Source organism: Meriones unguiculatus, chromosome 1, assembly GCF_030254825.1.
Source record: "Meriones unguiculatus strain TT.TT164.6M chromosome 1, Bangor_MerUng_6.1, whole genome shotgun sequence".
In the NCBI taxonomy this organism is placed as follows: domain Eukaryota; kingdom Metazoa; phylum Chordata; class Mammalia; order Rodentia; family Muridae; genus Meriones; species Meriones unguiculatus.
This window is the reverse complement of record NC_083349.1, coordinates 87,017,619-87,089,707: the sequence shown is the minus strand read 5'-3', so window position 1 is coordinate 87,089,707 and position 72,089 is coordinate 87,017,619. Positions and strand designations below refer to the sequence as shown.

The window sequence follows — 72,089 nt, the reverse complement described above, 5'->3', positions numbered from 1 at the left end:
TTGTTTGGAGTATCAGTGTCAGAAAAGACCCCTGTGCCCTGAATTTTTTGGTTCTGTTGCTCTCTTTGTGAAGCTCCTGTTCCCTCCAGGTCTGTATATTTCCCCCTTCTTTCATAAGATTCCATGCACTCTAACCAAAGTTTGACTATGCATCTCAGTATATGTTTTGATACCATGCTGGGTAGAGTTTTTCAGAGGCCCTCTGTGATAGGCTCCTGTCCTGTTCCCTGTTTTCTCCTTCTTCCTATGTCTGTTTTATTTGCCTTTCTTATTGAAGATTGACCACCTTACCCAGGGTCCTCCTTGCCCAGCTTCCTTTGGTGTACAGATTTTAGTATGATTATCCTTTATCATATATCTAATATCCACTTATAAGTGAGTATATACCATGTGTGTCTTTCTGCTTCTGGGATACTTCACTCTGGATGATCTTTTCTACATCCCACCATTTGCCTGCAAATTTCATGATTTCTTTGTTTTTAATTGCTAAGTAGTATTCCATTGTGCAAATGTACCACAATTTCTGTATCCATTCCTCAACTGAGGGGCATCTGGGTTTTTTCCAGCTTCTGGCTATTACAAATAAAGCCGTTACAAACATGGTTGAGCAAATGTCCTTGCTGTATATTTGAGCATCTTTTGGATATATGCCTAGGAGTTGTATAGCTGGATCTTGAGGTAGCACTATTCCTAATTGTATGAGAAAGCACCAGATTGATTTCCAAAGTGGTTGTACAAGTTTATAATCCCACTTGCAATGAAACTGAAAAGCTTCTGTAAAGCAAAGGACACTGTCATAAAAACAAAAAGACAGCCTACAGATTGGTAAAGGATCTTCAACATCCCTATATTTGAGAGACGGCTTATATCCAGAATATATAAAGAATTCAAGAAGTTAAAGAGCAGGAAATGAAGTAACCCAATTGAAAATTTGAGTACACCACTAAACAGAGAATTCTCAATAGAGGGACATCGAATGGCAGAGAAACACTTAAAGAGATGCTCAACATCCTTAGTCATCAGGGAAATGCAAATCAAAATAACCCTGAGCTTTTACCTTATACCCATCAGAATGGTTAAGATAAAAAACTCAAGTGACTGCAATGTCCTCTTCTGTGGCCTAGCAAGGCTGCTCCTCCCTTGAGGGGATGGGGTTGAATAGCTAGCAATTGAGTTCATGTCAGAAATAGTCCCTGTTCCCCTTACTAGAGAACCTACTTGGATACTGAGCTACCATGGGCTGTATCTGAGCAGGGGTTCTAGTTATATCCATACATGGTCCTTGGTTGGAGAAACAGTCTCATGAAAGACCCCTGTGCCCTGAAATATTTGGTCCTTGTGGAGCTCCTGTCCTCTCCAAGTCTTACTAACTCCTTCTTTCATATGATTCCTTGCACTTTGCTGAAGGTTTGGTTATGAGTTTTAATATCTGTTTTGATACACTATTATGTAGTGTCTTTCAGAGGCCCTGTGTGGTAGGCTCATGAACAGAACTGATAAACTAGGGTCAGATGGAAGGGGAGGAGGTCCTCCCCTATCAGTGGACTTGTAAAGGGGCGGGAGGAGATGAGGGAAGGTGGGTTGGATTGGGAGGGAATGAAGGAGGGGGCTATGGGTGGGATACAAAGTAAATAACCTGTGATTAATATAAAAAAAATAAAAAATGTATGAAAAAAAGAAAAAAACTCAAGTGACAACACATGCTGGAGAGGATGTAGAGAAAACTTATATTTTTAACAGCAAGTGTAGGTATCCTTCAGATGGCTCTGAGAAGCTGATCGCCATTGCTGTATCTAGTTTACTAATAAAAGGAAGGAGACATCTAGCTGATTGACCTTAAACTACACAACCTTCCTGCCCATTGTCACAAACATACTTAGTATGCCTCACAGAAGCTCCTTTTTATCTGTTCCCCCTTCCCTTTTTTTCTTCAAACCCTCTCATATATCCCTCCTTTCTTTCCTTTAAATCTATTAACTTTTTTCCATTAACTGTCAGTGCCTGTGTGTGTTAGTGTGTGTTCCTAGCCCCATAAATACAAGCAACATGATGACTGCCTAAGCACTACCTGATTAAGGGATGACACGAATAAACATGCTAATGGGGAGGGGAGAATCTTTTAAACCCTACACAAATAATTCTAGGAAACAAGTAGAGAATTAGATATACCATCGCACACAGGGGCACATTTCCAACACATGTTGGCTTTTAAACTCCAAAGTTTCTTGCTTACTCCTTTTGTTACTAACACAGAGCAGTTTATTCATTCTTAAGGTTTTGTGTAGTATTTTTGTTCCAGTGCAATAAGCATATGAATGGTTGGCGACACATGTTGGCTTTTAAACTCCAAAGTTTCTTGCTTACTCCTTTTGTTACTAACACAGAGCAGTTTATTCATTCTTAAGGTTTTGTGTAGTATTTTTGTTCCAGTGCAATAAGCATATGAATGGTTGGCGACTAGCTTTCAGGGTACTTTCAAACAAAATTAGATCTTTGATATTCCCATCTTGCAGGTGTTTTAAGATAAAACTTCAAATTAAAAAAAGAAAGGCTGATATATTAGCATTTCTTAATCCAAATGAAAGAAAATATTTTCAATGATGAAAGGCACACACACTTGGATTCTTTTTGGGATTGCTTAAGCTCTGGGTTAGCTCAGTGTTAGAATATGAAATTACTTGAAATTCAAATTATCCACTTGCCTGTACTACTATAGTAAAAATAATTTTATTAGTTTTCACTTGCTTTAATACATTGGTCAAGAGCTAATGTTTTTATGTTCATTTTCAGTCTTCTTTTTAATCAAAGGAATACAGAATATTCTGTCAGTATACTAATATTGCCTGATCACACATTTTGGTATTAAAATTATAATGATATAACCAGACTTCTCCTGGGGGACCTACAGTTACTGCTTCCACAGATGTTCCTACTGCTATGAAGGCATATGTAGATGTGTGGAGCTGGCAAAGTTCAGGCTGTAATGACATGATGATGACTGTAGAATATCAGTGCAGAGGATGAAAATGGGAAATTAATGCTTTACATTGAGCAACTTTGCTTATAATTGACTCTGCCAGGTTCCAGGTGAATGTTGTTGCCTTAGGTTTCTAGGGAATTGGTTTGTAATGATTATTGCTGTTTCCTGAAAATGACATCTCATTAAGATGACTATCTTCTGGCAGTCTTACCTTATAAGGTGTTTCTTCATCTAAAGAAAGTTAACAGAACAAGAGGATTTTTATAGTTGTTTTTCCCCATGTACAATATAAATGAAGTGAATAAGCCATACTGAATCATCTTGTGTACAGCAAGATCCTGGGTATGAGATGTACTAATTATATATTTAAAACATTACGGAAAATAGAATTCACAAAAAGTATAACAGCATTGTGGTATACAGACAACTAGCAGACATGAGATTTGTATAAAGTGGCAAATATGAATGAAACTCATGATTTAGGTCATGTTCATATTTGTGATCAAAACTGTTATTAAGGATTTATTTTTCTGTTTAAATATCTGTTACGACACAAACAGCTGATATAATCCATTTTAACTTTTTGTATAAGTTTTGGCATTTCCAATTGTATTCACGATGATAAAGGATAGGTAGTAAATGTGAATCTATGTTAAAATTTAAAATAACTAAAATTTCATACTACCTGTGAGAGTTTATGTGGTGTCCATGTTCTGATACCAGGGAAGGAGGTGAGTTATATGAGGTAAGGAGCTTGAAGAGATTCTTTGGGAGCTATAGAAAGATATAAAATTCTTTATTCACCAGAACACAGTCTGCTAGGCAAGCAGACCTCAGCAATTACCCAGGCACATGGCAGCACACTCGAGTTTAATACAGACAGGCATACATAACATTGACTGGCCTCATAGTTAGGTTCACAGGTCAATAAACCAGCTGGAAATCTGAAGGAGAGAGAGGCAAAGTGGAAAGGGGATCAAGCAAAGACTTGGGCCTCTGACTACATATATAATTAGAACCAAGTAAAGTAGCATTCTTGTAAAATAGTTAAACAACAAATTACATCATTTTGCTTTTGGGTTTCCTAGGCATCAGGGGCCAGCCACTTGTGCTGACTCCCAGCCCTCATTTGTCCAGGGCTAGCTAGTATGGTCTTGTTATCAGTGTCATAATATCTAAACATAAAGATGTCCTTATAGCCTCCTATTCCCATCATTCTATCTCCTTTCAGACAACTGGTGCTTAATTAGAACAGGAACTTAGTGTTCTATTTGGGCTCATAATCCACAGCAACAGTGCAAGGAATAACACTTTTGTTATTATTTTGTTGGTTCTTCTATTTTGTTAGCCTCTGTACATCACTCTGTCTCTCAGGACCATTAAGATTTTAGGTCCAATAATGGCTCTCTATCTTTTTATGGATCCCTATGCCCTCAAGTATCTTTCTGACTAATGTCTATATAATTTTAACTCACCCTCCTTGCTGCTTTTGTCAACCTTTAATTTTGCTAAATAACATCAGTTGTTAGTTGTGCTGTTGCTGCCTTCCATGTGACTTGTGGCCTCTTACAGAAACCCTGAATGAATTGAGCATCTATCTACTGAGGAACCATATCTTGTACTACTATGTATAATTTACTGTTCTCAAGACCTTTTATGATTTCTATTTAATTGTCCTTCTATGGAACAGATCAATCAAGCCTTTATACTCTGGAGTTGTTCACCATTAATCTGTATAATTTTAGAGCTGTTCTGAGAGAATCCCTCAGAATCATTGCCAGAGATTCAAAAACTAAGTGATTTATAGGTTTGCTTATTATCATCAACATAAACATACAAAGCCAACAACATGAGTCTATGTCAGAACATCAAGTTCTCGTTCACCAAACTGTGACAAACAGTAAAGCTTTATTAATATTTCTGGTCATGGCATGACAAAGGTCCATGGTAGACTTTCCTGGTGAAGGTGAATAGTACTGGGTCTATAAATAAAGTTAACAACCCAAAGTCCTACTCATTCAGTCCATCAAGTGCACAGTTGCATGGGTCAGTCACCTTATTCAATTGTCAGTAATCCCCAATCATTCTCTAGTTTGGCTTCTACATAGACCACGCAAGGACATTGCATGTTGCCTATATCATACCATTATGAGGAACAGGCAAATGGTTCTGGAAGGCAAATTTCACAATTCTGCAATACTTGGGAATTGGAGTTGAAGGTGGTCTCTTAAGATTATATTGACAGTCCTCATTCTCATTTTTAATTCAGTAGTGGTTGCTTGGAGGTGTACCAGACCTCAAAGAATGTTTATCCCTAGATATAAACAGCAATGGGAAAATATACATTGTATACAGCCAGGGACCAAAAGGTCAATATGCAAGGTTATTGTCTCTTCTTTGATCTTAATCCTGTGGCTGCCATATGTATGATGCTTTCCAAGGAAAGGAACCTAAGGTTCCCATGAACTAATATATGAGTCAACTGCAATTGCAACAAGGGCTAACATCCTGAGTACATTCCTGAGGAAACAGAAATGATGAGCTCAAGGTGAGACTGCAGTCTTCTGAGTCCCTGGATAATTTGGCCCCATCCCTTGGGTATAGTCACCCATGGAGTGAGTCCTTTATGCTGAAGTTGAAAGTACTTGTTTTCATTTCCAAAGTTCTGAGCATATGTGCTCTGTACCTTAGGGTTGGCAGGCAGCACTAGTACCTGCAGGATTTTTAGCCACCAGGTATTTAGCTCCCACATTCAAGCTCTTTTTTAATAACAGAGAGAAACTTTTACCACTAGGAATCCTGTCATCTCATTCTCTCTCTCTCTCTCTCTCTCTCAAGTAAGTATAGGAGTTTCATTTACTCAAAGTTTCTGAAATTCTTCATCTTTGAGCTATATCAGACATGTATAGCACTAACACATACAACTATTTAAGAAGAAAAGTTAATAATTCTTGAAGCTGGAGAACTGTCACATGGTTAAGAGCATAGGCAGCTTTTCCAAAAGGCCTAGTTTAAATTCCCAGCACCCACATGGAAGCTTGTAGACATCTGTAACTCTAGTCTCAGAGGGTACAAAGTTTTATTATAAAAAAAAAAAGAAAGCAAGGAAAGGGATTATGAAACATCTTGTTCCATTTCAAGCCTTCCATTTCTCCATCAATATTTAAATATTCTAAAAAAAATACTTTATGGAACACATTGTCTTCGAAATATTATGTTTATTGTTTTCTTGGCCACAAGTCTTCTCAATCATTACAGTCTCTAGTTCTTTAATTTATTCTGCTTCTGTTCTCCTATATAAGCTGAAGTTCCTGCTATGAAGGTCACCTTGAGGAACTGACTCACCATCTCTGCCCCTTCTGATCACCTCATTGTAATTTAAATTACATAAGGAAGAACATCATTTTAATCCAATTTACAGCTACCTCACTGACTGCTTGATTACCATTTATAAAGCAACTAATAAACTTTTTTCCTCAGTGATTAAAGTGTCAGAAATAAACAGGTTTGTAAAAAGCTTTACTTCATATAAGATCCAAATTAACTTTTCAGAGGGGATTTCTTGCATCTCTTAGGAATTCATAAAAGTTCTTTACCAAAAGAAACATTTCTTTTATGTACTTCATGGACTTCTTACATGGATAATAATTTCATGGTTGTTGGAGAGACTGTTTTATTCTTTTTCTTTTTTTAACTATTGATTCTTTGTGAATTTAGCATCATGTGCCTCAATACCACTCTTCTCCCAGTCCTCTTGATTCAGCCCTCTACCCTTGAACTCCTTCCCAAAAGAAAATAAAATGAGATAGAATTAAAAGAAAAAAAAATCATCTTGCCATGGAAGCTGTAGGTCACCATCACTGAGTCTCCAGTTCTACTTTTCTCCATAGTATATTAACCTCTTAGCTTCACCTTCTCTTCAATTTTTTCAGCACATACTACATCATTCCCATCTCTCCAGTACACATTCATTTGTCATATTGGTGCCTACAGCACTGCTTGGGTGTCTTTCTTCTGGCCTGAATGTCTTCTTTGGGTACATTGGCTGATGGGACCCGAAGTTCATTTTCTTAAAAGTCATGACATGCGTAAAACACTCTATGTGTTTTTGCCTCTCAAGTGTTGGGACTGCATAGAGAAGCTACCACATTTGGCTTGGTAATGATTTTTGAAGCAGAAGAATGACAGAAACCCCAGCTTGTGGCAAAGGCATTCACTAGTTAGCATGTTTGTCTTCCCTGTTCAAAAGTATATAGTGTATTATAAACTATTATCTTTTATTTATTTATTTTTAACTAGGAACTTGATCAGGCAAATACATCCCAATAATTAACTTGCTAGCTGGCTTTGTCAAGTTTACTTTCCTTCAAATATTTTGAATACTTTTCTATCTTCTATAGTACTAAGATCCAAAATCCACAAAAATATTCAGTAACTTTTTTTCTGTACACTTTTACTGATAGGTAGAGTGTTCATAAGTACACTACTACTTAATAGAACAAAGCTATGCTTTTGCAAATGTTAGTGAACATTCTATATAAATTTCAAGAAAATACCTGTTTTCCTAAATTTAAAAATAAATATATTGGTAGTAGATATGATTGGACATGTAAGTTATTTCATTAAAAATAGGAGATTAAGGGATTTGATCTTTATACACTGTGCTTTGATCTGTTATGAGTTAAAGATCAATTATGAGTTAAAGCAATTCTATAACATGCCAATCATGCAACCTGTTGTTTTCTTGTGCCAAAATGCCTTTGTGTTTTCACTGTATCATAACTCAACAAAGAATGGTCCTGAGCAAAAGAAATGGCCTATTTGGGACTTGAAGCCCTAAATATCTCACTTCAAATGGCCACTTTCATTGTAACTAATAGAGACAGAAAATCAATTTCATCCACATTCAGCTGCAATCTAAAGTAATTAGTGATTCAATCCTGGATAAATATGTTTCTGTGATGACAAAAACTTACAAAGTACGCAAACCTTGGTCTACCAACCATATGATATATGTGAAGTATCTTAGTGTTCTATGTCATATTACAGAGAATTAGCAAAGTTGGAATCATGACCTTCTACGATTAATTAGCATGATATTTTAGAGCTAAAGTCAAAGTTATTTTAAAAGTTTTTTTCTTTATTATTATTATGAATTATAAAGTCAAACTGCTTAAGGCATTAGAGCAAACAACAATTGAAATTTAGTCTGGCACATGAAACACAGAAGTTTGAGCGAAGCTAACACGTTCTAAGCAAATGAGGTCCAACTGAGAATAATAAGAAAAAGGTTGTATCTGTGACTCCTGGTACTTAAGTGCATGGTTTTAGAAAAGTGAAGCATTAGTTTTTTTCAGAAACATTAACAACCACAAAAAAAAAAAAAAAAATGAGGCTTTAACTTTTTCTGTGTCTGGCAAAATAGTGTCCCCCTAACATTTTTTTTCCCAATTTATTTTTCAGCCTTCCCTTCTACTCCATATCCATTCATTTCTGTCACCAGCTGACCCTTAGAAATACGTTCTACCAGGGACCCTCAGTGGTCACACTGGACTGTGGTGGGACATAGGTAAGTCTCATTCAACACACATAAAAGAAACTTCTTCTTGCATTACATGGAACTAACACAGGGACCTGCATTGGACAATGTCCAACAACTTAGAGTCTAGGTCCTAAATGGGACATTTGAATCAAAATCCTCTCCTCAGGGCTCAGGGATCTACACAAAGGTGAGGACAGAAACACTGTAAGAGCCAGATGTGATGGATCACGTAGGAAACAGTGTCTTTCAGACACGTGATCTCACACAGACTGTTGCAACATGCACCCGGCCTGCACAATATGAAGCCAGCTGGAGTACTTGCACTGAAATGGGTTAAGTTCACATAATGTCCCACCCATTACAAAGAAACTGCTTGAAAATTGTACCTTCTGGCAAATGAAAATTCAGTTTTCTTCAAAGATGTCTCACTGGGTACCAGTCATACTCCAGGAAAGGCCTCAGCTCTGCAGTTGTTGGTCCACACCAAGTGAACCCCATGTTGTTTGTTTCATTTTGTTTTGTTTGAGCATTTTTTTTTTTTACTAAGGAGCTTTATTTGTTTTGATTTTCATTTTTATGGGTATTTTTTGTTTGTTCATTTGGAGTGAGAAAGAACATAATAGTGGATGGGGAGGGAAGTGGAAAGGAACATCTAAGGGAGAAGAAATATCAAAATAAATTGTGTGAAAATATTTAATTAAATATAAATTATATGAATGTATGAATTTTCAAAGAACAGATAACTATATTATTTTAAAATGGAATTTTAAAGGAGAAATCCACTGGATCACTTAGTATCCTTTGACTACCTGTACAGTTAAAGAAGACAGATTCTGATGAAATTTTGAAGCCTTTTACTCAATTTTCATCTTTATTTGGAGAGTGTCATATTGTTAAAGTAACAATTAATTAATTAATTGTTAATTAAGTAACAATTAATTAATTAATTGAAAATTAGTTCCTTATTGATAAGTAACAAAATAGAGTGACTACAGCATAATACCAATGAAATGAATCTGACAGAATTATAATATTTTGAAAATTTTCTTTTGTTTTGTTCTGGAGTTTTTAGTTTGTTTGTTTTTTAGCCTGGCTTTTCCCCCTTTTCCTCTCTCACACACTTGTTTTGTTTATTTCTTTAAACACAATACTTTTATTGATTCTTTGGATATTTCACATCGTATGTCCTGATCACATTCCCTTCCCACTTCCCAGTCTTTCCCTGCCCTACCCTCCCTGCCTCCTTGTGACTTCTGACTGAAACAACACAACAACAACAAACCAACCAACCAAAAGAAATCACAAAAGCCACATCTAATTAGTGTTGTTTATATACTCACTGGAGTATGGTCAAATTCATATGTGACCTGCACCTTAAACAGAACTGAGTTCTTCCATTCCAGAATCGTTGCAGGAAGATATCAATTGTGGAGATCTATTGTTGCATTCTCACCATACTTTTTAAAGAGTTTTCTTTGATAGTTTCCTGTTTAGGCCTTTACTGTGGGGTGGGGGTGTTGGGATAAGGGATAGGAATCGTCAAAGAAGCCTTCCATGTCCCTCTTTCTCAATCGTTCAATTGTAGTCATATGTATCACTTCCAAAGTGGCTTCCTTGCTTTTTAAAGTTAGCTGGAGCAGGGATGGTGGGCTTGCACATAGTTTCTGGCCACAGCTCCGACCATAAACATGGCCCCTAGCTGCAATAGGACCACTGATTAACACATGGCCCTAAGCTGCATCTCTGAGCTCTGTGGTTCTTCCAGGAATTTAATTTTGCTACTTCTTGGGCCTCTGTTATGGGCCAGAGCTGGGGTAATATCACAGCAAGGTGGAGTTTGGGGATGAAGTCTGCATCTGCACAGCCTCTAGGTTTCTGTACATCACACTGCTGACACCACTATGCAACTACATGTTCCACCATCGACCTCAGCCGTCCTTCACACTGGTGTGTCACCCTCCTTACACTCTGCTCCTCTCTTCCATGTTTTCTGCCACTCCGTCAGAGATTATTTTCTCCTAGTGTCGCCCCATTTGCTTAGGCAGCTTCTGCTTACCTGCACTGGCAGGAGACTAGGCAGGTCAGTGTGCACGCCTTTGAAAGTACAAGTGTGTAGAAACTGGATGACCACCTCTAATTTCATCCTAAAGAATTACCTCAACCTCCCTTGACACAAGGCCTCACATTGTTCTGGAGCCCAGCAATTTGGCTGGGCTAGTTGGTTTATGTGCCCTAAGGATCATCTTTTCTTCCTTTCTTTCTTTTTTTTCTTTCTCTCTCTTTCTCATTCTTTCTTCCTTCCTTCCTTCCTTCCTTCCTTCCTTCCTTCCTTTCTTTCTTTTTTCCTTCCTTCCTTCCTTTGTCTTTCTTTCCTCTTCAGCACACACCAATCATGGTGGCACACATCTAAGGCAGGTGTTTCACTATGAGTTCAAGGCCAGCTTGGCCTACATAGAGAGCACCAGGCTAGCCCAAAGCTGCATAGTGAAATTGTCTCAAAAAAACAATAAAGGCTTATGGGTGGATACAAAGTGAATAAAGTATAATTAATAAAAATAAAAATAATAATAAAATAAATAAATAAAAACAAAAAACCAATAAAAAGAAAAAAAAAATAAATGGAAAATTTTACTTGGTCTTATAAGAATGTTTTTGTAGTCAGAAATAAAGTGTAATTAGAGTGTTCTCAACCTTTTCAGAAATGATGGTGCAGTTTTAAACTTAATATAGCTAAGTTATTGCTACTTCAAAAAAAGGACAGAATTCTGTAGCCAATTAACCTTTTGCATTATGTTCATCCATGCAGTGAAGGACAATTTGCTTTCCTTAAATTTTATTAGTTCATCTGTAACAGTGCTCAAAGCACTTATTTCTTTATGTTGCATTTAGACTTGGATGACAACAGGGAACAAACCTGAGTACAGAGTACAGTACTGTCAGTGAGGAGGCTTGGGATAAGTCAGGAAATGACTGAGAAGTATGAATCATCATTGTAGAGAATAATGAGGACACCAAGTGATGGAAGCCCAAGGAGCTGAATTGCAAAGGTTGTTTGATAAGTGCTTTAAAATAAGATAGTAAACAAGTCCAAGTTGTACTATGTCCAGTCCACAGAAACTGTTGATGGTTTTGAACACTAGGCTTACACAGAGAAATTCTGTTTCAAGAAATATGACCAAAAAATAAAACAAACAAATTTTCTGAAAAAAAAAAAAAAACTATTAGTGTTGGTTAAAAATACATAAACTTGAGTCATTCAGAATGCTTTGCTTACCAGAGAAGATTTGAAATCAATAATCAGAAACTACACAACAAAGCAAAAGCAAAAAGCCATACAGAGAGACTGACCTTGAGGTGAGTTTGCCCTAGGGTTTCATTCAAATTTCAGTGACAATAAACTTCTTACTGATGAAATAAAGGAGAGAGACAGGCTGAGGGTGTAGCTTAACAGAAGTCTGTGTATAAATCTGGGGCAACAGAAAGTAAACAAAAAAATACACCCAGGGAAGATTACAATCCTTGCCCAGAATGGAGTGGGAAAAAGAAATAGTTCAAAAACAAACATGTAATCTGAACACAGACACTGAGTTCAGGAGGAATTTATTTTTTTCCTTATGTAGTTTGAAAATCCTGCAAACAAAAAGTGAAAAGAAAATTGGGGTTTCCATGCCTTCCAACATTTGGGTGCTTGAAAAGAGAGCTTTGTGGAGGATGACTGCACCAACCATTTATGAGACCTGTCAATGACCAAGGGATGTGCTATGACAGAAACAAACAAGGCCACATGTCAGACACTCCAAAGTTAAGAAAATTGGAAAGTATGCTTAAAATATTTCTGTAAATCATTAAAAATTGAGTTTCTTTTTTTTGTTTGTTTTTATTCCTCCAAACATGTATTTCATTTGTTCAAATTTTTCTTTTAATATTATTCATTACAATTCATACTGTTTGTATCCCAGCTGTAGCCCCATCCCCCTTCCCCTCCCAATCCATCCTCCCTCCCTCTTCTTCTCCTATGCTCCTCTGCATTCCAATGATAGGGTAGGTCCTCCTCTCCTTCCATCTGACCCTGGTCTATTAGGTCTCATCAGGATTGGCTTCTTTTTCTTCCTATGTGGCTAGGTAAGGCTCCTCCCCCCTCAGGTGGATGTGATCAAAAAGCCAGCCCATGAGTTCATGTCAGAGACAGTCCCTGATCTTACTGGGGAACCCTCTTTAACACTGAGCTGTCATGGACTATATGTGTGCAGTGGTTCTAAGTTATCTCCACACATGGTCCTTGTTTGGAGTATCAGGCCCAATAAAGATCCCTGTGCCCAGATTTTTTTGGTTCTGTTGCTCTCTTTGTGGAGCTCCTATTCCCTCCAGGTCTTTCTATCTCCCCATTCTTCCATAAGATTCCCTGCACTCTGAAAAAAGTTTGGCTGTGAATCCCAGCATAGGTTCTGATACCCTGCTGGGTAAAGCCTTTCAGAGGCCCTCTGTGATAGGCTCCTGCCCTATTCACTGTTTTCTCCCTCTTCTGATGTCCATCTTGTTTGCCTTTCTGAATGAAGACTGAGCATCTTACCAGGGTCCTTCTTCTTTATTAGCTTTCTTAGGTGTATAGATTTTAGTATGTTTATCCTATATTATATGTCTAATATGCACTTATAAGTGAGTATATACCATGTGTGTCTTTCTGCTTCTGGGATAACTTAGAATGATCTTTTCTAGAGCCCACCATTTGCCTGCAGATTTCATGATTTCTTTGTTTTTAATTGCTGAGTAGTATTGCATTGTGTGAATGTGCTACAATTTCTGTATCCATTCCTCAACTGAGGGACTTCTGGGTTCTTTCCAGCTTCTGGCTATTACAAATAAAGCTGCTACAAACATGGATGAGCAAATGTCCTTGTTGTGTACTTGAGTATCTTTTGGATATTTGCCTAGGAGTGGTAGAGCTGGATCTTGAGGTTGCACTATTCCTAATTTTATGAGAAAGCACCAGATTGATTTCCAGAGTGGTTGTACAAGTTTACATTCCCACCAGCAGTGGAGGAGGGTTCTCCTTTCTCCACAACCTCTCCAGCATGTGTTGTCACTTGAGTTTTTGATCTTAGCCATTCCAATGGCTGTAAGGTGAACTCTCAGGGTCATTTTGATTTGCATTTCTCTGGTGGCTAAGGATGTCGAACATCTCTTCAGGTGTTTCTCTGCCATTTCACGTTCCTCTATTGAGAATTCTCTGCTTAGCTCTGTACCCCATTTTTTTCATTGGATTGATTACTTGATTTGTTGCTGTTTAACTTCTTATGTTTTCTATATATATATTCTGGATATTAGCCCTCTTTCAGATACAGGGTTGGTGAAGATCCTTTCCCAATATGTAGATTGTCTTTTTGTTCTGATGATAGTGTCCCTTGCTTTACAGAAGCTTTTCAATTTCATGAGATCCCATTTATTGATTGTTGGTCTTAGAGCCTGTGTTGTTGGTGTTCTGTTCAGGAAGTTGTCTTCTAGGCCAATGAGTTCAAGGCTTTTCCCCAATTTTTCTTTTTTTCTAACAGGTTTAGTGTCTGGTGTTATGTTGAGGTCTTGGATCCACTTTGATTTTAGTTTTGTGAAGGGTGATAAGTTTGGGTCTATTTGCAGTTTTCTACATGCAGATATCCAGTTAGATCAACACCATTTCTTCAAGATGCTATCTTTTTTCCAATGTGTGGTTTTGTCAAAAATCAGGTGTCCATAAGTGTGTGGGTTTATTTCTGGGACTTCAATTCGATTCCATTGATCCACCATTCTGTTTCTATGGGAGTATCACGCAGTTTTTATTATTGTTTCTCTAAAGTACAGCTTGAGATCAGGGATGGAGATACTTCCAGAAGATCTTTATTTGTAGAGGATTGTTTTGGCTAGTCTTGTTTTCTTGTTATTCCATATGAAGTTGAGATTTTTTTTTTCTTTCAAGATCTGAAAGAATTGTCTTGGTAATTTGATGGAAATTGCATTGAATCTGTAGAGTGCTAATGGTAAAATGGCCATTTTTACTTCGTTACTTTGTTAATTCTGCCAAGCCATGAGCATGACCATCTTCTGATATCTATTTCTATTTCTTTCTTCAGAGATTGAAAGTTTTTTTCATACAGGTCTTTGACTTGCTTCGTTAGATTTACACCGAGATACTTTATGTCCTTTGTGGCTATTGAGAGGGTGTTGTTTCCTTAATTTCTTTCTCAACCCTTTTGTCTTTTATATACAAGGGGGGTACTGATTTTTTTTTAGTTGATTTTGTATCCAGCCACTTGACGGAAGGTGTTTATCAGGTGTAGAAGTTCCCTGTTAGAATTGTTTGGGTCACTTATGTATACTATCATGTTATCTGCAAATAGTGATACTTCTTCCTTTCCAAACTGAATCCTCTTCATTTCTTTTAGTTGTCTTATTGCTCTAGCAAGGACTTCAAGTTCTATATTAAAGAGGTATGGAGGAAAGTGGACAGCCTTGCCTTGTCCCTGATTTCAGTGAGATTGATTTAAGTTTCCCTCCATTTAGTTTGATGTTGGCTATAGGCTTGCTGTATATTGCCTTTACTATTTTTAGGTAAGTGCCTTCTATCCCTGATCTCTTCAGGAATTTAAACATAAATGAATATTGGATTTTATCAAATGCTTTTTCAGCATCTAAGGAGATTATAATGTGGTCTTTTTCATTAAGTTTGTTTATATGGTGGATTACATTGATGGATTTCCATATATCGAAACACCCCTGCCCACCATGGATGAAGCCTACTTGGTCATAATGAATGATCTCTTTGATGTGTACTTGGATTCAGTTTGTGGTTTTAATTGAGTATTTTTGCATCAATGTTCATAAGAGAGATTGGTCTGAAATTCTCTTTCTTTGTTGGATCTTTGTGAGGTTTAGGTACCAAGGGGACTATGGCTTCATAGAGTGAGTTTGGTAATGTTCCTTCTTTTTCTATTTTGTGGACTAGTTTAAAGAGTATTGGTATTAGGTCTTCCTTGAAAGTCTGGTAGAATTATGGGCTGAAACCATCTGGCGCTGGGCTTTTTTTGAATGGGAGACTTTGATGACAGTTTCTAATTCCTTTGGGGTTATAGGACTATTTAATTGATTTACCTTGTCCTGATTCAGCTTTGACAAGTGGAACCGATTAATAAAATTGTCCATTTAATTTAGATTTTAAAATTTTGTGGCCTATAATCTTTCGAACTAAGATCTAATGATTGTTTGGATTTCCTTAGTGTCTGTTGTTATGTCCTCCTTCTCATTTGTGATTTTTCTTGATTTGGATGATGTCTCTCTGCCTTTCAGTTAGTTTGGCTAAGTGTTTGTCTATCTTATTGATTTTCTCAAAGGACCAGCTCTTGGCTTCATTAATTCTTTGAATTGTTTTATTTGTTTCTAATTTCTTGATTTCAGCTCTGAGTTTTATTATTTCCTGCCATCTACTCCTCTTGAGTGTGTCTGTTTCTTTTTTTTTTTTTTCTCTAAGGCTTTCAGATGAGCCTTTAGGTTGGTTGTATGAGATGTTTCAAATTTTTCTTGAAGGCTCTAAGTGTTATGAATTTTCCTCTTAGCAATGCTTTCATTGTGTCCCATAAGTTTGAGTATGTTGCCCATTTTTTAAGTGGGTTACTTGGTTTGCTGCTTTTCAGCTTCTTTAGTTCTATATATATACTTGATATGAGTCCTCTGTCAGATAAAGGATTGGTGAAGATTCTTTCCCAATCTGTAGGAGGTCGCTTTGTTTTGCTGATGGTGTTCTTTGCTTTGCAGAAGCTTTTCAGTTTCATGAGGTCCCATTTATTGATTGTTGCTCTTAGAGCCTGTGCTGTTGGTGTTCTGTTCAGGAAGTTTTCCCCTGTACCAATAAGTTCTAGGGTATTCCCCACTTTTTTTTCAAGCTGATTTAATGTGTCTGGTTTTATGTTAAGGTCTTTGATCCACTTGAACTTCAGTTTTGTGCAGGGTGATAAGTATGGATCTATTTTCATTTTTCTACATGTAGATATCCAGTAGGACCAACACCATTTGTTGAAGATGCTATCTTTTTTCCATTGTATGGTTTTGGCGTCTTTGTCAAAGATCAGGTGTCCATAAATGTGTGGGTTTATTTCTGGGTCCTCTGTTCGGTTCCATTGATCCACCATTCTGTTTCTATGCCAGTACCATGCAGTTTTTAAAAGTGTTGCTCTATAGTACAACTTAAGATCAGGGATGGAGATACCTCCAGAAGATCTTTTATTGTAGAGGATTGTTTTAGCAATTCTGGGTTTCTTGTTATTCCATATGAAGTTGAGAATTTTTCTTTCCAGGTCTGTAAAGAATTGTGTTGGTAATTTGATGGGCATTGCATTGAATCTGTAGATTGCTTTTGGTAAGATGGCCATTTTTACTATGTTAATCCTACCAAGCCATTAGCATGGGAGATCTTTCCATCTTCTCATATCTTCTTCTAATTCTTTCTTCAGAGATTTGAAATTTTTTTCATACAAGTCTTTGACTTCCTTGGTTAGGGTTACTCCGAGGTACCTTATGTAATTTGTGGCTATTGTGAAGGGTGTTGTTTCCCTAATTTCTTTCTCAGCCCTTTTGTCTTTTGAATACAGGAGGGCTACTGATTTTTTTGAGTTAATTTTGTATCCGGCCACTTTGCTGAAGGTGTTTATCAGCTGTAGGAGTTCCCTGGTAGTGTTTTTGGGGTCACTCACATATACTATCATATCATCTGCAAATAGTGATAATTTGACTTCTTCCTTTCCAATTTGTATCCCCTTGATCTCCTTCAACTGAAGAGATATGGAGAGAGTGGGCAGCCTTGTCTTGTCCCTGATTTTAGTGGGATTGCTTTAAGTTTCTCTCCATTCAGTTTGATGTTGGCTATAGGCTTGCTGTATATCACCTTTACTATGTTTAGATATGTGCCTTGTATCCCTGATCTCTCAAATACTTTGAACATGAATGGATGTTGGATTGTGTCAAATGCTTTTTCAGCATCTAGGGAGATTATCATGTGTTTTTTTTCTTTCATTTTGTTAATATGGTGGATCACATTGATGGATTTCCATATATTGAACCACCCCTGCATACCTGGGATGAAGCCTACTTGGTCATGGTGGATGATATCTTTGATGTGTTCTTGTATTCGGTTTGTGAGTATTTTGTTGAGTATTTTTGCATCAATGTTCATAAGGGAGATTGGCCTGAAGTTCTCTTTTTTGGTTGGGTCTTTGTGAGGTTTAGGTACCAAGGTGACTGTGGCTTCATAGAATGAGTTTGGTAATGTTGCTTCTGTTTCTGTGGAATAGTTTGAAGAGAATTGGAGTTAGCTCTTTATTGAATGTCTGGTAGAATTCTACGCTGAAACCATCAGGTTCTGGGCTTTTTTTTGGATGGGAGACTTTCGATGACTGCTTCTATTTCCTTGGGGGATATAGGACTATTTAATTGATTTACCTAGTCCTGATTTAGCTTTGGTAAGTGGAATCGATCAAGAAAATTGTCCATTTCATTTAAATTTTCAAATTTTGTGGCATATAGACTTTTGAAGTAAGTCTTAATGATTGCTTGGATTTCCTCAGTGTCTGTAGTTATGTCCCCCTTTTCATTTCTGATTTTGTTGATTTGGGTGGTGTCTCTCTGCCTTTTAGTTAGCTTGGCTAAGGGTTTGTCTATCTTGTTGATTTTCTCAAAGAACCAGCTCTTGGTTTCATTGATTCTTTGAATTGTTTTATTTGTTTCTAATTGATTGATTTCAGCCCTGAGTTTGATTATTTCCAGCCGTCTGCTCCTTCTTGGTGTGTCTGCTTCTTCTTTTTCTAGGGTTTTTAAGTGAGCCATTAAGTTGCTTGAATGCGCTGTCTCAAATTTCTTCTTGAAGGCACTTACTGCTATGAACTTTCCTCTTAGCACTGCTTTCATTGTGTCCCACAAGTTTGGGTATGTTGTGCCTTCATTTTCATTGAATTCTAGGAAGTCCTTTATTTCTTTCTTTATTTCTTCCCTGACCCAGCTGTCATTGAGTAGAAAGTTGTTCAGTTTCCATGTATGTGTAGGCTTTTTACTATTTCTGTTTTCACTGAGATCCAGCTTTAGTCTATAGTGATCAGATAGAATACAAGGGATTTTTTCAATCTTCTTGTATCTGTTGAGGCTTGCTTTATGACCAACTATATGGTCTATTTTGGAGAAAGTTCCATGAGGTGCTGAGAAAAAGGTAAATTCTTTCTTGTTTGGATGAAAGGTTTTGTTGATTTCCTTTACCTGTCTTACTGTATTCTCCTGTTTTTCCTTCAATTCTATCAGCTGTTTGTTTGAACAATCCTTTGTTTCTATTATTTCTTTCAGTGATTTAATTATTTCCTCTCTAAAGTCCACAAACTGGCTACATCTTCCCATAATTCTTTACAGATTGCCATTATCTGTCTTTATCTTCCTGTATGACCATAATCTTTTTTTATTTTATCTTATTGTAATTCTTTGTGCATTTTATTTGTTTCCTCTATTATCCTCTTCCTAAGCATAGATGTAAGGTCATGTTCTTGAATTTCAATTATGCTGTGGAGTCCAGGGTTTCTTGTCCCTGGATAATTGGTTTCTGGAGATGCCATATTGTTCTACCTTTTCTTGGTTGAGCTTTTACACTGACCTCTACCCATTGGGTTATCTTAGGTGTTGGCTGTTAGTTTCTGGTGCTTCCTAGAATCTTGGGTTGGGGAGAATCCCCTTGGCAGGAAGATAAATTTTCCTAAAGGAGGCCTCCTCAACTTTTTGGGTATGGTCACTGAATGGCCAATGTTTCTCAGCAATTGCCACAGCTCACCTCAGCTCACCTCAGGCATATAGACCTAAATGGTAACTCTGGTCTTTGTTAGTCATGGGGCCTCTCCTGGAGACAGCTGCCCTGATGCTGGGTTCTTTGCTCTGAATTTAGTGAGCTGTTGCTGTTGTTCTTAGACTGTTTTCCAGGTATAACCCTCTTGCAGAACTGAGCCTTGCTGTCTGGTCAGCTGAGTTATAGATAACTGTTTGCCCCTTGGAGCAGTATCTGGGTGTTGATCTCAGGGATCCCACGCTTCTGTAGGTGGGAGGTTGGAGCTCTGTGTCCCAGTATCCAAGCAGTAATCAGTGGCAGGTGAGCACAGCTCTCATGCATGCAGCAGGAGAGCCTGGAGCCTGCAGGAACCCATAAACTTTTCTGGAGCTAGATATCCTGAGGTTGTAACCTGATGCTTACCGCCTACCATGGGGTTTCCTCCCAACAGGGAGACTCTGTCTTTGGTGTTTTGGGTCCAGAGTTCCTTCTGGAGTGGAGCGTAGAGCATGCAGGTAAGTGTTGGCTCCAAGCTGGCAACTGGACACCTGCAAGAACCCGGGAACTTTTCCCAAGAACTTTTCCACAAAGGGTTGTGGGGGTGGGAGGAGCATGCAAGGAGGGGGCGGTTCGGCCGAGAACTCTAAGCTCGGACCTGCTGATTCCCTAGCTGTGGGGTTTTCTCCTGACAGAGAAACTCAGTCTCTGGTGGCCCAGGGCCCACAGTTGTGTCTGGGATGGTGAGTCAGGTTTGCAGCAGGTCTCTGGGCTGGTGGCTATGCTCCTGCTGGTCCCTGGGTCCTTTTCCAGGAATTGTCTGGGTCACCTGAGGTCGGTCCAGATTGATTCCCACACCATGGGATTTCCTCTCACCTGTGAATCACAATTGCTGGTATTTTTGGGCCCAGAGTTCAGTCTCCTGGTCACTTTGCAACACTGCTTTCCTGCTCCTCAGGCACAGTGTCCTTCAGGCGCTGCCATCTTCTCAAAAATTTATTTTCTATTAAAAACAAATAAACAAACAAACAAACAACTAAAGGTGGCTCCAACACAGAGGATAAAAAAATAGTTCCCTTTCAACAATGACAATTAACTTTTCTTGTCACATTTTAATACTGGTAACCAAATTTATGAAATAGGTGAAAAATATCTTAATCTCAGAAAACATAATCATCAATCATAAAGCATGTGTCAGGTATTTTTTAAATGTTTAACAGAGTGATTCAAACTAATATATTTAAAACCAACAGTAATAATTATTTTTAGATGATTTGTTCATGTTGTTTTTTGGTTATCTTGCAGGAAACAGAATTTTCTCTTGATCTATTCCTGTGTAAGCCTAGTGCCAAGAAGAATCAATAGCATTACAGATTTTTTGTTATTTTTTAATTAATTAACTATTACCATTTATTCCTTTGTGTCCCTACTGCAGCACCTCCCTCATCTCCTTCCAGTCCCACCTACCCTCCCTCTCCTCCCCCTATGACCCTTCCATAGTCCACTGACAGGAAAGGGCCTCCTCCCCATTTACCTGACACCAGCATATTTGGTATCATCATCTTTCTTTACGGTCTGGCAAGGCTGTACCCCCCAGGGGGAGATGATCAAAGAACTCAACACTGAGTTCATGTCAGAGACAACCTCTGTACCCCTTACTAGGAAAGCCACTTAGAAAGTGAGCAGCCTATGATTTTCTTCTGAGCCGGAGTTTTAGGTCCTCTCCATGTGTGGTCCTTGGTGGCAGTATCAGTCTGTGTAGGTCCCCCAGGCATAGATATCTTTACTTAGTTGTTCTCCCTGTGGACCTCCTGTCCCCTCCAGATCTTTCTATGTCCCTCTTCTTCCATAAGTTTTCCTTCACTCTGTCCAAAGTTTGCATATGAATCTCAGTATCTCCTTCCATACCCTGATGGGTAGTCTTTCAGAGGTCCCCTGTGGAAGGTTTCTACCTGTTCCTTTTCTTCTTGTCCTACTAGTATCTATACTGTTTGTCCTTCTGAGTGAGGTTTCAGCCACTTCCCTAGGGTCCTCTTTGTTGTTTAGCTTATTTAGGACTATAGATTTTAGTATGTTTATCCTATATTATGTGGCTAATATCCACTTATAAATTAGTATATACCATATGTGTATTTCTGTTTCTGGTTACCTCACTTAAGATGATCCTTTCTAGTTCCCACCATTTGCCTGCAAATTTGATGATTTCCTTGTTTTAAATTGCTGAGTAATATTACATTGGGTAAATTTAGCACAATTTCTGTATCCATTGTTCAGTTAAGGGACATCGGGGGCGTTTCCAGATTATGAGTGTTATGAATAATACTGCTATGAACATAGTTGAACAAATATCCTGATTGTATGGTTCAGCATCTTTCAGAAATGTGACCAGGAGTGGAACAGCCAGATCTGGAGGTAGTGTTATTCCCAATTTTCTGAGTCTGCACCAGATTGATTTCCAAAGTCGTTGTACATGTTTACATTCCTACCAACAATAGAGGAGGGTTCCCCTTTCTCTACATCCTCTCCAGCAGGTGTTATCACTTGAGTTATTGATCTTAGCCATTCTGATGGGTGTAATATGGAATCTCAGAGTCATTTTGATTTGCATTTTTCTGATGACTAAAGATGTTAAACATTTCTTTAAGTGTTTACATATTCGGATATTTCTTCATTTCTTTACATATTCTGGAAATTAGCCTTCTGTCAGATGTTGGGTCAGTGAACAACTTTTAGCAATCTGTAGGCAGTCATTTTGTTCTGATGACAGTGTCCTTTGCTTAATAGAAGCTTTTCAGTTTCATGACATCCCATTTCCCATGTTGATCCCATCTTGATCTTAGAGCCTATACTCTTGGTGTTCTGTGCAAGAAGTTGTCTCCTGTGCCAATGTGATCAAATTTCTTTCCCATATTTTTCTTCTAACAGATTTAGTGTGCCTGGTTTTATATTGAGGTGTTTGATCCACTGGGACATTTCTTTTGTGTAGGGTAATAAATATAGGTCTATTTGCATTTTTCTACATGTAGACATCCAGTTAGACCGGCACCATTTGTTGAAGATTTTATTTTTTTTCCATTGTATTGTTTTGTCTTCTTTTTGGGTTTATTTGTGGGTCTTTGGTTCAATTCCATGAGCGACCAGTCTGTTTCTATGCCAGGGCCATAACATTTTTATGAGTGTTGCTATATATTACAGCTTGAGGTCAGGAATGGAGATACCTCCAGATGATCTTTCATTGTAAATGATTATTTTAGCTAATCTGGAATTTTTTTTTCATATGAATTTGAGAATTGTTCTTACACTGTCCAAATCAACAAATTCAGAAGTGAAAAGAGGGTCAAAAGAATAAACACTGAGAAAATCCAAAGAATTATTAGGTCCTAATTCAAAGGCCTACATGCAAATAAAATTTGAAAATGCAAATGAAATAGACAATTTTCTTGATATATTCTAGTTACCAAAACTGAATCAAGATCAGGTAAATAAGTCAAATAGTCTTATATTCCCTAAGGAAATCAGGCTATCATCAAAATTTTCCCATCCAAAAAAAAGTCTCCCATCCAAAAAAAAGTCTCCCATTCAAAATAATCTGAAGGCCGGGTGTTTCAGTGCAGAATTCTAGCGGACCTTCAAAGAAGAGCTAACACCAATACTCTTCAAACTATTCCACAAAATAAAAACAGAAGGAACAGCACCAACCTCGTTCTATGGGGCCATAGTCACCTTGATACCTAACCTGCACAAAGACCTAACAAAGAAAGAGAACTTCAGACCAATCTTGCTTATGAACATTGATGCAAAAATACTAAATAAAATACTCAAAACCTGCATCCAAGAACACAACAAAGATATCATCCACCACAACCAAGTAAGCTTCATTCCAGGCATGCAGGGGTGGTTCAACATATGAAATTCCATCAATGTAATCCACCATATAAACAAACTGAAAGAAAACAAAACACATGATCATCTCCTAGATGCTAAAGAAGCATTTGACAAAATTCAATAACAGTTCATATTTAAAATTTTCTAGAGATCAGGGATACAAGGCACATATCTAAACATACTAAAAGTAATATACAGCAATTCTACAATGAACATCAAACTAAATGGAGAAAAACTTAAATCAATCTCACTGAAATCAGGGACAAGGCAAGGCTGCGAACTCTCTTCTTAACTCTTCAACATAGTTCTTGAAGTCCTAAGTAAAGCACTAAGACGTCACAGTATCACTATTTGTAGATGCTATTATAGTATACGTGAGCAACCCCATAAATTCTACAAGAGAACTCCTTTAACTCCTTTAACAGAGTGGCTGGATACAAAATTAATAGAAAAAAAAATCTGAAGTCCTCCAGTATACAAAAGACAAACATGCTGAGAAAGAAATAGGGAAATGATATCCTTCAGAGTAGCCACAAATAACATAAAGTACTTTAGTGTGACTCTACCAAAGCAACTGAAACACCTGTATGAAAAAAAAAACTTCAAGTCTCTGAAGAAAGAAATTAAAAATATCAGAAGATCGAAAAGATTTCCCAAGCTTATGAATCAGTAGGATTAACATAGTGAAAATGGCTATCCTATCAAAAGCAATCTACAGATTCAATACAATTTCAATCAAAATACCAACACAAGTTTTTACAAATATTTTTTTTTCAATGCAGTTTATTCAGGAACCTTGAATAATCATCTGACCCTGGGTAAAGCAAGCCCACTTTAAATAGCCACTGGGTAGCCAACCTCAGCATGCCACGTGGGCAATGCAGATAGGTCCACATACATGGAAGCAAGCCAGATCCTCAGCCTTAGCCAAATGTGGAGTTGTTTGTGACAGAGAGCACTCACCATCAGGAAGGTGGAAGGCGGAAACCAGCTCCATCTTTAAGGCGCGGCATTACGCAGCTCTCTACAGTTCCCCCTTTTTGTTTTGGACGCATCAGGCAAGAGTAGAGGTCTGATCTCTGATATTAGAAATAAATTGGGACTTTGTACTGATGTTCATTAATGCTCAACTAAAAGGAGGTTTGATGGTGTTCAATCAGAGGATTGACCTCGTGCAGGAGCAAATTGATACCCTATGGCAAATCGCTCAACTTGGCTGTCAATGAAAGTATGCTGGACTTTGAGTCACTAGCATACAACATGAGAATTTTCCCTGTGCTGCAAATCTGTCTAAACAATTGTCTAGCTATATTTTAGGTAATTGGACTGGAGAATTCGATACTACGATGGAGCAGCTGAGAGTGGCCATTGTCACGGTAAATTCTACCAGAGTGGACGCAGGACTAGCCACAGGATTATCATCATGGATTGCTGCAGCCATGAATCATCTGAAGGAATGGGCGGGCATGGGAGCGTTAGCAGGCCTTCTGGTGTTGGTCACCTTGGTTTGCCTGTGGTATATATGCAAGATTAGAGTCTCACAACAGCGTAATGCAGCCATGACCATTCAGGCTTTTATAGCCATTGAAGCAGGACAGTCTCCCCAAGCATGGTTGGCTACCATAAAAAGCCAAAATGTTACGCTCAGGATGCGAGGCTAAGCACTGCACTCAGGGTCAGCCGCTTTGGACCCAGAGAAGAGCATGTCTGATTGCATGCGGGTTGATGCCCCAGGTCCCGCCTCTGAGAAAAAGGTATCGGACAAATATTTTTAAAAGGTAAAAATTACAACAAATTTTAAGTATATAATAACAAGAAAATTTTATTAGAGAGATTAGAAATAGGATATCTCTAGAAAGAAAAACAGCATAAAATTCTACAGGGAACATGCAGGATGGAAGAGTCAGTACAGATTCTGTTAACAACATGAGTATAGTTAGAAAGCAGTTACTGCTAACTTTACTATTAATATGAAACTCATAGAGTTACAACACTAAACAAACTAAAATGTAAATATTAGGAGTGTATGAAGGTATACATATTACCTATAGGGGATAACTATAAATTAAAGTGCACTATTGAATATGTTGGTTTGGAATTTAGACCAAAACAACATGTGATTAACTTTGTATTCCACTAATTTTATAACAATGTAACTTAAAAATGTGAAGCAAATCAATAAAATAAAAATGTATTGAATGAATAGTAATAGAACAGGAATATCTACAAAATGATGGAATAAGATATATTAAGAACTGTGAGGAAAATATTTTCTTATTATTATAACTCAACTAAAAATCGTTCTATAAATGTTTCCTGAAAGCTGTGCTTAAGATTTCCAGGCACCTTGAGAAACATTAAGGACACATCAACGGTTGATTGACAGTCCTTGTTCTAAAGATATTTATGAAGACAATTCCTCAATTATGGCCTTGGCTGCCTTTGTAAAGATTTTTAATATTTTCCTTCTAAAAGAGGGCTATAAGAAAAATACAGATAATAACATAAGTGAGTTTGTATATTAGGAGCACAGTCTGATTAAGTATCATAAATAAAAAAACAGAGTTAGTAGAACTGGGAAGCATTGTACCTATCTATGGAAAAAGAGCTGATTGCCCATGTGTTATTGCAGTGAATACTACAAGAAATAGACAAAAAGCAGGACAGATAACTTGGTCAGTAAAACACCTGATATGCACTCATGAGGTCCTGAGTTTGATCCTCAGAATCATGTAAAATGCCAGGTATGATGGCATATGTCTATAACCCTAATGATTTGGAGATAAATACAGGTATATCCCTGGAGCTTATTAGCTACTATAGCAAACTTTTGAGCTCCAAGATCAGTGAAAAACTCTTTCAAAATAAGAGTCAGACCTCAGTAGAAGAAAACACCCAATTCCCACTTCTGGCCTTGAGGGATGTGCATGCACATGTACACACAGCATATGTTCATACACACAAACATGTAATTACATATACATTATATACTTATAGATAAAAGAGAAAAAAAGTAAATTTAAATGTGTGAATTTTTTTGGGAGGGGGTAACAAAATTCTTTATTTGAAGAAATGGTCCAAATTAAAAGAACTAAAGCCCATATTTTGGTGCGACTTACAGAAAATATAAAGGCAGACCGACATGTATGCACTGCCTCAATGACCAGTGAATGCACATGCTTTGGAGAAGTCATCCTTAGCTTTCACTGTGCCCTAGAGAGTGCTTGTCGAAGAGACATTCTGCCAAGCCAGATTGGGGTCTCCCATCTTGTTCAAGTTGGTCATGTGGTCACCCAGTTCTTTGATGGATTTCACCTGCTCGTTTAGGAATGTGTCTCAATGAATCAAATAAGCAGGGTCATTTTTGTCAGTAGCCAGTTTGTGAAGTTCCAGTAGTGACTGATTTATACTCTTTTCCATATTCAGTGCACACTCCAATGCTTTCAGTCCATTCTTGCAGCTATAATGGTCTGGTTTGTTGATATCCTGCAGGAAGATCTGGCTACCTCTTGTTCTGCAGCATCACCAGTTTCTCAGCGTGATCCTGAAAGAATTGAAGATAACCAGGGCTAACTCCTTTTTGTTTCTCAGACTCTATCTTAAGTTGATGGTTCTTAGAATGACTTAGCCCCCACCTTTGGGTTCCAAGAAAAAACACCTGGTCCTCTACCCTCCCACCATGTTGTCATAAATACCACAGAATGTGTTAATGGGTCCTCCACCCAGCAGGCTATGGAACAAATATCTTGCAGTTTGACCAGGTGGCACACAATAATCAGCCTAAAGGTCACTTCACTTGCTGAACCTCTCCCTACCCAGTTTTACCCACCATGTAATGCCAATGCTTAGAATTCCCAGCTTGCGGTTTTTCCCTTTAAAAACTAAGAGCTGGAGAGGACAGGGTCTCCACAAAGAGAGCAACAGAACAAGAAAATTTGAACACAGGGAACTTCCCAGAGACTCATACTCCAACCGAGGCACAGATGTAGCCCAGGGCAGTTCAGTGTCCAATTGGGTTACATAGTAATGGGAAGAGGGACTGCCTCTGACATAATCTGATTGGCCTGCTCTTTGATCACCTCCCCCTGGGGGGGAGCAGCCTTACCAGGCCATAGTAGAGGACAATGCAGCCACTTTTGATGTGAACTGATGGATTAAGATCAGAAAGGAGTGGAGAACCTCCCCTATCAGTGGACTTGGGGAGTGGCATGCATGCAGAGGGAGGAGGGAGGGTGGGATTGGGAGGGGAGGAGGAAGGGGCATATGGGGGGATGCAGAATGAATAAAGTGTAATTGATGAAAAATTAAAAAAAGGGGGGGAAAAAAACTCTGACCTGGAGGGGATAGGAGCTCCACAAGGACAGCAACACAACTAAAAAAAATCTCATCACAAGGGTCTTTACTGAGACTGATACTCCAACTAAGGACCATACATAGAGATAACCTAGAACCCCTGCACAGATGTAGCCCATGGCAGCTTAGTATCCAAGTGGGTACCCTAGTAAGGGGAACAGGGAATGTCTCTGACATAAACTCAGTGGCTGGCTCTTTGTTCACCTCCCCCTGATGGGGGAGAAGCCTTGCCAGGCCACAGAGGAAGACAATGCAGACAGTCCTGATGGGACCTGATATGCTAGGGTCAGATGGAAGGAGAAGAGGAACTCCCCTATCAGTGGACTTGTAAAGGGGCAGGGAGAAGATGAGGGAGGGAAGGTGGGATTGAGAGGGAATGAGGGAAGGAACTACGGCTGGGATACAAAGTGAATAAACTATAATTAATATAAAAAATTAAAATAAAAAATACAACTCTGCCCTCCTGAGACTCAAGGCAGCTCTTTCTAATCTGCTGTGTCAGGGACAATTCACTGCCTGAGCTTAAGCTTGAAAAAAGCCCTTGTGTGTTAGCATCAGACTCCTGGTGTTCCTGGTGATCTCTTAAGGGGTCTCTCCATCTAAGCATAGCATACCCTCTCTCCATGGGATTGGTGGAGAAAGTATTTGGCAAAGTTCCTCAGAGCTACATCATCCAGTTCAAAGTAGCAAGACATAAACATAGACGTGGGAGGCATATAACTCCAGGTTGATCTGGTGGTTGATGGCAGCCTCTCACTCCTGGTAGTAGTTCTGGCGCACTAGCAGAGGATACAGGGTGGTGGCTGGGAATGCTGGAGTGGTGGAGCATGAGGTTGTAATGGGCTCAGGCTCAGAGGGTTCGACTGGTTATAGGGATCGAGCACCGGGTTCCATTCAGGCACTATTGAAGCAGGAAACTCAGGGTGAGAATGTCTATGTGTGAATATTTTAATGATATTTACATAATAATGATGCCCTAACTCTAATTTTTGTAAACATTAAGAATACTAAAAAGCTAGGGTCAGATAGAGGGGAGGAGGTCCTTCCCTATCAACAGACTGGGGAAAGGGCATGGGGGAGAAGAGGGAGTATCAGTGGGTCTGGGAGGAAACAAGAGGGGGGCTGCAGCTGGGATACAAAGTGCATAAATTGTAATAAATAAATATATAAATAAAATTGCATTTAAATTTAAAAAGAATACTACAATTTTTGCCAGGCACAGAGGCACATGCCAGTATTTCCAGCACTCTGGGAGGCAGAGGCAGGTGGATTTCTGTGAATTTGAGGCAAGCCTGATATATAAAGTGAGTCCAGGATAGCCAAGAACACAAAGAGAAACTGTCTCGAAAACCAAAACAAAATGAAAACAACTACAATTTTCCATTCAATAAGCAATGAGACTATTTAGGCAAGTAGCTGTATTTTGGTCCAGTGTTAACCAATGAAGGACATAGCAAATAAAACAAGTAACATGGACGGTGTTAATGAGACATTCTGTCCTATCAATACATAAACAAAATTTTAAAGCCAGAAATCACTTTTGAATTTTCACTTTGAAATGATAGAAAAAGTCAAAAAAGTTTGAAGGTTTCAGAGTATTCTAAGTTTTCTGCTTTAGAACTTTCCTTTGAAGTGCTTTTTGTAAGGCTGCAAATTAATCTAGTGCTCTTACATCAGTGAATAGTGTCTCTCTCTATGTGTGTGTGTGTGTGTGTGTGTGTGTGTGTGTGTATAAGAGAGAGAGAGAAGCTCAAAAGCTATGTCTTCTTAATTCATTTTGCCTCAATGTTTCGTCTAAAACATTTAAACTTTAAAATATCTGCCCAAATATGACAGTATAGATCAAGTTAAAAATACCCAAGTGATTTATGAGTTTGACAATTAAATTTTCTGCCTCCGTGGTGGGCTCTTTGACCACCCCATCCCCTTGAGGTGGGAGCAGCCTTGCCAGGCCACAGAGAAGGACAATGCTGCCAGTCCTGATGAGACCTGATAAGCTAGAGTCAGATGGTGAGGGAGGAGGACCTCCCCTATCAGTGAATGGGGTGGGGGACATGGGAGGAGAAGAAAGAGGGAGGGTGGGATTGGGAAGGAATGAGGGAGGGGGCTACAGCTGGGAAACAAAGTGAATAAATTGTAATTAATATAAAAAAAATTTAATTAAAAAAATTTCCTGCCTCCCATCATGGAAATTTTCCCAAAAAAGAATGGCAATCTCTTTTTGGAAATTGACTGGTAGAAAAATATGTTAAAAATACACAGACAGAATAATCTGGGGAATTATGTGGGCATGGTTGAAGAAGTGTAATCAAGCAAAACTAATCAAGAATGAAAATATTTGATGTATGTCTAAAATAATACTAATTTACAGTGTTATACAGCTTCATTTCTATCATTCCTGAAAGAAGCCAAGAAAATTTACCAACTTAAAAGAAATTTAAATTCTATCAGATGCTGTAAAACACTATCTTTTGAGAATAATGGCTGTCATCTCATCAGGACATCTATGGTTACATACAAGGGATGTATCTTGTTGGATGTTCGGCTTCCCTCATAGACACTGGGGGTGAAGTGGATTGTTGCATTCTCACCTGAGATTTGGGCTGCCCCTTCCTGCAGCTCCTGGCCATTTATTTATTAAGTGGCCTTCTGATCTTGGAAAGTGTTCCTCATATATATATATATATATATATATATATATATATATATATATACTGTGGGAGGTTACCTGAAAGAGGTACTTTACCTGTATAGCAAGGTGATCATTCAAGATGGAGCAAGATACCTCAGTGTAGGGGCCACTTTGGGTTCATCCACACTCCTGTAATTCCCCACTCATGCGTAAACCCAGTAAACTCCAATTCATTTATTCCCAAACTGGGACATTTGTGGAATTATGTTTTGGTTTGTATTCAGTGCATTATTTATGAAGAAGAGGTAGGGATTTGGCAACATCTCACCAGGAAAGAGTTCTCACAGCATATCTGTTCACTTAGATATTTCCAAAAGGTTTTTCCATTTTGTCTTTTTCCCCCTTTTTTGTCTGTTTTGTTTAAATGAATTTATGTCTGTTTTGTTTTTTGAAGATCTCATGATTCCAGCTCACACTGACTCCTAACTTGTCATACTCTTACCTCAGCTTCTCAGGTACAGGGTTTATATATATTCACCACTGTTCCGAGCTTCAATTACTATTTTTGATAGAAGAAATTATATTTCATCACTTGTTTGTCTACAGACTGTTACTGATTCTCTGAAGCATCTTGCTGTCTCTGCTCCTGTGAAAGATTTACCTTTTTGAGCATTTCCACTTTGAGTTAGAACTCTAACTTCAGAAAAGTGAAAATGAGATTACAATCCTGATCTTGTAAAATTTGAGTCAAATTAACAATTTCCCAAGAGTTTGTTCTGTTATGGAAGAGCTGGAAAATTATAAAAGTGGCAAGAAATTTTATTTCTTATGTAAAAACGGCTTTTATTTGTCAAGAATCAGCTGAGTTCTTACCTTCCACCTCTTCAAATTGTCCTACTGAGTGAGGTCGCACATTTATAACATTTCATTTATAAAATATAAGCATTTTGATACAACAAACTGTTCTTCTTAGCTGTATTTACTAATACAGCTAAGAAAAACTAAGTTAGGAAAATGTTTCCTATTTAATTTTCTTATTTTAAATATCTCACTTTATATAAACCTCATTCCCAAAATCAACCATTTTCTGTATGCTATTTTTGAAATCTGTTTTGAATCTGTTTGAATTCACGGTTTTGCCCTTTCAATGAGACATAGGATAGTTTGAAAGTTTTTGTCATATCAATAAAAATAAGCCTTGTGCATGATCAAGCCAGACGAAATCTTAATATGTGGACAAAAAGTCTCACCCCTATCATCAGCTATTGGCAATTGATAGTTGCTGAAAGAAGGAGATAGCAACAATGTTCCAGTGGGAGGCCACACATTCAAAAATATATGTGCAGCACAAACTAGACTTTATTTTTACGGGACAAAAGGACACAAAGTTTTGTGGGTAACAAAGAAATGTTGATCTTAGTGTAATGAAAGGGGCGGTAAATATGGTCAAAATACATTGTACTCAATTCTCAAAGAACTAATAAAAACAAGCATTTAACATGTGTTCTTAACTTGATGTGTTAAATATTCTTGAGAATGTATAATGTGCAAAGCATTCTACCCAGAATCATATGCATCCCAGAGATGAAGTAAAAAATGCAAACCACAAATTAAAAGTTCTGAAAATGTATATGTAATTGACTAGAATGGGTTCAAACAGGGATGTGTAATTGAATAGAGGTATACTACCTACCTCCAACTGGAGATAAAAAAAAGAAAAAATAAAAAAGAGAAATAAGAGAGAACTCTTGATGATGTAATATTTACACTCTTCATCTAAAAATAGTTAGAAAAATAAAAGTAAAATCTAGCAGCTTGAACCTGATTCCATGTTTTAAAAAAAATGGGGAAAATGAGTTAAGATAGAGAAAAAAAGAGTTACAAGGAACATGGGGTTAGATCTAGGCAAAGAAAAGCAATTTGTGGTAATTTGGACTGACAATATGCTTAGCAGTGTGTATTTGTCTTAATTAAGAAACAGGCTTTGGAGCATTTTGACAGGAACGAATCAGTTAGAGAGGATGGCTATATGAGCACTGTATTGGCTGGAAAACGGAAGATTGGAGCCAGAACTGTTGCTTTACAAGAATGGAATTCCGAAATTTCAAGGTTATCTAACAAGAAAAGAAAACCTTAATTTAAGCAAATGTGTTTGCTTGTTTTTTTGTTTTTTGTTTTTTTTCCAGGATCTGAGGACATACAGATCTGGAATGTCCATAATACTTCAAAGCCAGGCAGAAGCAAACAGATATCTGTGAGTCTGAGGTCATCCTGATCTACATAGAGAACTCCTGAACAGTAAACACTACATAGAAACACCCTATCCCAACCACTTCTACCCTGCAAGAATGCTTCAAAATGTTCAGTATTGTTTAACTGTATTGAATATTTTTCTTAGGCAATTTACAGCATCCCTGTCTGATATTTCACATTTTGGCACTGGTTGTGATGCGAATGTCCACACACTAAAATAAAAAATGAAATAAAATAAAATATTTTACTTACCATCTTCAGTGCATTTATTAATCACCTTGATTGTTTGTTGTAAAAGAGAATGTCTTGGTAGGAGAATCTGTGATTTAAAACAATACTGAGAATATGCCCATCTGTATAATGGATTTCTCTCTATATTGAAGATATGGCAATATCTGTGAAGATATACCTCCCTATACTGAAGATAATCCTTCTATTTGCATCTGAATTCCTCAAAAAGATCAGCATCAAGGAACTATGAATGGGACAATTTATGTTAAAAATAAGAAACTGCTTTCATTATGTTTAGGAAATTTAAAGAGTGATTTAAAAATAGAAGAAAACATTTTCTGTGAAAAGAATGATTAATTAATTAACTTTCTCATTCACTATTCAGTGCTTGCTTTAACAATAATCAAAGGAAGAAAGGTACAAAGGAACCTAGACTAGTACACAAGGTAAGGAAGTGCCTTTGTGAAAGATCCCTTTTGAGCTTGTTTACACTTTATCTATATACTCAAACAGCACCTATTAGGGTACAGCATAGCAATTAGTAAGTTATTAAAAGTACATATGATTATTCTTGTCCTGCGAGTCGCTTGTTATGTCGTCAAATAATGATTGACTAATATAGTATCCAACTCCTTTTCTTTTCTTTTTAACAATGTTTAATGCAAAGGCAATAATTCAGTACAAGCCATTAGAGGGGCTTACGATTTATTCATTTAAAAACAAGACAATAGGAGAAATGCAACAGGATGATTTTCCTGTTTTCAAAAGCTTTAAGATGAAAGGCTCATGGATAAGGTCATAAGGATCCATTCAACCAAATCCCATTTCTCTCACTACCAGTAGTTTATGCCCACCTCTTAATCTTAATACATATTCCTAAATTATAGCTAAGCATTTGTAACAACTTCAAAATGCTTAGAACCGGTTTACTTTCCAAAAACATCCTGGCTGCTTTTAAAACACATTTCTTTTTTAATAGAGGGGAACATTAATTGTAAAAAAACAACACTTATATTCCCAAACTCCAGATATGAAATATGTCACTCAAAGTACTAGACAGGCTCGTGATTTCCAAGTAGGACACTTATTCTAATGTGCGTTGAAGGACAATGGCAATGCTGAAGATAGTTATTATAACTATTCTATTTATTTGTAACATGGTAAAAATAATTAGTACACTTTATAAATTCAGTTGCATAAGGTACAGTGCCATTAATGTCATTAACATGGGGAATGGTATACAATTAAAAAAGAAGTAGATAGAATTTTTTCTTCTGTTTCAAACACTGCGCTCATTACATGACTTTATTTGCCCACACAGATCATTTACAAATATCAGGTCAATAAACTTCTAATATTCATAAAAATGTAGGATTGTTGCTATGTTACAAAAATTTTAAAGTATTATCTAAACAAGGATAGAATCAAACTGGAATGAAAGCTTAGGAATATCTAATAATTTTTGTTGTTGCTGCTGTTTTAACCTTCATACTCTTTGTTCCCTCTACTTCATCCTGAGGAGTTCCAGGCCCCATTCATCTAGGATCCTTTCCACCCACAAGATATGTCCACCTATTACTTTGATGAGGTATATTAAAAATGGTTTGTACAGTGAATTTAACATTCTTATTATCTCATCATTTGAGAAACTGAGATAAGGTTTCTTTGAATGTTTCTCCAATTATAATGATATTGCTATGGGTTTGCCATACCAGATTTTTATTATACTGTAAATAAAAAAAAATCTAAGTAAGTTTACAAGAACAGAACAGAAACAAGTTTCACCAACAGACTACAAGACATAAAAGAAATAATCTCAGGCACTGAAAATGTGATAGAAGAAATAGATACATTGGTCAAAGAAAATGTTAAATCTAAAAAAATTCTGGGAAACCTGGGACACTATGAAAAGATCTAACCAATGAATAATAGGAATAGAAGAAGGAGAAGAATTCCAGTTCAAAAACCCTAAAAATATTTTCAATAATTTCAGAGAATAAAAATTTTATAACCTAAAGAAAAAGGTGCCTATACAGATATTAGTGACATAGAGAACACCAAATAGACTAGAAAAAAGGCAGTCTCCTTGTCACATAACAATCAAAATGCTAAACATACTGAACAAAGAAAGAATGTTAAAAGCTGAAGGCATATAAAGGCAGACCTATTATAATTACACCCAACTTCTCAAAGGAGACTCTAAAACCCAGAATAGCCTGGACAGATGTCCTGCAAACTACAGAAAACCACAGATGCCAACCCAGACTACTATACCCAATAAAACTTTTCATCAACATGCATAGAAAAAACAAGAAATCCTATGATAAAGTCAAATTTAAATTAGATTTATCTTCAAATCTAGTCCTATGGAAGATACTTGCAGGAAATGTCCAACCCAAGGAGGTTAACTATAGCTACAATAAAACATAGGAAATAATAATAATAAAAAAAACTTCACCCAAGAAAAAACAAAAGAAAAGAAACACACACACATGCAAACACATCTACTCACATAAAGGCACACCACCAACACTAACAAAATGACAGAAATCAATAATCATTGTTCATTTTTATTTTTCAGTATCAATGGACTCAGTTCTCCTGTAAAAAGACACAGGCCAGCAGAATGGATGTGAAAATAGGATCCATCCTTCTGCTGCATGCAAGAAATACACCTCATCATCAAACATAGTCACTACCTCAGAGTAAAGGATTGAAATAAAAAAGATTTTTGAGGCAAATGGACCTAAATATCAAACTGTTATAGCCATTCTAAATATCTAACGAGGTAGGCTTTAAACCAAAACTAATCAAGAGATACAGAGAGAGACACTACGTACTCACCAAAGGCTAAATCCACCAAGATGACATTTTAATTTTTAACCTCCATGCCCCAAATACAAGTGCACTCATGTTTGTAAAAGAAACACTACTAAAGTCAAATATTGACTCTAACATATTGAGAGTGGAGGACTTCAAAACCCCACAATCACCAAAGAACAGGTCATCCAGCCAAACACCAAACAGAGAAATACTGGACATTATACATATAATATATATGTACATATACACACACACATATATATATACATATAACATTATACATATAACATATTTATATGACATATAACAGACATTATAAACCAAATTGACCTAAGAGATACCTACAGAACATTTAATTCACATAGAAAAGAAAAACACCTTCTCAGAACCTCCCAAGAACATCTCCAAAATTGACCATATGCTCAAACACGAAGCAGATTTCATCAGATATGAGAAAACTGAAATAACTCCCTGCATCTTATTAGACAAAATCAGATTAAAAGCTGGATTTCACAACAAAAACAACAGCAACAGCAGCAGCAACAGCAGAAACAACAGAAAGACTACAAATTCATAGAAACTAAAAAACTCTACTGAGTGAAAGCAAAAAAAGAAACAAAAAATAAATTAAGAACTTTCTAGAAATCAATGAAAAGGAATATACACCATACTGAAACTAATGGGACACAATGAAAGTGGTGGTTCAGCCCTAAGTGCCTACCTAAAATATTGGAGAGATCACATAGTAAAAACAACAGCATACCTGAAAGCTCTAAAACAAAAAGAAGTAATCATACCCAAGGACAGTAGATGGCAGAAAATAATCAAAATGAAGACCAAAATAAATAAGATAGAAACAGAACAATACAAAAAAAAAAATCAATGAAATAGAGCCTTTATAAGAAAACTCGCCTAGATTGACAACCCTTATCCAAAGTGAGTTCATGACACACAGAAAGATTATCCAAGTCAACAAAATCGAAATGAAAAGAATGAGATAATAACAGACAACAAGGACATTCAAAGGATAGTTATCCCATGCTTTAAACAGCTGTACTCCATAAAATTGGAATATATAAAAGAAATGAATATTGTTCTCAAAACATACCACTTAACAAAGTAAAATCAATATCAGATAAACAATAGACTTATAATCGCTAGTGAAATTTTAGCAATCAGGACCAGACAGTTTTAGTACAGAGTTCTTCCAGACTTTCAAATAAGTGATAATGGCAATACTCTTCAAATTATTTCACAAAATAGAAACAGAGGGAACATTGCCATATTCATTTTATGAGACCATAGTCATCCTACCCAAACCACACAAAGCTTTAATGAAGACAAAGAAATACAGACCAATTTCTCTTATGAACAGAGATGAAAAAGTTCTCAATCAAGTACTCACAAAGTGAGTCCAGAACACTTCAAATAGATCATCCACCCTGACCAAGTAGGCTTCATCCTAGAGATGTAGGCATATTTCTTTTTTTGATATTTTTTTTAATTTTTAAATAATTTTATACATTCACTTGTATCCCAGCTGTAGCCCTCTCCTTTCCCTTCCAATCCTCGCCTCCCTCCCTCATCTCCTCCCTGGCCCCTTCTGAGTCCACTGAGAGGGGGTGTCCTCCTCTCCTTCCATCTGGCCCTAGCTTATCAGGTATCTTCAGGATGGTTGCAATGTCCTTATCTGTGGTCTAGCAAGGCTGCTCATCCCTTAGAGGGGAGGGGAAGCTCATGAGTTCATGTCAGAAACAATTCCTGTCCCCTTTATTAGGGAACCCACTTGGATACTGAGCTACCATGGGCTATGTCTGAGCAAGGGTTGTAGGTTATATCCATGCATGATCCTTGGTTGGATAAACAGTATCATAGAAGACCCATGTGCTCAGATATATTTGGACCTTGTGGGGCTCCCTGTTCTCTCTAGGTTGCACTAATTCCTCCTTCTTTCAAATGATTCCCTACACTCTGCTGAAGGCTTGGTAATGGATCTCAGTATCTGCTTTGATACACTGCTAGGTAGAATCTTTCAGGTGCCTTCTGTGGTAAGCTACTGTCCTGTTACTTGTTTTCACCTATTTCCAATGTTCATTCCCTTTGTCTTTCTAGATAAGGATTGATCATCTTACCCCTGGACCTCTTCAATACACAGAAATGAGTCAAGTTAATATACCTATAAATAAACTGAAAGAAAAAAAAACTAACATCTCATTAGATCCTTAGAAAATCCAGCATCCCTTCAAGATAAGGTCTTAGAGATTAGGGGTACAAGGGACATTTCTAAACATAATATAATGGCCACTTATAGAAAGCCAACATCAAATTAAATGAAGAGAAACTCAAAACATTTCTACTAAGATCAGGAACAAGACAAGGCTGTCTACTCTCTTCATATATATTCAAATACAATGCTTAAAATTCTAATTATTTCTAATTATAGCAAAAGACAATTGAAGGAAATCAAGAGGATACACATTGGAAAGTCAAAATGCCATTATTTGCAGAGGATATGATAGTATATATAAACAACTACAAAAATTCAACCAGGGAACTCCTGCAGCTGAGAAACACCTTCATTGAAGTGGCTGGATACAAAAGCAACTAAAAAATGAAAAAGAATCAGTAGCTCTCCTGTATACAAATGACAAATGCATTAAAAAACAAATCAGGAGAACAACTCTCTTCACAATGTTTAAACAAAATATAAAATATCTTAGGCTAACCATAACCAATCAAGTGAAAGATCTGTATTATAAAAACTTCAAGGATTTAAAGAAATTAAAGAAGACAGAAGATAAAACGATCTCCCATTCTTATAGATGGGTAGAATTAACATTGTAAAAATGGTCATCCTATCAAAACTAATCTACAGATTCAATGCAATCCCCATGAAATTTTCAACAGGATTCTGTACAGATCTTGAAAAAATAGTACTTAACTTCATATGGGAAAAAAATAGAACAGGATAACTAAAACAATCCCGAACAATAAAACATCTTTTGGAGATTTCAAGTTGTACTACAAAGCTATGATAATAATAATAAAAAAAAACCTCCACAGTATTGACATAAAAATAGATGTTGATCAATGGAATTTAATAAAATGTCCAGACATAAATCCACACACTTATAGGACACCTGATTTTTTATAAAAACAAAAAAAATAAATAAATAAAAAGAAACATCTTGAACAAATTCTGCTGGTCTGTATAGATGTCTGCCTATACATAAAACCCGAGTCTAGTGGAAGAGAGAAGGGAAACTATGGTTGGGTTATAATATAGGAGAGAAGAATAAATCACATACTGAAATAAAAAAAAAATTAACAACAAAACTCAAGTCCAAGTGGATCAAAGACCTCAATATAAAACCAGATACACTAAAGTTGATAGAAGGCAAGTGGGGACAGTCTTGCAGACAATGGTAGAGGAGACAACTTTCTGGACAGAACATTGATAGTGTAAGCACTGAAATAAAAAACTAATAAATGGAACCTCATGAAACTGAAGTTTCTGTGAGGCAAAAAAATGGGAAAAAACATACACCATGTCTATAGCTGACACAGAGCTAATAGTCAAAACATATAAAGAACTCAAAAAAACAAATGTCAACAAACCAAATAATCCAACTAAAAATGGGTACAGGTCTAAGCAGAGAATTCTCAATTAAAGAATCTCAAATGCTTGAGAAACCCTTCAAGAAAAGTTTGCCATCTTTACCATTGGGGAAATGAAAATCAGAACTTCTTTGAGATTCCATGTTATACCTGTCAAACTGGCTAAGGTCAATAACACAAAGGATACTAATTATGAAGATTCCTCAGAAAATTGGAAATCAATCTATTTCAAGACCTAGCTATACCACTCTTGGACATATTCCCAAGAGATGCTCCAGCTAATCACAAGGACACCTGATCAATATGTCCATAGCAGATTTGTTCATAATATCCAGGAACTGGAAACAATCTTGATGTGCCTCAACCAAAGAATGCATAAATACAATGTGATACATTTATACAATGGAGTATTGCTCAACTGTTAAGAAAAGTATGACATCATGAAATTTGGATTAAAATGAATAAAACTGGAAAAAATTGGAAGATAACTAACTCTCAGAAAGACATATGTGATATATAAACGGTTACACATGGATATTAGCTGTTAATTAATCATACTACAATCCACTGATGCAGAGATGCTGAGTAACAAGGAGGGCAGTGGTTCTGAAACATATAGAGGCCTTTGTGGTGATGGGAATAGGAAGAGGCTTGCTTTTTTTCTGGGAGGGAGAGACTTTGGGAGTGAGGTGGGAGCTACATCCGAGGGAGAAAGGATGTGTTTGGGGAGCTTAGAGGAGTGGAAGGAGGGGAAGCTGCAGTCAGGATATATTATATGAGAGAAGAACAAATTTTAAAAAATTGAAAAATGTCCTTGTATAGTTGAATATCTTTTGGATATATGCCCCGGAGTCATATAGCCATATATTGAGGTATCACTATTCCTAATTGTCAGAAGAAGCACCATACTGATTTCCAAATTGGTTGTACAGGTTTACATTTCCACCAGCAGGTTCCCCTTTCTCTACAACCGCTCCATCATGTGTCCTCTCTTAATTGTTTGATCTTACCCATTTTGATGGGTATAAGGTGATTTGCATTTCCTGGATGACTAAAGAAGTTGAGCATTTCTTTAAGTGTTTTTCTGCCATTCAATATTCCTCTGTTAAGAATTCTCTGATTAGTTCTTACCACCATTTTTTAATTGGATTACTTGGTTTGTTGGTATTTAACTTCTTGAGGGTTTTGATTATTGGTTCACTTTATTTATTTATTTATTTATTTATTTATTTATTTGGTTTCTGTTTTTTCCTCATCTACATTCATAGCAGCTTTATTCATTAAGCCAGAATGTCTTAGATGTCCTTTAACTGAAGAATGTATAGAAATTGTGGTACCTTTACACAATGGAATACTACTCACTTAAAAACAAGGAAGTCATAAATTTTGCAGGCAAATGGTTGGAACCTGAGAAAATCATCCTGAGTGAGGTAACCCAGAAGCAGAAAGACAAACATGGTATATAATCACTTAAAAGTGGATATTAGACATACAATTTGATATCAAAATACTAAAATCTATAGTCCTAAAGAAACTAAACAACAAGGAGTACTATAAAGAAGAGGCTTAATCCTCATTCAGAAGGACAAGCAGGGAGACATCAGTAATAGGAGAAGACAGGGAACAGGACAGGAGCCTTCCACAGGGGACCTCTTGAAGACTCTATCCATCAGGGTATTGAAGCAGATGCTGAGACCCATAGCCAAGCTTTAGGCAGAGTGCAGGGAATCTTATGGAAAGGAGTGGGGGTGGGGCAGAAAGATCTGAAGGGATAGGTGCTCCACAAGGAGACCAACATAACAAAAAATTCTGGGCACAAGGGGTCCTGCAGAGACTGATGACTCAACCAAGAACCATGCATAGAGATGTAGGCCATGGGCAGCTCAGTCTCCAAGTGGGTTCCCTAGCAAAAGGAGCAGGGACTGTCTCTGTCATGGGCTCACTGGCTGGCTCTTTGATCACCTCCACAGAGACATAGGATCCAGACAGTCCTGATGAGATCTGATAGGTAGAGTCAGGAAGTAGACCTTCCCTATCAGTGGACTAGGGATGTGACAAAGGGGAGAGAAGGAAGGAGAAGGGCAGAACTGAGAGGAGATGAGGAAGGGACTGCAGCCAGAATCCAAAGCGATTAAATTATAATAAAAAATAATAAGAAGAAAACAAAAATTTAAAAAATCATAGGACTATCCAAATCTGCCACTGGCAGATTCTGGAATTGGTAGAGTCATTGCCATCAATTTAGTAACTTCTAGGCTCTGCTGGAGAGTTGCAGACCCATGTCATAGTGATGGTCTGAGTTAAACCCACTGAGTTTCATGACCAATTTAAAAAAATAAAAACATGCATATAATAGAAAATGCTGGTGGAGGAGGAAAAGGGATTGTTTGGAGTGAGAGAGAAAAAAATGTGTAGTGTGAGATGAATTATCAGAATACATTGCATAGATTTACTGTACATATTATAAGCTTTTAATACAAATGTAACAAGTTTTGTGTTCGTTGTTTTTCATATTGAAAATGTTCTATTGTTAAATACATGGTGCCTTAGGTGGATTTTTGATCATTTAAAAAACTGGTTAGGTTTTTGTTTTTTGGTTTTTGGTTTTTTTGGCTAGGATCATAAGTCCAAAGGAAGGGAATAAACAATTGTAACATCTTAATAATTTTTTTCCAAATGAATATGGAATAACTAAAGTTTTAGAAAACAACTAATACATCCACCACAAAACTAAGTAAAAAATAAACTGTTTTTTAAATTTTCCATGTATTAATATATATTCACCTTGACTACAAAATTATAATTTTCCTTATTTTATTTTAGAACAGTATATAGGCATAACACCAATTGATGAATATCAGACATTGCTGATTTTGTGTTTGCTTTAGAGCATAATTAACTGTATAATTATTAACTGTATAATCCAGCCTGGCCTCCTGGATTTCCTTTATAGTATTGCAATTTCAGCCATTTGCCAACATGCCCAGTCAGAAGAATTTATTGGTGACAATAAATCATCATTTGCCTCAGTTGTTGGTTTTTGCTGTTTTAAATATGTTCCTTTGTTTAAAATTGGATGCTATTAAATATCATTGAGAGAAGTATGGTCCTAAGGACTTGTAAAATACTTTCACAATCACACATGAATCCTCTTAACAGCACGTGTTCATTGTTACTAGTTCTTTTTCTAGACTCGAATCAGTCATGTTTAAAATGTAAACCCTTTGCTAATGGGGATGGAAGAATGGAGCAACATATCATTCATAAAGATCATTCAGAAAGGGTTTGCTACTTAGTATTGTCTACATTATCCTCTATTGACAACTCCAGCATTACTGGCTTGTGATTGTAATGGCTCATTCAAACATGCCAGGCATGATTCAAAAAATTGCTTTGTTGTGTTTTCTTACTTACAACCCTAAACTAATACTGGGTCTACTGTGTGAGATTGCATCATGTGAAACATAGAACCCCATTTTCATTCTGACAAGCACTCAAAAGTTTTCTCCTGCTCTTCTTCTACCTAAATCAAACCCTTTTACCTTAGCTGAGAGTAAGCCATTGGCCAGAATTTATTACATAGTAGTACCAAAGGCTTGTGAAAAACAAGAGTAGCATATGAAGTAAGCTTTAACATGCTTCCTACCAATACCAAAGGTATTGGAAAGGAAAATCTGATTCCTACAATGTCAAATCATGTAAGAAAGCAGGCTGTCTAAACAGACTAATTGAATTACTTTGTCTGGATAGCCAAAGAAAGATATTAATGAAAAATAATTTAATGATGCTTTTTTTTTTAACTTCAAAATCGTAAACCTTTGTCTTTGTTAAGGCTTCTATTGTTGTGATAGAACACCATGAACAGAAGTTACTTGGCGAGGGTAAGGTTTATTTAAGCTCACATTTCCAAACCACAATTCATCACTATTGGAAGTCAGGCCAAGCACTCAATGCAATGCAAGAAGTAACCTGAAGGCACAAACAATGGAGGAGTGCTGCTTACAAGCTTGCTTTACGTGGCTTGCTAAGCCTGGAGAGGTCTGACACCACTCAGGATGGACTGAGCCCTCTCTCATCAATTACTAATTAAGAAACTGTTCCACAGACTTTCCCACAGAACAATTTTTTTTTTGTGTATGTGGGGGGGGGGGGGCTCTCTCTTCAGTGGAGGTTACTTCTTCCAAAATAATTATCTTTTATCAAGTTGACATACCTAGCACAAATACCTAGCACAAATTTTACCTTAATACTAATTGTCTGAACATAGTCCCAGAGTGTAGTCGTGTTAATTCTGAGTGCTTGTGAAAACACCCCAGGAAAACAAGACAAAAGTCTTGTGAATTCATTTTCTCGAAAACAAGAAATTTTTCTTGGAATGTGTTTTTGTGTTCCTCCCAAAATCGGAGAATAGAAATGAGGTTACTTCATATTACTCATTTTTGCTTGCTGGTTTTATTCAAGCGAATGTGTAAACTATTCTTTATATACCTCTAGGAAAACATGTTTTTGCCACTTGTAGGTTTGTCCTCATGATTTTATACTGCTTGAACTCATAAGAATTTCACTCATGTGATCTTGTTTAGCAATTTAAGTATAAATTGTTTGAGACTCTAAATAAAGTTAGAGTTTACCTTAGTTTGCCTCATTTTATTGGCTCCATTCTTTCATGTCCCACTGCCTCTAGATTGGTGACACTATTAAAACATTTTATATTACCAAAAATAGACAACTGTAGGTCTTGTTTGCTTATCTAATTCCTTATATTTAACAATTGAACCAGACCTGAAGGGGACAGGAGTTCCACAAAGAGAGAAACAGAACCAAAACATCTGAGCCCAGGGATCTTTTTGGAGACTGATACTCCAACGCAGGACCATGCATAGAGATAACCTAGAACCTCTACACAGATGTGGCCCATGGCAGCTCAGTGTCCAAGAGGGTTCCCTAGTAATGGGAACAAGAGCTGTCTCAGACATGAACTCAGCGGCTGGCTCTTTGATCAACTCCCCTTGAAGGGGGAGCAGTCTTACAAGGCCACAGAAGAAGACAATGCAGCCAATCCTGAAGAGACCTGATAGGCTAGGGTCAGATGGAAGGGGAAGAGGACCTCCCCTATCAGTGGGCTGGGGGAGAGGCATAGGAGAAGCAGAAGAGAGAGTTGGAGGGTGGGGTTAAGAGGGGTCGAGGGAGGGGACTACAGCTGGGATACAAAGTGAATAAACTGTAATTAATATCTAAGACCAGTAAAATCTGAATAAAATAGTCAAAGACTTAATTTCACTACTGCCTTTTATGTATGATGCAGATAGCCATGATCGTTTTTTAGCACAAACCCATTAGTAAATGTCTGAGTCTACTGCAGACTCTGTTGTGCTCTCTCAGTTGTGACCACTACAGTTTCTTCGCATGACACCTATTGAAAGAAATAATGCACTCTAAAACCTGTAAAAGATTATTAACAAATGTATCAAGCTGGTGCTGGAGGGATGGCGCAGAAGTTAAAAGCACTGACTGCTCTTCCAAAGGACCTAGGGTCAATTATGAGCACCCCCATGGCAGCTCTATAAGTCCTGTTCCAGGGAATCTGACACCCTCACACAGACATACATGCAGACAAAACACCAATGTACATAAAATAAAAATAAATAAATTATTTTTAAAAATCTATTAAGCCATGAGAGACTCTTACTTCATTTTTCCTTGTTCCCCCTCTTCTTTTTTATTGAGAAAATATAAGGCCAATATATACTATATAAAATATATATGAGACATATATTATATGTAATACACACATATATAAGCATATATACACTATGTATCGAGATTTTGTCTTCTATCCTTTTTGTTTCAAGCAAATACTAAAGTATCTGTTTCACAATAAGTCTTTCTTTAAAAAATTCATGTACATAGCTACTGAGTGAAATAAAGATTTGAAGCAAGATCATTCAAAGACTTGATCTACTAAGTTCTGTCTAGCACTGTCAGTTTTGGCACTTCTTTGTCCTTACTCTCAGCTATTCAATTCATTAACAATTATGAAACTGAAATTCTTTATCCTTCAAAACCCAGTCTAAACCTTTCTAATATACCATGGGTCTTATACTTCTGTGCTTAATATGTTCTCTTCTGCTAAGCCTACATATCTCATTCTATTCCTACTGGGAAAAGAGCCATAAAAAATGGACTATTCCACAGTCCATTACAATCTTCCTATCAATTCCTAATGCAATTTACCTTTTGTTTTTGTTTTATTAAATTTTTATTTTTTATATTAGTTACAGTTTATTCACTTTGTATCCCAGCTGTAGTCCCCTTCCTCATTCTCTCCCAATCTCACCCTCCTTCCCTCATGCTCCCTCCAAGTTCAATGATAGGAGAGGTCCTCCTCCCCTTCCATCTGATGCTAGCTTATCAGGTCTCATCAGGACTGGCTGTATTGTCCTTTTCTGTGGCCTGGCAAGACTGCTCCCCCTGCAGTGGAAGTTGATCAAAGAGCCAGCCTCTGACTTCATGCCAGAGACATTCCCTGTTCCCCTTACTAGGGTACCAACTTGGATACTGAACTTGGTACCAACATGGATACTGCCATGGGCTACATCTGAACAGGGGATCTAGGTTATCTTCATGCATGGACCTGGGTTGGAGTATCGATCTCTGAAAAGACCCCTGGGCCCAGATATTTTGGTTTTGTTGCTCTCCTTGTGGAGCTCCTGTCCCCTCCATGTATTTTTATTGAACCCTTATTTCATAAGATTCTCTGAACTCTGCCCAAAGTTTGGCTGTGAGTCTCAGCATCTGCTTTGACACCCTATTGAGTAATGTCTTTCAAAGGCCCTCTGTGGTAGGCTCCTGACCTGTTTCCTGTTTTCTCCTTCTTCTGTCTGATATCCATTACATTTGCCTATCTGGGTGAGGACTGATCATCTTACCCAGGGTCCTCCTTCTTGCTTAGCTTCTTTTGGTATACAGATTTTAGTATGTTTGTCTATATTATATGTCTAAAATCCTGTTTTATAAGTGTTAATTCTATGAATGCCTCACATTTTTTTTCTTTTTTTTTTGCCTTTTGTCTCAAACATCTTATGCTGATAAAAATCTCTGTTGCATAGAAAGACTTATCTAACTCTCATTTCTGATTGAGATAGCACACTTATAGTAAAATGATGTGGTCAATTACTAAATCCTAATAATCCAGAATAGCCCACTTATTTTATAGAGAGGGAAAAAGTTAATGGATATTTGTCTTTTTTTTTAATTTTTATTTTTATTTATTTATTTATTTTAAATTTTTTATTTAACTTTTATTAATTACACTTTATTCCTTTTATATCCCCCCATAAGCCCCTCCCTGCTCCCCTCCCGGTCCCACCCTACCCCCCCTTTCTGCATGTATGCCTCTCCCCAAGTCCACTGATAGGGATTTTTGTTGTTGTTGTTGTTGTTCTTCTCAATGCAGTTTATTCAGGAACCTTGAACAATCTTCTGACCCTGGGGAAAGCCAGCCCACAGCTTAAATAGCCTCTGGGTAGCCAACACCAGCGTGCCTCGTGGGCAATGCAGATAGGTCCACATACACGGAAGCAAGTCAGATCCTCAGCCTTAGCCAAATATGGAGTTGTTTGTGACAGAGAGCACTCACCATCAGGAAGGTGGAAGGCGGAAACCAGTTCCATCTTTAAGGTGTGGCATTACGCAGCTCTCTACAGTTCCCCCTTTTTGTTTTAGATGCATCAGGCAAGAGTAGAGGTCTGATCTCTGATATTAGAAATAAATTGGGACTTTGTACCAATGTTCATTTAGGTGTCATCCACCCAAAGAGCATCAGACCCGTCTGATACCTTTTTCTCAGAGGCGGGATCTGGGGCATCAACCCGCATGCAATCAGATATGCTCTTCTCTGGGTCGACAGTGGCTGATCCTGAGTGCAGTGCTTAGCCTCGCCTCCTGAGCGTAACATTTTAGCTTTTTATGGTATCCAACCATGCTTGGGGAGACTGTCCTGCTTCAATGGCTATAAAGGCCTGAATGATCATGGCTGCATTACGCTGTTGTGAGACTCTAATCTTGCATATACACCACAGGCTAACCAAGGAGACCAACACCAGAAGGCCTGCTAACACTCCCATGCCCACCTATTCCTTCAGATGATTCATGGCTGCAGCAATCCACGATGATAATCCTGTGGCTAGTCCTGCATCCACTCTGGTAGAATTTGCCATAACAATGGCCACTCCCAGCTGCTCTATCATAGTATCGAATTCTTCAGTCCAATTACCTAAAATATAGCTAGACAATTGTTTAGACAGATTTGCAGCAAGGGAAAAATTCTCATATTGTATGCTAGTGACACAAAGTCCAGCATACTTCCATTGACAGCCAAGTTGAGCGATTTGCCATAGGGTATCAATTTGCTCCTGCACGAGGTCAATCCTCTGATTGAACACCATCAAGTCTCTTTTTAGTTGAGCATTAATTCCTTTTTGTACATCTAAAGCATGAGCTACATTGGCTAAAAGATTATTTAGAGTCTGAGCAGTCTGCATAGTATGACTTATGGCTAATGCCACGGTGGTAGCTCCAACAGCCACCAATGAGATGGCAGTAACAATGGCGGCCGTAATTCCAAGATCCCTTTTCTGTCTGAAGAGAGTCATAGTGTGAGGGGCATCAACGGGCACAGGCACCCAGCGAGGCATGCGAGTAACCAGGGCATACCTAAATTCACTAGCATTCCGGCATTGGGCAAAAAAGCAAGTATCATTACCACAATTACTTGGCTCTATCTGGCTAACAATGAATAAAAATAGGGGTTATAAACAAACAGGTCTGGACTTGTAGGAAATATTATGAGAAGCCTTAACCCCCTCGTTGGAACATCCTGCATCAGTTCTAGAACTAGCAGTGGTGGTGTCCGAGGTCTGAGTAGGTTCAGGAGACCATTGCCCCCAGGGGCGAGACGTGCTCCATGTAAATTGACTAACTCCATGTTTTCCTCCACTTTTGAAAGTCATTTAAGGTTCTTAAATTGTCTTTATGTAGCATATAAATGAAAAGATATACTGTGGACAAATTAGTGCATATCTAACACTTATGCAGGATTAGTTGTTCTACTCAAGTCAACTGCTTTCTTTTTAAGTTCATTATACTCTTAGATGCTATAGCAGTTTGAATAAAAATGGCCCTCATACACCCATACAAAGTTTAGCAATATTAGAAGATGTGGCTTTGTTGGAAAAGATCGGCACTATCCTGCCAGGTTGATAAAGGACTCAACATCTAAAGCTATAACCAACCCCAATTAAATGTTTTCCTTCTTAAGAGTTGTTCTGTTCATGGTGTCTCTTCATACCAAGACAAACTAAGACAACGTATATATAGGATCTCTTTTCTAGAAATCCTTTTGAGAAATGCTAGGCAATATAGAAAGAGTTCCATGATTGAAAAAGAGACCTTAGTGTAATCTAAAAATGGTAATAATCAAGAAACAAGAGTAAGGCATCCTGTTTTTGTCAGCCAGGCTCATGAAAAAGTAAAGGGGGGCAAACAGTTAAAAGAAAATAATACAGATTGAATTTTTTATTATTTCAAATGTTTATATATAGTTTCCAAATATCTCTATCTTCAAAGGACAGTTACTGAGATCAAGTCAATAGATAGTACCGCTACTGAAAATCAGAGTCTCATAACTACTCCTCTTAAAACACTTTAAAGACATAACTGTCATAAAAATGATGCTGTGATGATGATGGTTCCCATGATGTATAGAGAAGCACATAGCATTTAGTGGGAATAAACACCAACTTAATATTTAATTTTATGATTTAATAATTAAGTCTTTAATTATAAAAAATTAATGTATATTTTGGAGGTACTAGAGTCATTGAGATAATAAATGATATTATTGTTGGAGAACAGTCTCTGGTAAGGGGTTGATTATAGAAAGAATAGCTAGCTAGATTCCAGAGGCAGAAAGACACATCTGTCCTGATCTTTCAAGATAACATGTGATGGATAAAATCATTAAATAATCAGCAGGTATTAATTGGGTAATATTTGTGAAATTTTAGGGTCACATGGAGAGTCTATATCATATCTGAGTTAAAGCCAGAGCTGGAGATTGACACTGATTTCCAGAGTTGCTACACAAGCTTGAAATCCCATCAAAAGTAATTGAGGGCTCACCTTTTCCTTCATCCTGGGCATTGTTTCATGACAGTTGTTTTGTTGATCTTAGCCTTTATGATTGATACAAAATGAAATGTTAAAATAGCTTTAATTTGTGGTTCCTTTGTTGAGAATGTTGAACACTTCCTGGGATATTTATTAGTTATTTATATTTCTTCTTTTTAGAAGTCTTTTCAAAAACATAGTCAATTTGTTAATTGACATATTTGTAGGGTGTTTTTCCTCTTTCTTTTCTTAATTCTTCATATATTCTGGGCATATTTTTTTTATATTTTCTTTTAAATGTGTATCTGGCAAGTATTTACTCTAGCTCTGTAATCTTTTTTCTTCCCTTAGTTCTCTGTGCTCCACAGAAGCTTTATACTTTTCTCATGTTTCCTTTACTTACTGTTGCTCCTAGTTACTCAACAAATACGTTATTCAGAAAGTTTCTTCCTATACCTGTCTCTTGAAGGGTACTGACTATGATTTCTTATAGAAGTTTCTTTCAGCATTTAAGTTTTCACAATGAGGTGTTTTATATTTTGAGAGATGATTTCTGGGTAGAATGTTAGATATGGGCTTAATTATATTCTTCTATGTGTAGATACCCAGTTTCTTTCAGCACCACTTTTTGAAGATGATGGATTCTAGGCAGCATATATTTTGGGCAACTCTTCTAATTGTCTGCATTACCTTACTGGGAGAATAAATTTTACAATGCAGATGTGCTGCCTATTATGAATACCTATACATTTATTCCTGAAAGGTTGTCTCACAGATATAAGACAAGAAGCCTATGGAAGCCATTCTAATTCAGTCCACCACATGTATGTTTAACAACTTGAACCATATCCATACTTAGTCTGTTGCCAAGTCCTATTAAAAGATTGCTTTTAGCAGTCCAAATGTTTCTGCTTTTGCTATTTCTCGTAAAGACCAACACATTGTATAAAGAAGTTTTGAAGCATTAATAGTGATAAATGGGACCAAGTGTAGTCTGTCAAATTTCAGATTCATTATATATGATTCTGGCCATAGTTTTGAAATATGGCCTCAATGAAACTTGCCATCTTCTCCTTTTTGTCCATTTTTCAGCATTCAATTTTCATTTGGATACTTGTAAAATAATGGACTGGAATTAATTGCATATTTTAAAATCAAGGATTAATTACATTATGCAATAATATCTCGTTTTCCTTAGCCAGTAAATACACCTAGTTTTCTTTCTTTTCATATGTTGGCTTGCCTACCAAAATTGTGTATATGATTTCTAAACACAGATCTTCCTTGATATATTTCTGTCTCCCTAAGAGTATTTACCTGATATTTCATAAAATTTTGTCTCATCTGAGGTAGAAAACTGGTCTCATTTCAAAACTAGTTATTATTCTAATTTCAAAATGTATAAGAAGAGAAATTAAGTGATTAGAGTTCCTGCCTCACAACAGGTTTGTTTCTTGCTAGTGGGATATTCTCATTTGTAGATGATGATACAAATACTGGGCAGGTAGCTTATGTTTTTTATACAGACTATGATAACATATATAGACAATACATTACTATTACCTCCTCTCTGCAGCATCTACTTTCCCACACATCAGCCTATCTGTACACCCACTCCATGTACTTGATTTTTATTTATGAGCACTGATTCTGTGGAAAAAAAATGCTTCATGTCATACCCTAGTAGCCCATATATTCCAAAGAGTAAAATCAGTGTGAAATCTAAATTTTATTTCATGGAATCTTGTATTTGTACATTGTCTTACTCAAACCATTAATTTATGTCACTGCTATGATAACCCCAGCAACTTTCTCTCCAAGCAAAAGCTCTTCTTTCTCTCAAGGTTTGCAGTCCATCTTCTAACACCACTAACACCCAAGAAATATTTTCTTACTATATTTTTTGTAGAATCTCAACATTTTCAGGTTTGTCATTTGTCATGTGAATTAATTGATTTAGATAACTGGATCAATGGTAATTTTACTTTTTTATTATTGAAATAAAAATATAACTACAAAATTTTTCTCTCCTTTTTCTCTCAACCTTAATAAGGGTGACACCAGTAGACATCCTAACATAGAAGGGAAAAGTCTATGAAGCCCCAAACCCAGACAAAAACCTTTAAGCCTGTAAAGAATGCTGAGAATGAAGAAAACAACCATTCTTCACCTACAATCAAATTTTTTCCTGAAGATTAAAAATAAAATTAAATGCAATTACAATGTGCCACATGCTGAGTCATCCAAAGTAAATCTTTTTAAATATACGTAATATGTGGCCTCCTTGTTAGACTTGTTTTCTACGTTGATTTTTACGTTGTTAACTCTTAACCTCTCCAAGAACTCTTTTTGTTAAAAAGATAAATTATTGGTAAATGCACATTTTATAAATACAGCCACATATTTTGGAAACTTAAATTATTGTAGTGTTAATTTAAGACATGAAATGATGGGATTAAGGAGATGCATTCACAATACCTCAAAAGATACTTGTAAAGTCATTGAATTGACAATAATTGAATTGCATACTGAAATGTATATACGTATAAAATTTTTGTTAGTAGAAACTGAAAATAATAACATTTTATAATAAAACATATAACTTAAAGTGATTTATGAGGCTGGAGAGATGTCTCAGTAGGTTACAGTTCCTGCCACACACTCAGGAGTGTGTGATTTGAATCTCCAGAGCCAAAGTAATCAATGGAGTGCATGCCTATAATCCCAATACTCATATGATGGGAGGCAGAAACAGGAGAATCATCAGAATCTCACAGAGCCAGCTAATTTGATATAAGTTTCCATGAACAGTAAAGAGATCTTGTTTCAAACAAGGTAAAAGGTGAGGACAAACACAAGAGATTGTCTTTTGTCTTCTACACCTATGTTGTATGCACATGAACATACACACATTTTACATCCACACCAAAAAGATTAAAGATGCTTTAAATCTTTCCTTGCATACATATTATATGTATATGATGTATTATGTTATATAATATATAATATATGATATATATAAAATAAAAATGTTATATATGATTGACATAAAAATTCTCAAAAACTACTTTTATCCAGTGGTCTTAAAGTATATGATATGATCCCACATCTATTGATTCCCTTTGTTCAACAACAATAATAAAGTTATCTGTTTTTTCAGTAATTTAAGTTTTTTCAGGCTATCAGAGTACTTTAGAACGGCAGATAATTGGGGTGTTAGTTTGTATATTACTTTTATGACTTTTAGTTAAATAAAACCAACATATCAATTTTTGCAGTGAACTTGTCAAAATATCTGAATCAGTCCAGTGTTATATCATGTGGACATTCTATATTTACTGCACTAATTCCCAGGCCCACATATCTTGTGGCAAAACTAATTTGTGAAAAGCAGAACATGAACCTTTTAGAGAAATGGTGTGGAGTTAGCTCACAAGAGATGGGAAAGAACAGGAAAGAAAGGAACAGAAATAAATGAGAAGCATAAAAAACATGTCAGGCTGAGAAACCACAGATAGAATGAAAATGCCAATTCTGATTTGGTGGGTAACTATTAGTCATGGTATATTTAAAAATAAATGACAGTATAAAAATTCCCAACTCAAAGAAATTATTAATAGTCAAAGATAAAAATGCCTATTGATATTATTTGATTCTCACATGTTACATGTGTGTAAAAAACCACCACAATTTACCATATACAACATGAAAATTCATTTTCAGAATTTAAAATAAGTAATAAGCAAATAAAATATAAATAAGAAATCTAGGTTTCTATAGGTATACTTACAACAAATTCTCTTTTATTATTATTATTATTATTATTATTATTGTTAGTTACATTTTATTAACTCTGTATCCCAGATGTATCCCGCTCCCTTATTCCCTCCCAATCCCACCCTCCCTTTCTCAGCTCCTCCCTGCCCCTTTCCAAGTCCACGGATTGGGGAGGACCTCCTCCCCTTTCGTCTGGCCCTGTTTTACAAATTCTTTTTTAATAGTCAACTCTTGCTAGAAATACAGGAGGCCAAATAAAGACGATGTATACTTAAAGAGCCCTGGTTGTTTGTGGGGACCTATATTCACAAGTCCTATGTTAAATTATAAGAAGATATGCAAGTGTGGGCACATACCTACATTGCGTTTATGTGTGTGTGTATTCAGTGCTTGTGTGTGATGTATACTTAAAGAGCCCTGGTTGTTTGTGGGGACCTATATTCACAAGTCCTATGTTAAATTATAAGAAGATATGCAAGTGTGGGCACATACCTACATTGCGTTTATGTGTGTGTGTATTCAGTGCTTGTGTGTGTTTATTTGTTCAGCTTTTACATTGGCCTATAGAAGAGAAATTTTAACCCACTATCTTTGTTCTGGCAGATCACATAAACATAAGCCTTTGGATGTGATCCCTTGCCCTGAGTATACACATTTAATCCCTTTGGTTGCAATACAGACACACCCTTAGTAAACACTTGTAATCCCAAAAAGTGACCTTTAATTGAGGGACAGACAATGTGACAAATCATAAAATGATTTGACAGAATGAGTCAAAGATAGGATACATCCAACTCTTACAAGAGCAGACAGAAAGGGAAGCTACTTAGGAACATCACAGAGTAAAGAAGAGAGTACAGTACAAGAATACAGTGTATTTTATTGAGACAGTACAGTAGAGTTTGGGAATACAGTAAAGTGTGGTACAGTTCAGTTGAAGGCAGTTTAGTTTGTGCAGTTCAATTCATCAAGTTCAGAGGCAGGTTTTCCAACCAAAGTAATTCAGTGAGGAGCAGAGAGAAGCCTGGTTGATTCAGTCAGGTCAGAATAGAGTTTTGAGCCAGAAGAGCTGAATTTAGCCAGCCTGAGTACAGAAAGGGTAAACTTACTCAGCAGTAAGTCTCAGAGGATGAAAATATTCTAACTCTGTTAGTCGGCAGATGCGGGAAGCTGTAGCCTTCAAGGTCCGATTTACAGAAGATTAGGTTGTATGAAGGCTGGAAGCTTCCATGTCTAGGCCAAGGAATAGTTAGATAGAAACACTCTGGACTCAACCCCACCCTGTATTCATAAAGCTTGATCATAGCTGTCATCTCTTCCCCGCATCTGAGGAAAGAAAAGCAACATTTACAGCCCATGTTTGATAGTATACAGTGTACATGGTAACTGATGAATATTTAAAATATATTTATCAATTTTACAGTAAATATTATAAATAGATAGTTAAAATTTATTTTCCAAACTTGCAAACTTTCACTGTGTTTGAATCAGACTGCCAGGCCACAAGTTTTGCACAAGGATAGTAAATGGACAAGTTGTCACAGTGAGTATTTGCTGAAAGAGTGGAAAGGGTTTTAGTTTAACCATCCATCACCAATCTCTGTTCATCCTTTACTCGTATATTGTGTGATAGACTGGAATGTGTTACTGAGGAAATAGAAACCATTAGCTTTCTTATTGCTAACATTTATAATCCTTCTAGAAACAAATTCTGACAAGTGGAAGCTTTGTGGCATGCTTGCTATTCATTTCTTTGAAATGTTTCTTGTATATATTACTTACATCTTATTGTACATGTAACAAATGCAGTAAGATTGCATTGCTCATGGCGGAACTCAGTTGCTTTTTCACAAATCACCAATAATTAAGACAAACCATTTCTATTCCAATAGATTATCCATGCTTAGAAAAGTATGAAAAAATATTAATATTTTAGCTTCTGATGAAGACTGATTTAGTACATTATATATAAACATATATATATGAATAAATATATTTAGATTAGGTAGAATTTAAATAGTATGAGTTATGAATGTAGAATTAAGAATAGTGTATAGGAGATATAAGAGGCCAGAGTCTGGATAGTACATTAATTATTTGGGAAAAAAATGAGATTTATACTATATTTTATTAATGAAGAAAAATATGCACAAAAAGGCAAGACTACATATTCTAGGGCAATATTACTGAGGTGAGAATTCCTGATAAAGTGGAAAAGATTGTAAAGACCTCAGAATGAAGCTCTGTAAAGAGAATCAGGGTAGTTTCTTTGTGAACATCAATACACACATGGTTATTCTTTTACAGATCAGGTGTACAAGCTTGGTTTCAAGGAAGTATAATGTACAGTGATGTATATAATTGTATAAACTTATATAATTATAAGATAATATAGAGTGATATTATTGTACTTGTACCAATAAATTTTCCACACAGCTTGTCATTTGTATAAGCAGGGGTATATTCATGCTGCTTATTGCCTCAGTAGCCCTCATGACCCACCTTCCCTGAGGTTAAGTAAATGAGCCACAGTTTAATCTACCCAGAGGTTAAGTAAATGAGTCACTGTTTAAACAGTTATCTTCTCTAGAATTCACCCAAGCATTAATCATATGCCATATGATAATGACTATAGAATTTCATAAATAGATTTCACGTTCCCATTTATAGAACAACAGATTCTTTAAGTCAAGTGTTTTGACTGGCACATCTCTGCAGGCTCTACAATATCCAGCATAGTTTATGCCTCAGTATAATGAGGCAAAGAGAGATATATAAACTTGACTCTGCCAATAAAACTGCCTTAGTGACCTGTGCTAGTACTGAGAGTAAGATGGTATCCCCAGGATCCAACTCATAGAAATATGCAGGGGTATTATTGTAACTTTCTGAAAAGCTCACTGAAAGTCGCTGTTATACAGAATGACATGTTATGACCTATTCCAAAGAATTCTTTTTTTTTTTTTTTTTTTTTTTTTACAAATCACATTTTATATATGTGTTTTTTTGGTTATGACCTACCAAGTTGAAAACTCTCTTATACCCACATACTAAAGAAAAAATATTGATCAGTTCTTTTTTCATCTACACACACACACACAGTATTCTGCCATAATATTTCTTAAAATAAGTTAAATATTAATTTTATAAAATATTTGGAACAAAACTCAATTGTGTTTTAAAACTAAAATATGAAATTTTACTCTTTACATACTTACTGTTATTATTATCAAAATACTGAGAATCCCTGAAATAAAGAATTCTGTTTTTTAAATAAAAATTCTGAAGCTATTTGTATGTGTGTATTTGTTGAAGACATAATTAATCTACCTAATTATATTTATTTGCTGAACACGTACTCACTAAACATCTCTCCTTTTTTTTTTTTTTATTACAACGAATGTCTGCTCTTTGGACATCTCTATCTTCTGTTTTCTACTTTTTCAACCTGTTGGAGTCTTTGAAACTTTAATATTTTTTTAAATTTTTTATTTAACTTTTATTAATTACACTTTATTCATTTTGTATCCCCCCATAAGCCCCTCCCTCCTCCCCTCCTGGTCCCACCCTCCCCCCCTTTCTCCATGCATGCCCCTCCCCATAGGGGAGGTCCTCCTCTCCTTTTTTCTGATCTTAGTCTATCAGTTCTCAGAAACTTTAATATTTTTATTCATGTTAACATTGCTAAGAATGTCATAGCATACTTCACTTCACATATCATAAAACATTTATTATTGCTGTTCTTAATCCATAATTCCTTTCTCACATGAGTATGGACACCCTTTTCTACTTGTCTTGATTCTTTAAACTCACTGTTCAGTATTAGGTGTTCTAGTCTTTCTTCTACTAAATTTTAATAATTTGTACATATTTTACTCTCTGTTTTACGTATTTTACTCTTTTTGTGTTTTTATCCCCAATACTTTCACTGTGAAAAACCTTCATTAAAGTGAATTTTATCGTGAATGAAAGATATAGTATGTTTTTATTGGAATACGTTTCATATGTGTTTGGTCTGGGTGACCAGGTTTGTATCTTAATGTAGCTGCTCTTCCAGCAGAGAACTCTCAATAAGTACTTTAAAGTGTATCTTTTATCATAAATGCCACCAGGCGCACTGTACTCCTCCAAAAAATGACAAATAGCTATATCTCAAGGTCTTTTGGAAGTGTAAGCATATGGAAAGAAACTGAGAGTTTAAGGCTAATAATAACTCCTTTTCTTTCTTTCCCAACCCTCATATCCAGGTAGGTATTAATAGGCAGACCCATGAAATTGAGCACCATGTTGTACTTGGTTTATATGACTTGGAATGTCTGGAAATAATTTTTTTTTCATCTTTTACTGTTTCATTCTCTTGGCCCTGATTGTTCTCTGGTATTATGTACCTCAGCAAATAGCTCATAAGCCATCTCTTTGTGACCCCACTTAGCAGGAAAAAAGCATAAAACAACTGGTATATTAGGTAATATCTAATTTTTCTCATGAGGTTCTTTATGACAGTTTGTAGGACACAGAATCTGTGTCTTAGAAAGAAAAGATCCAAGGAAGTCTCCAAGTAATTTATGAAAAAGTTCATCTTCATGGGCCATACATCTACTTTCTCTCTCCCTCTCATAAATACATCCACCACACTCTTATTTTTTTTTAATTCAGTTTTCTCTTCTGGTGAGCTGTAGACCATACTGTCTTCATTACACTACTGCTCTGTATATAACTATCATCTCATTTCTGTTGTCATGAAACAATGGATAGGTTATTAGCTGTTACTAATTGTTAGGCTAAATTCACACTAAGCCTACACATACTTCTAAAATATAATAATTAAAATGTCTTTTGCGGGACATTTCCATTTTTAAAAAACTTCACACAATTGGGAGAACAAAGACTATGAAAGGTTGACTATGATTTCAACAGGAAATTTAGCAAAGTCATGTTCACCTTGAAGCAAAAGAGTAGAAATGATGACGTGCACGGAAGTGTTGTGTTGTACTGATTTTCAGGTATTTGAACAGCAAAATTTATGTTCTTTGTGAAATAAAGAGAAATCTGCACTTGGAATAGCTCAGATTGTTTTGCTGATATGTTACATTGTTAAATATGTTTATAAAAAGTGAATAAATTAAAATTCAAGCCTCTACAGTTTAAAAAAAACAAAACATGAGAATGATAGTACATATAGCTAGCTGGAGATTTATTGACATAAACGGAAAACCTAGATGTTTGAGATTGAACAAATTAACAAGATGCAAATGTACGATGGTTGTAAGAAGGAACAGAATACACTGAAATTATATTGAGTGTCTAGTAGTGGTAATTGCCAGGAAGATATCGTTAATGCCAAAGCAGTCAACAGTGTTCCTTTGGCATCTCTGGTTGCCCTCCCCTCCCCTACTTCATCAGGTAAATCCCAGTTTCTCTCTCCAGCCCTGCCCCCTTTGAGAAAAGCCTCCACATTCCTGGCATTCCTGATGACTGCCCTAACCCCCTCACATGGAGCTCTGCCAGCAACCTGTTTTAAATGTGGTCAAGGAGGTCACAGTGTCTCCAACCCCAGCAGCCCAGTAAGCCATGCTGGCAACCTGGCATGAAAATCAGATTACCACAATGTGTGCTTACCCTCTGTGCTTAGCTATGGAGGCTCAGCCCAAGCAGTACAGGCACCACAGACATTTCCAGTCTTTAAACTCCTCAGCCTGGTGGATGACTAATGAATCCCAGACTCAGTGACCTCCATCGCCCTCGCCAAGCCCAGGGTAGTAATGAAGGAAACCAGTAAGTCCATCTGATGGACACAAGGGTTACATTTTTAATTCTACTTGTGTCCCGCAATTCCTTTGCCAGCTTCTGTCACTGGGGGTGGATGGAACTTCCCCGTTTTCACCCAGGACCCCACCACTTCCTTGCATTCTTGCAGGAAGATTTTTTTCACTCTTTTCTGGTCATGCCTGACTGCCCTGTTCCTCTGCTAGACTGTGATATCCTCAGCCACTTTGGGGCTACCCTCTCTGTCACCCCTATAACCTCTCCTGATTCCCACCTTCTCCTATCCCTAGTGCCTCCTCGTAGATTTTCACCCCAGACTCCTCTATTCTGACCCTACTGCAGCCAGTTGATCCTAAAGTATGGAATATTTCTACACCCATAATTGCTACCCGCCATCAGCCAATCCTCATCAGCCTTACAGACCCCTCTTCCTTCTCCTTCAGACCCCAGTTTCCATCTCTGAATCTCACCACCATAGCCTTAAGCCTATCATCACCTGCCTTCTTTCTCAGGGACTTCTAATCCCTACAGAGTAACCTTGTAACACTCCCATTCTCCCAGTGCTTAAGCCTTCCTGAGCCTACTGCTTAGTAAAAAACCTCAGCCTCATAAACTAGGCAGTTATCCCTGCTCAACCCGCAGTTACTAACTCTTACACTCTCCTCTCTAACATCACTCCTACAACCTCTCAATTTAGTATCCTGGATGTAAAGGACACCCTCTTTACTATCCCTCTATACCCTGTCTCATATTTTCTATAACTCATATATTCGATAACACCGAATGCAAGACAGCTCACATAGAGAGTTCTTCCTCAGGGCTTTTGGGGTAGCCCACATTTTGGGGGATAGTCCTGGCCAACGACCTCTCCTCCTTAGATCTTTATCCCAGCACACTTTATTACATAGATGACATTTACTCTGCAGCCCTTCCCTGTCTTTGTCTCAGAGAAACACTGCTGCACTATTAAATTATCTTGGTTCCCTAGGTTACCGTGTCTCTCCTTCTAAAGCTCTGCTGTGCTCTCCCTCTGTTACTTATTTAAGTGTCCAACTCAGCCTAGCGTGGAAGACCCTCACCTTTCAACAGGTCAGGTTCTGAAAGATCTATAGCTAGCTGCCACCTACAGAGAACCAAACCTGGTGAGGTTCTTCAGACTTTGGATCTCCAGTTTTGCTATTACAGCTAAGCCACTTTGTCAGACAGCCAGAGAGATTCCTTGTGTGGCCTTGTTAGCCACCCAGCCATTGTCTACTCTCACTTCTTACTTCGAGATGCCATCTTACTAGGCACTGCCCTGGCACTCCCAGACTCCACCCACTCCTACCACCTCTTTACTGAGGAGAGGGTTTGAATGGCCACAGGTGTTTTAGCTCAACTGGTTGGGCCCTCCCATCGGGCTGTAGCCTTCTTGTCAAACAGCTAGATCCCACTGTATGTGGATGGTAGCCATGCCTGAAAGCGCTGGCAGTGGCAGAACTCACCCGGGAAGCTCTCAAAATCACCCTTTTACAGCCTATTATGGTATACTCCTTCCATTGCCTCTCAGACCTTTTGAGTCATTCCTCTCTCTCCTTTCTTGGATTCTCATGGGTTCAGTCTTTCCACCTTCTATTTCTAGAAAAAAAAATTGCCCTAAACTCCAGTCCTGCCCCAAACCTTGCCACCCTCCTGCCCATCCTCCACTGCTCTAGTACTTCCTCTCACTCCTGCCCAGATTCTGTGGAAGCACTTGCTTTCCATCCTGGTTTCTTAGACAAACCTCTTACAGAACCCAAACTTGGGAGCTCTCTCACAACAGATTAGCTTACACAGTGGTCACCTCCACTAAAGCTGAGGCAAACAACCTTCCACCTTCTATCTCAGAGAAGGCTGAACTAATTGCTTTAACTCAGGCACTCCAAATAGCCAAAGACCAGTGGGCTAACATCTAAGCTGATTCTAAGTATTCTTTCTTTTTTAAAAAAGCATTTTTTATTATAATTTTTTACTTTGTGTACCAGCTGTAGCCCCCTTCCTCATTCCCTCCCAATACCGTCCTACCTCCCTCTTCTGCTCCTATGCCCCACTCCCAGTCCACTGATTGGAAGGTCCTCCTCCCCTTCCATCTGACCCTAGCCTATCAGGTCTCATCAAGACTGTCTGCATTGTCTTCCTCCGTGGCCTGGTAAGGCTGCTCCCACCTCCTTCAGTGGGAGGTGATCAAAGAGCCAGCCACTGAGTTCATGTCAGAGACAGCCCCTGTTCCACTTACTAGGAAGCCCATGTGGACAATGAGCTGCCATGAGCTACATCTGTGCAGGGGATCTAGGTTATCTCCATGCATGGTTCTTGGTTGAAGTGTCAGTCTCATAAAAGACCTCTGTGCCCAGATTTTTTGACACTGTTGTTCTCCCTGTGGAGCTCCAGTCCCTTCCAGGTCTTTCTATCTCCCCCTTCTTTCATAAGATTCCCTGCACTATGCCCAAAGTTTTGCTATGAGTCTCAGCATCTGCTTTAATACCCTGCTGGGTTGAGGAATGGATACAAAAATTGTGGTACATTTACACAATGAAATACTACTCAGAATTCAAAACAAGGAAACTGTGAAATTTGCAGGCAAATGGTGGGAACTAGAAAAGATCTTCCTGAGTGAGGTATCTCAGAAACAGAAAGACACACATGGCATATACTCACTTATAAGTGGATATTAGACATATAACATAGGATAATCATACTAAAATCTGTACACTTAAGCTAATCAAAGAGGACTCTGGCTAAGATGCTCAATCCTCTTTCAGAAAGGCAAATGGGATAGATATTGGAAGAGAGTGAAAACAAGGAACAAGACAGGAGCCCACCCACAGAGAGTCTCTAAGTATGCTTTCTTAATAGCCCATACCCACTCTGTCTTTTGGAAGTAAAGGGGCTTCCTTACAACCAAGGACACTCCCATTGTTAATGGTCCCCTAATAGGCAAACTTTTGGAGGCTCTCCAAATCCCATCAGAGGTGGCCATAATTCACTATGAAGGGCTCCAGACCTTCATGGACTCATTAGCTCAGGGACTGGCTTCCAGCAGTTCCAGACCTATGGGACATATCCTTTTCCTGACATCTTCCTACAAACCTCAGTACCAGATAGAGGAAAAACAAAAACAAAAACAAAAACAAAAACAAACAAGCTACTTGGCAAAAGGACCATACAGGCAGAAGATAGTTGGCTCTACCTAAATAACAATTTTATTCTGTCCCAGAAGCAAGCACCTTCATAATCTCTAATATCCACCAGAGTCTGTACATTGAACCCAAGGCCCTATTCCAATTTCTAGAACCTCTTTTTGATCCCACTGACCTCTGAGTTCACATCTCATGGGTCCATGCTATCTGCCACCAAGACCAAATTGCAGGGAAGTCTCCAGATATATCAGTCTCTGCGCCAGCTCCAAGGACACCAACCACAAAAAGACTGGCAGTTTGACTTCAGCCATATGCACACCCATAAAAAGCTCCGCTATCTCCTAACCCTTGATGACTGTTTTACAAGTTGGATGGAGGCATTCCCCACTTCCAGGGAAACAGTGGATGTGGTGGTTCAGGTGCTCCTCAAACACGTAGTTACTCAGTGCTGTGCCACAGAACATCCAAACAGACAACTGTCCGGCCTTCACCTCCAGGGTCATTGAGCTAGTGCCTAAAGCTCTCAGCATCTGCTGGAATCTTCACATCCCGTGCTGCCCACAATCCTCAGGAACGGTTGACAGAAACAACGGACTCATAAAACAACAACTCACCAAGCTCTCTGGAATTTAGGTTATCTTGGCCTTCCCTCCTCCCTATTGTCCTGACGCACCTCTGAGCTATCCCAATATCACCTACAGGTTAAAGTCCTTTTGCATTCCTAATTGGAGGCCATTTCTCCTCAGTCATCACTTTCCAGCCCAGACTGTCCCACTGGCTTGATACCTGCCCTACCTTTTTCTTCTCATGTGTTGACAGTAGGTAGGTACCTACCCCCACACCAGATGACCCAACTGTTCCTGAGTCTGCTCCACTCTCCCGAGGGATCACATTCTCCTAAAACACTTGTCCCCTAGGTCTCTAGAGCCTCTGGTCTCTTGTGTAATCCTCACAACTCCTTCAGCAACCAAACTCTTGGGACATCAATGTTGGTACCAGACTCAAGAGGGCATCCATCCAAGATGAGCAGTCTGTAGGGACATTCCACTCTCCAGAAAGCCTCAGTAAGGGGCTGGGATGGCCAAACCAGGATGCCCACCCCAGTTGGTGGCAGTCTCCCCTGTTTTAATGATTCACCCCAATAATAGAACCCCTCATTCTCACTTGCCTATTTTTTTTCTTTTTATTCCATGGTGATGGTCAATCAGATGCTTTTTATCACTCAAACCTCCCACTGAGTACAGATCCTCTGACTCCTGACTCTCCCACCCCACACTGTCCTTTTCCAGCAGGAAGCAGCCAATATGAAAAATAAGAAAAAAATGTTCGGCTGGCGTCTCCGTTTGCCCTCTTCTCTCCTACATCATCAGGTAAACTCAACTTTCTCTCTCCAACCCTGTAGCCCTTTGAAAAAGCCTCCACATTCCTGGCATTCGTTAGAACTGCCCCAACCTCCTCATTTGGAGCCACTAGTTCCCCAAAGTCCAGCAGGTGCAGACATGTGATCTTCCTTCGTACCTACGATCCTTAAAAACCATTACCTGCCATATTCAGGGTGCAACTTCCTCTGGCCTGGTCCCCTGAGGCTGCTGAACACTCCTAGGAACTTCAGTTCCCAAATTAACTGCCCTTTTATACTTTTAATCGATTGGATTATTTCATCAGTGGAGAAAACCATCAGTTTGCTGTTGTGTATTAGTGATTAATGTAAATGTGAGAATTTTTCAAAAGTTCAGTATAAAAATCTGACACCTACCTGCATGGAGAAGGATCAAAAAATAGCTGGTGTGTTAATGAATTTAGTTATTCATATTCATACACTGAATGCTGTCTTTGAATAACATTTTACCCTAATCTGCTAAAGCAAAGAACTCCTGATTTTATTGTAGACTACCCAACATACTAAAATAGATGTTAAACGAAAAATAAATTAAATAGCGATGCAATTAAAGACTAAACATGTGCTCTAATTTAAATATTGACAAAGCCAGTTTAAATAGGGGCACCAGGAAAGGACGCTTTAAGCACTATATAAAAAGAGCCATGTGTATATAAGTGTTTATGAAAATTGGTAGTTTGTCATTGTCATACAGTCATTTAAATCAGATTAGTTGATTAGAGTGTTGATGTATAGAAAGTAATTTTAAATGTGTAAGACTGATCTACATAATTGAAGAAATTATATTTAAAGAAGCTTCCATTAGATAAGTAAGGCTGGAAACAGTATCCATCTGTATTGTGACAATAGGTCAAAGCTATATGAAAATCAAATTTAAAATATCTAATATTTACAATAGGAACCACTACAGAAAACCATAATGAATTAAAGTGCAGAGTTGTAGGGCCAAGTCCCAGGAGGAACATCTATAAAACACTCCTGCACCTAAAGCTCAGGAAACATTGCAGAAGAGGGACAGAAAGATTTTAAGATTCAGAAGATCAGGGAATTTGCTGTGAGAGTGTATATCTCAGTAAGGTCAAAAGCTAAGCCTATATAATTTCATCAAATGGTTGCTTAAATGTGAACTGAACAAGGACAATAATAATAGACATGCTAATGTATATGGGGGAAATTGTAGGAAGTCTAAACCTTACACAAAGAACTACAGAAATATTCAGATTAGGATAAATATTCTTTCCTAGGAAAGAGCATAACCACTGGCTATCTAATATCAAATGGTCAGTAATATACATACAAGTAACATTATACAGCCTGCAAAAGTTATATTTAGAAGTACATATATATATGTATATACATACATGCATGGAATATAAGTAATGGAAAAAAGATGCTATAGCTTTGAAAGAGAGCAAGGAATGGCATAAGGGAAGTTCTGGTGGAAAGAAACTGAAATGAGAAATTATAATCTCAAGATTAAAAAAAGAATAAAAAACAACAGTATAAACAAAAATAATAACTCCATTTTAGTTTCTCTCCAGGAACTCCATTGCACACACAAACCCAGAATACTAGCTTCATATTTTAGTATTACTATAATCTTAATTGATTCAAAAGTATGGGATGAACATTTATAATGTATATTATGATCTGTACACTTATTTTGTTCTTTAAGAATGTGTGTGATTATGTGAAGTACTAAATGCATGTCTTGTTGACATGAGCACAAACATGACAAAGATTCCAAAGCCTTAGACTAACAAGAAAGTCAAAAAATCTCTGGGCAAGGCTCAGTTAAATTGCAAAGACTTCCTTCCTGATCTGAGTTCAAATATTTTAATGTATGCATACAAATAGGTACTGTGGGTTCATGCCATAGCTTTCCCATACACCATTGCATATTTATTATGGTCTGAATAATGTTCCCCTTACAAAAAAAAATACTCTCACCAAGATTAGTAAACCTTGTCAATATTATCAAACACTATATATAAATTGTGGCTCATTGTTTTTCTGTATGTAATTACATAGGTTCCTTATTCAGTTGAATACAATAACTCCACTTCCCTATTCAACTATATGAACAATCACACTGAGATTCCAGGCTGCAGAATTTTCTCTATCTGGGAGACCAGTGCACTTGACCTCATTTTTTCTCTGTTGTCTGTTTTTCCTTCTTTCCCATGCAAGGTCAAGTCTCTGAAGCCATGAAAAAAAACATTGCACAATAATATTGTATAGTGATTAAAACTAGACATTGAAAGGTCCAGTTCCTGACTGAAAATTCTTTTTCTTGTCTGTATGTTTTTTTACTCCATTTTCTATAACACTTTTGTTAAAATATAAATTTGTTTGAAGACTGAGATAATATATAACGAAATTTCTTGCTACAGTTAGATGGCTTTAATTATAGCACTGTGGTTGTCAAACACAACAGAACTATATCAGACTGATTTTGTTATGCCCAAGTCTCCTGGACCACAAAGATCACTAAGGAGCTGATTGTAATACAAACAGATCAAGGTCTTTTATTACAAGCTCAAGCTTGTCACCAATGTGGCAATGTAGAGTGTAGAGGACGGGTTTTATTGGGTTTACAGCAAGGTTTATTACAGCTTAGCAGTTATACAATTTGGTGACATTCAGCAAACTTGTTACAAGGTGATTGTGCCTAACTAACATGGAGCAAGCTATCTATATACCTCAGGAATGTTAGGTATTTCCATGCCGTGAAAGTTCTACTACCAGGCCAGAGGGCTGCCCAGGACGGATGCCCCACCCTGAGAAAAGATTCCTTCCCAAACTTGTGGTTACCTCTAGGCTATTCCTGGGGTAGGAAATTTTATTATCTTCTTCTTGTAAATGATGACCTATGGCCTAGTTCTTGGTGACTTTGGAAGGGGGTCATTAGCTCCTGGTTACTTTGGGAAGATCAGGCCTCCTTCTGTCACTATCAGTGGTATTTACAAAATAACACTGAGACCCCAAAAGACCACCAGGAGTTGAGTCCATTGCAAAACACATGAGGATCTTTTTATTCCAAGCTGTAGCTCCAAGCTCATACACCCTCATTGCCATAGCAGTTAAGAGCGAAGAGCCTCATACTCAGGTTAGTTGGTTGATTTAAAGAGTCTGGTCCCAGGACACTGCAGGCAGTCCCGATGAAACCTGATAAGCTAGGGTCAGATGGAAGGGAAGGAGGACCTCCCCTATCAGTGGACTTGGAGAGGGGCATTGGAAGAGATGAGAGAGGAAGGGTAGGATTGATAGGGAGTGAAGGAGGGGGGCAATAGCTGGGATACAAAGTGAATAAACTGTAATTAATATAAAAAATAAAAATTTAATTAAAAAATAAAATAAAATAACATTAAAAAAAACAAAACAACAAAAACAAAAACAAACCAACAAAAAGAGCCCGGTCACTCCCAGCACACCTAAAACAGGGGTATTCCTGCCTGGAAAGTGTGTATTAGTTGAAACACAAAAAGGGATGTTGCATTTTGAATTAATTGGCTATAAGAAGATCCCTAAAACATTAATGGTCTGGCTTCCCTGTTTGGCTGTACTAGGGGAGAGGGGCTGGTTTCCTAGCAACTGTATCTCTAGTGGGCAGGAAAAGAATGCAGTAAGGCTTGTTCTTCCCCTACAGGTGGCTGGACATGTCTTCACCTGTCTGGCCTTTGTTCAGGCTTGTGCTTCAAACTTTAAACCAATACCTCCAAAAAGCTAATTTTTAATTCTTTGGTCTCTCAAGATGACAGTATTTGCTTCTGCTGCTTTGAAGAAAAGAAAGGACCAGCATATTTAAGAAAAATATGGTTGTGATTTAATCTTTTTTTTTAATTAAAAATGTTCATTTTTATATGTTGTCTTTGCTTATTGAGTTCCTCTATTTATGATTATACATTTCTAATTATGTGTAAACTTTTTTTATTCTTTTTTTATTTTTTCCCTTTTTTTAAATTTTTCATCAATTACACTTTATTCATCTGCATCCCCCCATAAGCCCCTCCATCCTCCCCTCCCAATCCCACCCTACCTCCTCCCTCTGCATGCATGCCACTCCCCAAGTCCACTGATAGGGGAGGTTCTCCTTTCCTTTCTGATCTTAGTCTATCAGTTCACATCAAAAGTGGCTGCATTGTCCTCTACTATGGCCTGGTAAGGCTGCTCCCCACCAGGGGGAAGTGATCAAAGAGCAGGCCAATCAGATTATGTCAGAGGCAGTCCCTCTTCACATTACTATGTAACCCAATTGGACTCTGAACTGCCCTGGGCTACATCTGTGGAGGGGTTCTGGATTATCTCCATGAATAGTCCTTGGTTGGAGTATGAGTCTCTGGGAAGTTCCCTGTGTTCAAATTTTCTTGTTCTGTTGTTCTCCTTGTGGAGACCCTGTCCTTTCCAGCTCTCACTATTTCCCAGTTCTTACATAAAATTCCATTCACTCTGCCCAACAGTTGCCCATCAGGCTCAGCATCTGCTTTGATAGTCTGTAGGACAGAGGCTTTCAGAGGCCCTCTGTGGTAGGTTCCTAGGTTGTTTCCTGTTTTCTCCTTCTTCTGATGTCCATCCTCTTTGCCTTTCTGGATGGGGATTGGACATTTTATTTAGGGTCCTCTCTCTTGCTTAGTTTCTTTAGTTGCACAGGTTTTAGTGGGTTTGTCCTATTGTTGTATGACTATATGAGTGAGTATATACCATGTGTGTCTTTTTGCTTCTGGGACAACTCACTCAGGATGATCCTTTCCAGATCCCACCATTTACCTGCAAATTTCATGATTTCCTTATTTTTCATTGCTGAGTAATATTCCATTGTGTAGATGTACCACGATTTCTGCATCCAGTCTTCAGTTGAGGGGCATGTGGGTTGTTTCCAGCTTCTGGCTATTACAAAAAAGGCTGCTACAAACATGGTTGAGCAAATGTCCTTTTTGTGTACTTGAGCCTCTTTTGGATATATGCCCAGGACTGGTATGGCTGGATCTTGAGGAAGCGCTATTCCTAGTTGTCTGAGAAAGCACCAGATTGATTTCCAGAGTGGTTGTACAAGTTTACATTCCCACCAGCAGTGGAGAAGGGTTCCCGTTTCAACACAACCTCTCCAGCATGTGTTGTCACTTGAGTTTTTGATCTTGGCCATTCTCATGGGTGTAAGGTGAAATCTGAGGGTTGTTTTGATTCGCATTTCCCTAATGGCTAGTGAGGTTGAGCATTTCTTTAAGTGCTTCTCTGCCATTCGGTATTCTTCTACAGAGAATTTTGTTTAGCTCTGTTCCCCATTTGTTAAGTGGGTTACTTGGTTTGCTGCTTTTCAGCTTCTTTAGTTCTTTGTATATACTGGATATTAGTCCTCTGTCAGATAAAGGGTTGGTGAAGATTCTTTCCCAATCTGTAGGTGGTCGCTTTGTTTTGATGACGGTGTCCTTTCCTTTGCAGAAACTTTTCAGTTTCATGAGGTCCCATTTATTGATTGTTGACCTTAGAGCCTGTGCTGTTGGTGTTCTGTTCAGGAAGTTTTCTCCTGTACGAATGAGTTCTAGGGTATTCCCCACTTTTTTTTTCAAGCTGATTTAATGTGTCCGGTTTTATGTTGAGGTCTTTGATCCACTTGGACTTCAGTTTTGTGCAGGGTGATAAGTATGGATCTATTTTCATTTTTCTACATGTAGACATCCAGTTGGACCAGCACCATTTGTTGAAGATGCTATCTTTTTTCCATTGAATGGTTTTGGCATCTTTGTCAAAGATCAGGTGTCCATAAGTGTGTGGGTTTATTTCTGGGTCCTCTGTTCGGTTCCATTGATCCACCATTCTGTTTCTATGCCAGTACCATGCAGTTTTTAAAAGTGTTGCTCTATAGTACAACTTAAGATCAGGGATGGAGATAGCTCCAGAAGATCTTTTATTGTAGAGGATTGTTTTAGCAATTCTGGGTTTCTTGTTATTCCATATGAAGTTGAGAATTTTTCTTTCCAGGTCTGTAAAGAATTGTGTTGGTAGTTTGATGGGCATTGCATTGAATCTGTAGATTGCTTTTGGTAAGATGGCCATTTTTACTATGTTAATCTTGCCAAGCCATGAGCATGGGAGATCTTTCCATCTTCTCATATCTTCTTCTAATTCTTTCTTCAGAGATTTGAAATTTTTTTCATACAAGTCTTTGACTTCCTTGGTTAGGATTACTCCAAGGTACCTTATGTCATTTGTGGCTACTGTGAAGGGTGTTGTTTCCCTAATTTCTTTCTCAGCCCTTTTGTCTTTTGTATACAGGAGGGCTACTGATTTTTTTGAGTTAATTTTGTATCCGGCCACTTTGCTGAAGGTGTTTATCAGCTGTAGGAGTTCCCTGGTAGTGTTTTTGGGGTAACTTACGTATACTATTATATCATCTGCAAATAGTGATAATTTGACTTCTTCCTTTGCAATCTGTATCCCCTTGATCTCCTTCAACTGTCTTATTGCTCTAGCAAGGACTTCCAGCACTATGTTGAAGAGATATGGAAAGAATGGGCAGCCTTGTCTTGTCCCTGATTTTAGTGGGATTGCTTTAAGTTTCTCTCCGTTCAGTTTGATGTTGGCTCTAGGCTTGCTATATATCACCTTTACTATGTTTAGATATGTGCCTTGTATCCCTGATCTCTCCAATACTCCAATTCTCTCCAACATGAATAGATGTTGGAATTTGTCAAACGCTTTTTCAGCATCTAGGGAGATTATCATGTGTTTTTTTCTTTCAGTTTGTTAATATGGTGGATCACATTGATGGATTTCCATATATTGAACCACCCCTGCATACCTGGGATGAAGCCTACTTGGTCATAATGGATAATATCTTTGATGTGTTCTTGGATTCGGTTTGCAAGTATTTTATTAAGTATTTTTGCATCAATGTTCATAAGGGAGATTGGCCTGAAATTCTCTTTCTTTGTTGAGTCTTTGTGAGGTTTAGGTACCAAGTTGACTGTAGCTTCATAGAATGAGTTTGGTAATGTTCCTTCTGTTTCTATTTTGTGGAATAGTTTGAAGAGAATTGGTGTTAGCTCTTCCTTGAAGGTCTGGTAGAATTCTGCACTGAAGCCATCTGGTCCTGGGCTTTTTGTGGATGGGAGACTTTTGATAACTGCTTCTATTTCTTTGGGGGATATAGGACTATTTAGTTGATTTACCTGGTCCTGATTCAGCTTAGGTAAGTCAAATCGATCAAGAAAATTGTCCATTTCTTTTAGATTTTCAAATTTTGTGGCATATAGACTTTTGAAGTAAGTCCTAATGATTGTTTGGATTTCCTCAGTGTCTGTAGTTATATCCCCTTTTTCATTTCTGATTTTGTTGATTTGGGTGGTGTCTCTCTGCCTTTTAGCTAGCTTGGCTAAGGGTTTGTCGATCTTGTTGATTTTCTCAAAGAACCAGCTCTTGGTTTCATTGATTCTTTGAATTGTTTTATTTGATTTCAGCCCTGAGTTTGATTATTTCCAGCTGTCTACTCCTTCTTGGTGTGTCTGCTTCTTGTTTTTCTAGGGTTTTTAAGTGAGCCATTAAGGTGCTTGAATGAGCTGTCTTGAATTTCTTCTTGAAGGTACTTAGTGCTATGAACTTTCCTCTTAGCACTGGTATCATTGTGTCCCACAAGTTTTGGTATGTTGTGTCTTCATTTTCATTGATTTTTAGAAAGACTTTAATTTCTTTCTTTATTTCTTCCCTGATCCAGCTGTCATTTAGTAACAAGTTGTTCAGTTTCCATGAGTGTGTAGGCTTTTTGCTATTTCTGTTATTGTTGAGGTCCAGCTTTATTCCATGGTGATCAGACAAGATACAAGGGATTATTTCAATCTTCTTGTATCTGTTGAGGCTTGCTTTGTGACCAAGTATATGGTCTATTTTGGAGAAGGTTCCATGAGGTGCTGAGAAGAAGGTAAATTCTTTTGTGTTTGGGTGTAAAGTTCTGTAAATGTCTGTTAGGTCCATTTGATTCATGACCTCTGTCAGAGACATTGTTTCTTTGTTTAATTTCTGTTTTGTTGACCTATCCTTTGTTGAGAGTGGGGTGTTGAAGTCTCCCACTATTAATGTGTGGGGATCTATATGTGCTTTAAATTTTATCAATGTTTCTTTAACAAATGTGGGTGCTCTTGTATTTGGGACATAGATGTTCAGGATTGTGATGTCTTCCTGGTGGAATTTTCCCTTGATGAGTATGAAGAATCCTTCCCCATCTCTTTTTATTAATTTTGGTTGAAAGTCTATGTTACCAGATATTAGAATGGCTACTCCAGCTTGCTTCTTGGGTCCGTTTGCTTGGAAAGTCGTCTTCCAACCCTTTACCCTCAGGTAATGTGCCTTTGTGCCTTAGGTGTGTTTCTTATATGCAATAGATTGGTGGGTTTAGTTTACGTATCCATTCTGTTAATTTGTGTCTTTTTATTGGAGAGTTGAGTCCACTGATGTTGAGAAAGATTAATGACCAGTGGCTGTTAGATCCCTTGATTTTGATGTTGACTGTGGTCATCAGGTTGTGTGCTTGGTTGCTTTTTGTTTTACTGAAGTGAGGTTATTTATTTCCTGTGTTTTCTTGAATGTAGCTAGTTTTCCTGGGTTGTGTTTTCCCTTCTAGTGTCTTCTGTAGTGCTGGATTTGTTTGTAGGTATTGTTGAAATTTGTTTTTGTCATTGAATATCTTGTTTTC

At 37.5% G+C, this 72,089-nt stretch overlaps 1 pseudogene; it reads right to left on the bottom strand.

Moving 5' to 3' along the window:
* Positions 1–26,419: 26,419 nt before the first annotated feature.
* On the bottom strand, positions 26,420–62,507 carry LOC132652472 (ferritin heavy chain-like; annotated as a pseudogene).
* Positions 62,508–72,089: the final 9,582 nt, after the last annotated feature.